The sequence below is a fragment of the Choloepus didactylus genome, chromosome 13 (genome assembly GCF_015220235.1).
Source record: "Choloepus didactylus isolate mChoDid1 chromosome 13, mChoDid1.pri, whole genome shotgun sequence".
Classification (NCBI taxonomy): Eukaryota; Metazoa; Chordata; class Mammalia; order Pilosa; family Megalonychidae; genus Choloepus; species Choloepus didactylus.
Genome location: NC_051319.1, coordinates 37,267,791 through 37,339,879, shown reverse-complemented (window position 1 = coordinate 37,339,879; position 72,089 = coordinate 37,267,791). Strand labels below are relative to the sequence as shown.

The following is a 72,089-nucleotide window of genomic DNA, read 5'->3' as shown; positions in this document are numbered from 1 at the left end:
ATAAACATACTTAATAAGTCCCTTCATGATAAAGCTGATGTTTTAACAATGAGTGAAGACCAACTTGTTTTCAAAATAAAATGGAACATTTTGAAAACAGTTGCTTTGAGAATGTTTCCACTGTAATGTGATTTTCGTGCTAAAACTGGTGAATGTGTATATCACGTAAAAACTCTCACATCTTCACACTTCAGAAACTTAGAAACAATTTTGAACATGTTTTGAAATGTTGTAAATAGGCTCAGAAGATTCCAAAGCTATTTTGTTTTAATATAGAAAGAAAATGCCTTTTAATTGGTATGCCAGAAAAATGTACTGATATCAAAGAATGTGGAAATTCATTATTTTTTAATTTAATTTAATTTAAAAATTTGCAGGGATTGATGGATGAATTTTTAAATGAGTTCCATGTTTTAATAAATGCAGCCAATGATACATTTATCTCCTCTGTTTTAATTTATCTTTGTGAAGTATCATATCAGTTAAGACAGCTATTGATAGCAAGTATTGAAATAAACGGACCTCAGAATCAGACCTTTAAATAACTGGCTTCTAAAGTGTTAAATTTAATTTTCTTGAAATAATCTAACAGCAATTATATTTCTATTAATAATTATACTAGTATTTTAAGTAAAAGTAAAATGGGTTGTACATTTAAAATTTTAAAAACCATTTTAAATATTATTTATTTCATTTGTATATATGCTTAAAATTCCTATTATGCATGGTTATTTTTATAATGCACAATCATACACCATGTAATTTAAAAATAAGTAAAAGTAAAATAATGTGGAGATGTGTGCATTAAAATTCTTTACTGTTAAGGGGTATAATTTGGACACTACTGGTTTAGATGATGACATTTTAGCTGACATAGTTATATTTTCTTGTTAAAGATAGTAGAGAAAGAGCAAAGAATTCTCTTTTCCAGGTCATTCAATATAAAACTATCTTTTTTTTTACATTTAAGTGACTTAGTGAAGTTTAAGTTGTAAGACTTCATTGCGAATCATTTAGCACAGGTAATTTCCCATGTTTTCAGGTCTGTTTTCTCACACCAGCCCCTGATATCTCTATGGCTGAGAAACATGGTCCCACAAAATACTAACTTGCCTACTTCTGTTCTGTAGAGATAACAGTTTATTGCTGCTGTGATTATCATATCTGTTTGAAATTTCTTTTCAAATCTATGGCCTCCCATAGTTTCAGGGAAGGCAAAAAAAAATCCATAAGCTGTCCAAAATCCTTTTGATTTAGATCACAGTCTTAGGAATTGTTGAGTTCAATTTAAGTTTTTGTAGCACCATATTTTCAAGCATACAGGATGCTCTTTGCTAAAGATGTTTCACTTTGTTTCTTCCAAAACACCAGTGTACACTTAGAGATATCTCCTTCACCAATACTAAACTTTAACTAATTTTTAGATTGTTCTGTTTTGTTTTGTTCTAGAGGAATGCAGCATTCAGGAATAGGTAGTCTCCCTACGTATGAGCTTATTGTCAAAATTGTAATCAGAAACATAAGTGTAAACACACATAACTTAAATGGGAAAAATTATCAAAGAGCACAATAACCTATCTACTCCTTTGCCTTGATGCTAGTGGGCATGATTACAGATTGCCTGTAGTGTTTATAGGCATGAGACTCGAGTCTTTTCTAGCAACTATAGCAGGATTTGGTAGAATAAATATAGGCTTAGGTTCCACAAAGTATCTGTTTGTTGGCTTACATTCTGCCCCTGACACATTTTAGCTGTAACTGAAGTAAAGTGATTGAACAGTCTTCTCTGGTTCTTTGTATATAAAGGAAGGTTTAAAAAAATATCTAAATTAGAAGGTTAATGAGCAGACTATAAAAAATAAGTCATGATAAGTGTGGCAGCCCCTGACCTGAACAGAACAGGCCTGCAGACCTTGGCGCACAGCAGTCTGTGTGACCTAGGCAGCTAATGTTTAACCTATCATCTTTGTAAGCCAGTAAAGAGAAAATGGTAAATTAACCTTAAAATGTAACTTTAAAACGTGAAACAGGAAGTAAGAAGGAGGTGAGAAACTTGGTCTCACAAAAGACCAAGATGTTAATGTACCCCAGATGTCCCACTATCAAATGTTAATCTAGCCTACCTGCTTCCTGGCTCCCAAATGTTAACACTCCTGTGGTTATCTATTGATCACCGGCACCCTCCCTAAAAAACTCTGTTCCCGTGTTGCACCCTCAGGAATATCTTTGTCTCAAACCCTTATAACTGGCTTGTTGTCCCCTTTTAAAGCATGCGGTCAACTTCCCTGCAAATGTGATGCCCACTTGGCCTAAGAGAGCCATCATTATCTCTTTGTGACTTCTCATTTCTCTGAATAAAAGTTTATGTATCAGAAAATGCCCGGTGTCTTCTTTGGCCTCTGAACTGGCAAAGCCCTCATAGACCATGACAATAAGTATCTTGTGCATAGAGGGGTAGACAGGACTCTGGTATGTCATTTTATTGCCCTATCCTTTGCACCAACTCTGGCCACCCTTCTGGGAGATTTGCCCAATAGTTGGTAATTCTTGTCTGCAGTTTCATTTAGTTCCAACATCCCTGGTAACATCATTGGCAAAATCTGAATACTCCCAGATTTTCTGTTTGTTTCATTTGCTGTTGGTTTGGTTTGCATAATGGAACAATAGTTTTGGAAATATTAAAGCAATATATGTTTAATTGTCCCATAAATCACATTCCCTTATACCACTCAGTCATCAGTTATTAATTTTGAGATTTATTGCACCAGGAAGCTGAAGGTCATCAAGTAATGAATAAAGATTTTATGTCATAGATAACCTCCCATTCTACAGGGCAAGAAAGAGAATTGTCAGAAGACAAGCTGGAAGGGGCAGGAGATGTCAAGAGTTGCAATCCAAGGTACTTTTTACTCCCTTAGAGTCCAAATACCAAGAATCAGTGACATCAAAGGATGAGAGAGGAGAAGGTTGAAATTAGACAAATTTTGACCCAGTCTCCATTAGGGATTCTAAGATAAAATTATCTGTCTCAATATAGGACATCTGCAGCAAAAGAGATATTATAAAGGGGAGGGGGAGGCAATTGCCTAGTAAAGGGTCTCAGAAAGCATCCCCTCCTCAAAGATTCTCACATACTCTGGATGAGGAAGGCAGATAAGAGCTGAAAGCCTGCCATAGGGCTATCATGGTAAGGGACTGAGATGCCACAAAGGCTTGATGGATGACATGGCCAAGTCTCAGAGAACAGTTCAATGTAAGGAATTGAAAATTAGAATCTTTTGCACATTGCTTGGTTACATTGCAATCCTCAGCTGAATCAAACAGCTTTGGAGACTGCAGCCCATAAGAAACCAGGAGGATGTTTGCAAAAAAATCAAGATTAAGTAATAAATACTAAGACTCTTTGATATCACTGTACAGACAAACTGTTCAGTATAAAAACAAAAATAAAAATTTAAAAATGTCCAAAAGAATGAAATTATTAGAGCAACAGAAAATTACATGTGGAAAGAGAATATAAAATAGAAATGAATGTAGTTCTATCAACTTGTTCTACCCACCAAAGTGCTGGCTGAGCCTTGGTGTATCAAAATGGCAAGGGAGACTATGGAAAAACAAAACCTTTCCTGGGAAAAAGTAACAATGAAATTCAACCTGAATGTCACTTCTTTCCTGCTTCAAACTGAGGTGTCTCAGAATAACATGTAAGACCTCACTTATTTCAAATGCCCAGTTCTAACAATAATTAGGAACCAGGGACTGTCCTCAAAGATTAGGTGAAAATGATCTGCCTCTTCACTTCCCTGGGATAATTTTGGATCCAAAATAGTGATTATAGAAAATCCAATAAACAAAAATATAGATATCCTAAAGCATATCTTTAAAAAAAGCATATCTTATCTTCAGAAAAGTTATTAATATTAATTTTTAAGTCTTCAGTGCCCATCAGAAATTGGATTTACACAAAGTAATAAAGTATACTGGAAATGTTAACTACATTAATAAACATATAAGATATTTATTCTTATTATTTAAATCCCTTTAAAATATAATTGCTTGTTTAAACAAAAATCATAGCAATTTAATGTAGGGTATACAACATATGTAGAAGTAAAGCACATAACAGCAAAAGCAGAAAGCCTAGGAGTGGAAAAATATATGTGTACTGTTGATACTATATGTTAAATGACAAAATATTACTTGAAAGTAGACTGGTATAAACATTTAGTCCTTACTTTTCCTAGTACTATGTTAAATGAAACTCATGCACATTTGAACAGTGTGCTCACTTTGCATGATTCTGTGGTAAATGAATCTCACGGTTATCAGTTAACATACCAGGGGCTACCTGTACTATAGACTCTAAAACAACCACTAAAATAAAAAAATAAAGAGTTATAGATAATAAACTAAAAAAGAAAATAAAACGGAATCTCAAAAACAATTCTAAATTAATCCAAAAGAAGGAGAAATAAAGGGGAATTGTGGGAAGACAGTGGGGTAGGAACCTCCAGGAATCAGTCCTTCCACCATAACAACTATTAAACAGGCAGGAACCATCTGAATCAACTATTTTGAAACTCTGGAGTCCAGCAGAACACTGTGCAGCATCCAGAGAAGAGTAGGAGGAGTAGGCTGGTAAATTGCAGTAAATGTGGTGGTTAACTGTTGCCCATCCCTTCACTCTCATGCCAGACAGCAGTAGGGTCTGGCCTCTGGAGTAGCTTGCTGATGCCAGAAAGGCATATAAAACTCTAGTTCTCCAAGATTCAGGAGGTGGGAGGTAGGAGGGCACAGCCAGAGCATTAAGCATTGATTTGGATTAGCTACTTTGAATTGCTGAGGGCCTGGCTCTGATGGGGGGCACTGTTCCAAACTGCCCTGGACAAAGGCTGTAGAGGAAATTTAAAGACAGTGTGCTACCTCAGAGCTACAGATGACAGTGGAAGGGCTGTGTTTGCTGGGCAGGTGCCAAGTCAAGAAAGCACAACTTTGGGGAACATTGGAGGAAGCTCCTGGCACCCTTCCTGACTCCTCCCTTATCCCCAGGGCAGTTTGGAGCTAGCCAGCCCTCTCTTTGTGGGTCTCTGACCTTGTTCCAGTGGAGAAGACTGACTTGGGAAACTTCCTGGGTGTTCTCCACTCCCTGAATTTGCCCTCTGGGCAAAAGCAGCTTGAAGCAGTGAAAGCAGTGTAAGAAACTGTGTATTTTATTATCCCTCTGTCAATGACTTTCCCTCCTCCCTCCCCAAAGTGTGAATTTGTAAGATGATTGTATAAACCTCTATGTAGAAAATGAAGATTTCTTGTTCTCTGAAATGTTAAGCTATAGCTAATTTCTGTCCCCTTTAACCTAGTGTGTCTGAACTTTGTTCTCTTCTTTATATTTAAACCCACTCTATATTAGATTTTGTGGCATCCCATGGTCAGGTAAAGAGGAAGCTGTCCCCTGTAGAACTGTACTGCCATCATTTTTCTTTTTCAAATATCATTTTCACAGGACTGATTGTACACAGGGTTTGTAATAAAATTTCTTAACACTGTGCTGTGAAACTATGATGGGGAATTCCATTGAAGGCTACCACAAAGGCACCTGAAAGTGGAGTGTTACGACTTTATTTCTTGCTTCCTAAGTACATTAAACCTAATTTTCACCCTTTCATTCTGTTTCAGTCTCCTGTATAAGAAGCACCATATTTTCTGCTCATCATACTTTGTAATAAAACTTGAACATGTAAAAAAAAAAAAGAAAGAAAAGAAAAGAAAGAAAAAGAAACATTTGAGACTGGCTACCTGGGGCAAAGACTTGCCTGCTTTGAGTCCTGCAGTGGAATACCTGGGAGAGGGAGAAGAACCTGCACTTTTCATTTGACTTGGGCTGACCTACCTGATAGGAGGGCTGAACTCTGAAGGAGAGCACCAACCAATGCAAAACCAATTTGCAAAGATGGTGAAAGGTATTTTTGGCTTAGGTTTACTTGATTTTGTTACCTCCTGACACACACAAAAAATCTCATATTACAGCTGGATATGAATTCAAGAAGCAGACAAATCAGGGAATAAATCCTAGAGTTAACATTTTAAAATATTAAAACAAACAGTTTGCAACAAAAGATTATAAGAAAAATAAAGAAACAGGAAATAATATCCCATCTGAAAGAAGAGGATAAAAATCCAGAAGCCATCAGTGAAGAAGAACAGACTGTGGACATACTGGACAAAGACTTTGAATAAAAAAAAAAGAAGGTCTTCAATAGACTTAGAGAAAAGAAGGAAAATGCAAAGAAAAGGGAAAAGGATATCAGAAAAATAATGAATGAACAATATGATACTCTCAATAAAGAATTAGAAATTTTGAAAAGGAACCAAACAGAATCAGTATAGTTGAAGACCACAATAACTGATATGAAAAAGTCCCAGGAGGTCTCAATAGCAGATTGAAGCTGGCAGAAGGAAGTCTGCCAGTAAACAATTGGAGTGAGTCAGGCTGAAGAGCAGAAAGAAGAAAAAAGAATTATAAAAAGTGAAAATACCTTACAAAACCTCGGGGACACACCCAAGGGTACCAAAATATGCATTATGGGGGTCCCACAAGGAAAGAAAAGAAAGAATCACAAGGAACATTCAAGGAAATAATGACAGAAAACTTCCCAAACTTAGCAAAAGACATGAATATACACATCCAGAAGCCCAGAGAGTACCAAATAGGATAAACTTAAAGAAATATGCACCATCATATATTGATCAAATGTCAAATGCAAAGTACAAGGAGAGAGTTCTGAAAGCTGCAAGAGAAAAACAACATATGTATAAGGGAGTCCCAATTTGATTGAGTCCTGATTTCACATCAGAGCCATGGAGGCAAGAAGGAAGAGAGTTGAAATACTTAAAGTGCTGAGAAAAAACAATCACCAACCAAGAAGTTTATATCCTGTTAGACTTTCTTTCAAAATGAGAGGGAGAATAAGACACCACAGAGAAGCAAAATTTGAGGAAATTCATTATCATTAGACCTGCACAACAAGCAATGCTAAAGGTAGTTCTTCAGACTAAATGGAAAGGATCATGGTTCAAAGACAGTGGTTCAAAGTGACATACAGAAATAAAGACCTCTGGAAAAGATAACTGTATGGGCAATTACAAATGCCAGTACTAGTGTATTTTTTTTTTTTTGGTAACTCCACTTCTTACTTCCTATAGGTGCTAAAATGCAAATGCATAAAAAGTATTGATAAATCTATGATTTTGGACATACAATGTACGCAGATATAATTTGTAAATAAAATATTAAAAAGTCTGGGGGACAAAGTGGTATATGAACAGTATACGTGTATGCTATTGAAGACAAGTTGGCATCAAATCAAATATGATTGTTACATATTTAGGATGCTAAATTGTATTTTTTGGTATGTAACTCCACTTCTTACTTCCTACAGGTGCTAAAATGCAAATGCATAAAAAGTAATGATAAATCAATGGTTTGGGACATACAATGTAGGAAGATATAATTTGTAGCAAATATAAAGAAAGGTGGAGGAGATGGAAGGATACAGAAACAGTATATGTGTATGCTTTTGAAATCAAGTTGGTATCAAATCAAATACGATTATTATATTTTTAAGATGTTAAATGTTAACACCATGATAATCACAAAGAAAATTTAAGAAAAATGTATCCATTTAGAAATGAGAAGGGATTCAATTTGTGTAATACTAAAAATACAAATAAATATGAAAGTAGGTATTAATGGAAGAATCAAGAGTCAAAAAAAAAAGGCATAAGACTTACAAAGACCAAATAGAAAAATGGCAGAAAAAGTCCTGAATCATCAGTAGTTACTTTAAATGTAAATGGATCAATAAATTCAGAATATTGAAATCATACAATGTATCTTCCCCAACAACAATGGAATGAGTCTAGAAATCAATAACAGGGAGAGAAATGGAAAATTCACAAATTCATGAAAATTAAACAACATACTTATAAACAACCAATGGGTTAAAGAGGAATTGACAAGAGAAATTAGTAAATATCTTGAGGTGAATGAAAATAAAAATACAGCATAACAAAACTTATGGGATGCCACAAAGGCAATGCTGAGAGGGAAATTTATAGCTCTAAATGTCTTTATTAAAAAAGGAAAAGCATTTCAAATCATACATCTAGCCTCAAAAATAGAAAAAGAATAGCAAACTAAACCTAAAGTAAGCAGAAGGAAAGAAATAACAGGTTAGAGGTAAGATAAGTGAAAAAGAGAATCTAAGAAAAACTATAGGGAGACTCATCAAAACGAAAACTTGGTTCTTTGAAAAGATTAATAAGATTGACAAACCTTTAGCTAGACTGATGAAGAAAAAAATAACTAAAATCAGAAGTGAAAAGAACATTACTATTGACCCCACTGAAATAAATTTTAAAAAGGACTATAAGAGGATACTACAAACAATCTGTATGCCAACAAATTAGATAACCTAGATGAAATGGACAAGTTCCCAGAAACACAAAATAATCTACACTGACTTAAGAAGAAAGAGAAGATCTCAACAAACTAACTACTAGTAACGAGATTGAATCAGTAATCAAAGACTTCCCAAAATAGGACTAGATGGTTTCACAGAGGAATGTTACCAAACACTCCAAGAATTAACATGAATCCTGCTCAAATTCTTCCAAAAAGTCAGAAGGAGGAAACACTCCCTAATTCATTCTACAAGGCCAACATCACACTCATACCAAAGCCGGATGAAGAAACCACAAGAAAAAAAATTACAGGCCAATATCTCTTATGAATACAGATGCAAAAATCCTCAACAAAGTACTAGCAAACTAAATCCTACAGCACATTAAAAGAATTATACACCACAATCAAGTGTATTCATCCCAGCTATGCAAGGGTGGCTCAACATAAGAAAATCAATTAATGTAATAAACCACATTAACAAAACAAAGTGAAAAAATAAACATGATCATCTTAATTGATGTAGAAAAGGCATTTGACAAAATCCAACACCTTTTCTTAATAAAAAACACTTAGAAGACTAGGAATAGAAAGAAACTTCCTCAACATGATAAAGTACATCTGTTAAAAAGCCACAGTTAACATCAAACTTAATGGCGAAAGACTGAGAGCATTCCCTCTAAGATAAGGAACAAGACAAAGATGCCAACAGTATCATTGTATTGGAAGTTCTAGCCAAAGCAATTAGACAAGAGAAAGAAATAAAAGGCATCCAAATTGAAAAAGAAGAAGTGAATCTTTCTCTATTTGCACATGATATGATCCTATGTACAGAAAGTCCTGAAAAATCCACAAGAAAGCTCCTACAGTTAACAAATCAATTCCAGCAAAGTAGCAGGGCAAAAAATCAACACCAATAAATCAGTAGTGCTGCTATACACCAGCAACGAACAATCAGAAGAAGAAATCAAGAAAAAAATTCATTTATAATAGCAACTAAAAGAATCAAGAGGGAGGCGGGGCAAGATGGCAGACTGGTGAGCTGTATGTTTCAGTTACTCCTCCAGGAAAGTAGGTAGAAAGCCAGGAACTGCATGGACTGGACACCACAGAGCAATCTGACTTTGGGCATACTTCATACAACACTCATGAAAACGTGGAACTGCTGAGATCAGCGAAATCTGTAAGTTTTTGCGGCCAGGGGACCCGCGCCCCTCCCTGCCAGGCTCAGTCCCAGGGGAGGAGGGGCTGTCAGCTCCGGGAAGGAGAAGGGAGAACTGCAGTGGCAGCCCTTTTCGGAAACTCATTCTACTGATTCAAACTCCAACCATAGATAGACTGAGACCAGACACCAGAGAATCTGAGAGCAGCCAGCCCAGCAGAGAGGAGACAGGCATAGAAAAAAAACAACACGAAAAACTCCAAAATAAAAGCGGAGGATTTTTGGAGTTCTGGTGAACATAGAAACGGGAAGGGCCCTGAGGCGCATATGCAAATCCTGAAGAAAAGCTGATCTCTCTGCCCTGTGGACCTTTCCTTAATGGCCCTGGTTGCTTTATCTCTTAGCATTTCAATAACCCATTAGATCTCTGAGGAGGGCCTGTCTTTTTTGTTGTTGTTGTTGTTGTTGTTGTTGTTTTTTAATTCTTTTTTCTTTTTCTAAAACAATTACTCTAAGAAGCCCAATACAGAAAGCTTCAAAGACTTGCTATTTGGGCAGGTCAAGTCAAGAGCAGAACTAGGAGAGCTCTGAGACAAAACGCAATAATCCAGTGGCTGAGAAAATTCACTAAACACCACAACTTCCCAAGAAAAGGGGGGTGTCCGCTCACAGCCATCATCCTGGTGGACAGGAAACACTCCTGCCCATCGCCAGCCCCATAGCCCAGAACTTCCCCAGACAACCCAGTGTGACGGAAGTGCTTCAAATAACGGGCACACACCACAAAACTGGGCGTGGACATTAGCCTTCCCTGCAACCTCAGCTGATTGTCCCAGAGTTGGGAAGGTAGAGCAGTGTGAATTAACAAAGCCCCATTCAGCCATCATTTCAGCAGACTGGGAGCCTCCCTACACAGCCCAGCAGCCCAGAACTGCCCTGAGGGGATGGCACCCACCTGTGACATAGCACAGTCATCCCTCAACAGAGGACCCAGGGTGCACAGCCTGGAAGAGGGGCCCACTTGCAAGTCTCAGGAGCCATACGCCAATACCAAGGACTTGTGGGTCAGTGGCAGAGACAAACTGTGGCAGGACTGAACTGAAGGATTAGACTATTGCAGCAGCTTTAAAACTCTAGGATCACCAGGGAGATTTGATTGTTAGAGCCACCCCCCCCCTCCCTGACTGCCCAGAAACACGCCCCATATACAGGGCAGGCAACACCAACTACACACGCAAGCTTGGTACACCAAGTGGACCCCACAAGACTCACTCCCCCACTCACCAAAAAGGCTAAGCAGGGGAGAACTGACTTGTGGAGAACAGGTGGCTCGTGGACGCCACCAGCTGGTTAGTTAGAGAAAGTGTACTCCACGAAGCTGTAGATCTGATAAATTAGAGATAAGGACTTCAATAGGTCTACAAACCCTAAAAGAACCCTATCAAGTTCAGCAAATGCCACGAGGCCAAAAACAACAGAAAATTATAAAGCATATGAAAAAACCAGACGATATGGATAACCCAAGCCAAGCACCCAAATCAAAAGACCAGAAGAGACACAGCACCTAGAGCAACTACTCAAAGAACTAAAGATGAACAATGAGACCATAGTACGGGAGATAAAGGAAATCAAGAAGACCCTAGAAGAGCATAAAGAAGACATTGCAAGACTAAATAAAAAAATGGATGATCTTATGGAAATTAAAGAAACTGTTGACCAAATTAAAAAGATTCTGGACACTCATAGTACAAGACTAGAGGAAGTTGAACAACGAATTAGTGACCTTGAAGACGACAGAATGGAAAATGAAAGCATAAAAGAAAGAATGGGGAAAAAAATTGAAAAAATCGAAATGGACCTCAGGGATATGATAGATAATATGAAACGTCCAAATATAAGACTCATTGGTGTCCCAGAAGGAGAAGAAAAGGGTAAAGGTCTAGGAAGAGTATTCAAAGAAATTGTTGGGGAAAACTTCCCAAATCTTCTAAACAACATAAATACACAAATCATAAATGCTCAGCAAACTCCAAATAGAATAAATCCAAATAAACCCACTCCGAGACATATACTGATCACACTGTCAAACACAGAAGAGAAGGAGCAAGTTCTGAAAGCAGCAAGAGAAAAGCAATTCACCACATACAAAGGAAACAGCATAAGACTAAGTAGTGACTACTCAGCAGCCACCATGGAGGCGAGAAGGCAGTGGCACGATATATTTAAAATTCTGAGTGAGAACAATTTCCAGCCAAGAATACTTTATCCAGCAAAGCTCTCCTTCAAATTTGAGGGAGAGCTTAAATTTTTCACAGACAAACAAATGCTGAGAGAATTTGCTAACAAGAGACCTGCCCTACTGGAGATACTAAAGGGAGCCCTACAGACAGAGAAACAAAGAAAGGACAGAGAGACTTGGAGAAAGGTTCAGTACTAAAGAGATTTGGTATGGGTACAATAAAGGATATTAATAGACAGAGGAAAAATATGACAAACATAAACCAAAGGATAAGATAGCTGATTCACGAAATGCCTTAAGGGTTATAACGTTGAATGTAAATGGATTAAACTCCCCAATTAAAAGATATAGATTCGCAGAATGAATCAAAAAAAATGAACCATCAATATGTTGTATACAAGAGACTCATCTTAGACACAGGGACACAAAGAAACTGAAAGTGAAAGGATGGAAAAAAATATTTCATGCCAGCTACAGCCAAAAGAAAGCAGGTGTAGCAATATTAATCTCAGATAAAATAGACTTCAAATGCAGGGATGTTTTGAGAGACAAAGAAGGCCACTACATACTAATAAAAGGGGCAATTCAGCAAGAAGAAATAACAATCGTAAATGTCTATGCACCCAACCAAGGTGCCACAAAATACATGAGAGAAACACTGGCAAAACTAAAGGAAGCAATTGATGTTTCCACAATAATTGTGGGAGACTTCAACACATCACTCTCTCCTATAGATAGATCAACCAGACAGAAGACCAATAAGGAAATTGAAAACCTAAACAATCTGATAAATGAATTAGATTTAACAGACATATACAGGACATTACATCCCAAATCACCAGGATACACATACTTTTCTAGTGCTCACGGAACTTTCTCCAGAATAGACCATATGCTGGGACATAAAACAAGCCTCAGTAAATTTAAAAAGATTGAAATTATTCAAAGCACATTCTCTGACCACAATGGAATACAATTAGAAGTCAATAACCATCAGAGACTTAGAAAATTCACAAATACCTGGAGGTTAAACAACACACTCCTAAACAATCAGTGGGTTAAAGAAGAAATAGCAAGAGAAATTGCTAAATATATAGAGACGAATGAAAATGAGAACACAACATACCAAAACCTATGGGATGCAGCAAAAGCAGTGCTAAGGGGGAAATTTATAGCACTAAACGCATATATTAAAAAGGAAGAAAGAGCCAAAATCAAAGAACTAATGGATCAACTGAAGAAGCTAGAAAATGAACAGCAAACCAATCCTAAACCAAGTAGAAGAAAAGAAATAACAAGGATTAAAGCAGAAATAAATGACATAGAGAACAAAAAAACAATAGAGAGGATAAATATCACCAAAAGTTGGTTCTTTGAGAAGATCAACAAGATTGACAAGCCCCTAGCTAGACTGACAAAATCAAAAAGACAGAAGACCCATATAAACAAAATAATGAATGAAAAAGGTGACATAACTGCAGATACTGAAGAAATTAAAAAAATTATAAGAGGATACTATGAACAACTCTATGGCAAAAAACTGGATAATGTAGAGGAAATGGACAATTTCCTGGAAACATATGAACAACCTAGACTGACCAGAGAAGAAATAGAAGACCTCAACCAACCCATCACAAGCAAAGAGATCCAATCAGTCATCAAAAATCTTCCCACAAATAAATGCCCAGGGCCAGATGGCTTCACAGGGGAATTCTACCAAACTTTCCAGAAAGAACTGACACCAATCTTACTCAAACTCTTTCAAAACATTGAAGAAAATGGAACACTACCTAACTCATTTTATGAAGCTAACATCAATCTAATACCAAAACCAGGCAAAGATGTTACAAAAAAGGAAAACTACCGGCCAATCTCCCTAATGAATATAGATGCAAAAATCCTCAACAAAATACTTGCAAATCGAATCTAAAGACACATTAAAAAAATCATACACCATGACCAAGTGGGGTTTATTCCAGGCATGCAAGGATGGTTCAACATAAGAAAAACAATCAATGTATTACAACACATTAACAAGTCAAAAGGGAAAATTCAATGATCATCTCAGTAGATGCTGAAAAAGCATTTGACAAAATCCAACATCCCTTTTTGATAAAAACACTTCAAAAGGTAGGAGTTGAAGGAAACTTCCTCAGCATGATAAAGAGCATATATGAAAAACCCACAGCCAGCATAGTACTCAATGGTGAGAGACTGAAAGCCTTCCCTCTAAGATCAGGAACAAGACAAGGATGCCCGCTGTCACCACTGTTATTCAACACTGTGCTGGAAGTGCTAGCCAGGGCAATCCGGCAAGACAAAGAAATAAAAGGCATCCAAATTGGAAAAGAAGAAGTAAAACTGTCATTGTTTGCAGATGATATGATCTTATATCTAGAAAACCCTGAGAAATCGACGATACAGCTACTAGAGCTAATAAACAAATTTAGCAAAGTAGCAGGATACAAGGTTAATGCACATAAGTCAGTAATGTTTCTATATGCTAGAAATGAACAAACTGAAGAGACACTCAAGAAAAAGTTACCATTTTCAATAGCAACTAAAAAAATCAAGTACCTAAGAATAAACCAAAGATGTAAAAGACTTATACAAAGAAAACTACATAACTCTACTAAAAGAAATAGAAGGGGACCTTAAAAGATGGAAAAATATTCCATGTTCATGGATAGGAAGACTAAATGTCATTAAGATGTCAATTCTACCCAAACTCATCTACAGATTCAATGCAATCCCAATCAAAATTCCAACAACCTACTTTGCAGACTTGGAAAAGCTAGTTATCAAATTTATTTGGAAAAGGAAGATGCCTTGAATTGCTAAAGACACTCTAAAAAAGAAAAACGAAGTGGGAGGACTTACACTCCCTGACTTTGAAGCTTATTATAAAGCCACAGTTACCAAAACAGCATGGTACTGGCACAAAGATAGACATATAGATCAATGGAATCGAATTGAGAATTCGGAGACAGACCCTCAGATCTATGGCCGACTGATCTTTGATAAGGCCCCCAAAGTCACTGAACTGAGTCATTATGGTCTTTTCAACAAATGGGGCTGGGAGAGTTGGATATCCATATCCAAAAGAATGAAAGAGGACCCCTACCTCACCCCCTACACAAAAATTAACTCAAAATGGACCAAAGATCTCAATAGAAAAGAAAGTACCATAAAACTCCTAGAAGATAATGTAGGAAAACATCTTCAAGACCTTGTATTAGGCGGCCACTTCCTAGACTTTACACCCAAAGCACAAGCAACAAAAGAGAAAATAGATAAATGGGAACTCCTCAAGCTTAGAAGTTTCTGCACCTCAAAGGAATTTCTCAAAAAGGTAAAGAGGCAGCCAACTCAATGGGAAAAAATTTTTGGAAACCATGTATCTGACAAAAGACTGATATCTTGCATATATAAAGAAATCCTACAACTCAATGACAATAGTACAGTCAGCCCAATTATAAAATGGGCAAAAGATATGAAAAGACAAGTCTCTGAAAAGGAAATACAAATGGCCAAGAAACACATGAAAAAATGTTCAGCTTCACTAGCTATTAGAGAGATGCAAATTAAGACCACAATGAGATACCATCTAACACCGGTTAGAATGGCTGCCATTAAACAAACAGGAAACTACAAATGCTGGAGGGGATGTGGAGAAATTGGAACTCTTATTCACTGTTGGTGGGACTGTATAATGGTTCAGCCACTCTGGAAGTCAGTCTGGCAGTTCCTTAGAAAACTAGATACAGAGTTACCATTCGATCCAGCGATTGCACTTCTCGGTATATACCCGGAAGATCGGAAAGCAGTGACACGAACAGATATCTGCACGCCAATGTTCATAGCAGCATTATTCACAATTGCCAAAAGATGGAAACAACCCAAATGTCCTTCAACAGATGAGTGGATAAATAAAATGTGGTATATACACACGATGGAATACTACGCGGCAGTAAGAAGGAACGATCTTGTGAAACATATGACAACATGGATGAACCTTGAGGACATAATGCTAAGCGAAATAAGCCAGGCACAAAAAGAGAAATATTATATGCTACCACTAATGTGAACTTTGAAAAATGTAAAACAAATGGCTTATAATGTAGAATGTAGGGGAACTAGCAATAGAGAGCAATTAAGGAAGGGGGAACAATAATCCAAGAAGAACAGATAAGCTATTTAACGTTCTGGGGATACCCAGGAATGACTATGGTCTGTTAATTTCTGATGGATATAGTAGGAACAAGTTCACAGAAATGTTGCTATATTAGGTAACTTTCTTGGGGTAAAGTAGGAACATGTTGGAAGTTAAGCAGTTATCTTAGGTTATCTTTTTCTTACTCCCTTGTTATGGTCTCTTTGAAATGTTCTTTTATTGTATGTTTGTTTTCTTTTTAACTTTTTTTTCATACAGTTGATTTAAAAAAGAAGGGAAAGTTAAAAAAAAAAAAAAAAAAAAACAAGGAAAAAAAAAAAGATGTAGTGCCCCCTTGAGGAGCCTGTGGAGAATGCAGGGGTATTCTCCTACCCCACCTCCATGGTTGCTAACATGACCACAGACATAGGGGACTGGTGGTTTGATGGGTTGGGCCCTCTACCACAGGTTTTACCCTTGGGAAGACGGTTGCTGCAAAGGAGAGGCTAGGCCTCCCTATGGTTGTGCCTAAGAGCCTCCTCCCGAATGCCTCTTTGTTGCTCAGATGTGGGCCTCTCTCTAGCTAAGCCAACTTGAAAGGTGAAATCACTGCCCTCCCCCCTACATGGGATCAGACACCCAGGGGAGTGAATCTCCCTGGCAACGTGGAATATGACTCCCGGGAGGAATGTAGACCTGGCATCGTGGGACGGAGAACATCTTCTTGACAAAAAGGGGGATGTGAAAGGAAATGAAATAAGCTTCAGTGGCAGAGAGAATCCAAAGGAGCCGAGAGGTCACTCTAGTGGGCACTCTTACGCACACTTTAAACAACCCTTTTTAGGTTCTAAAGAATTGGGGTAGCTGGTGGTGGATACCTGAAACTATCAAACTACAACCCAGAACCCATGAATCTCGAAGACAGTTGTATAAAAATGTAGCTTATGAGGGGTGACAAGGGGATTGGGAAAGCCATAAGGACCACACTCCACTTCGTCTAGTTTATGGATGGATGAGTAGAAAAATAGGGGAAGGAAACAAACAGACAAAGGTACCCAGTGTTCTTTTTTACTTCAATTGCTCTTTTTCACTCTAATTATTATTCTTGTTATTCTTGTGTGTGTGCTAATGAAGGTGTCAGGGATTGATTTGGGTGATGAATGTACAACTATGTAATGGTACTGTGAACAATCAAAAGTACGATTTGTTTTGTATGACTGCATGGTATATGAATATATCTCAATAAAATGAAGATTAAAAAAAAAGTTATTAAAAAAATGCATCATGATAAGAATAGGAATAGAGCAAAAGTATTGAAGGAATGTGAACTCTAGTTCTGGTTTTTTCAAGACTTGCAAATTTTAACCAAATCTGATGGATAGTATTATCGTGTTTGCAAATTTAATTTAAAATAAGGTGTTCCTATTAGTTTGAAATTAAATAGTCTTTAAAAGATGGCTCGATGTGTTTAAGAATAGTGTCTGATTGTCCCATCATTGATTCATTGCATGAAATTAATTAAAATGTCTAAGTGTTTGATCCTTTAAAAAAAAAAAAAGAATCAAATATCTAGGAATAAATCTAACCAAGCTTGTAAAGGAATTGTACACATAAAACTACAAAACATTGCTAAAAGAAATCAAAGACCTATATAAATGGAAGGGCATTCCATGTGTGTGGATTGGAAGAATAAATATTGTTAAGATGCTAATTCCACCAGTAAACAAAATGACTTAGAGATTCAATGCAATTCCAATCTAAATTCCAGCAAACTTCTTTGCAGAAATGGAAAAGCCAATCATCAAGTTTATATGGAAGAGGCTCTGAATAGCTGAAGTCATCTTGAAAAAAGAAGAATTAAGATGGAAGACACACACTTCCAGATCTTAAAACTTATTACAAAGTCACAGTAATCAAAACAGAATGGTATTGGCACAAGAACAAACAAACAGACAAACGGAATCAAATAGAGGTTCAGAAATCAACTACCACATTTATGGCCAACCGATTTTTGACAAGAAGGCAAAAACCACTCAATTGGTTAATAATAGTTTCTTCAACAAATGGTTCTGGGAAAACCCATTTGCAAAAGAGTGAAGGAGGACTCCTACCTCAAACCACATACAAAAATCAACTCAAAACAGAGCAAAGATGTAAATATAAGAGCCAGAACTATCAAACTCCTAGAAGAGAATGTGGGGAGGCACCTTCAAGACCTTGTGTTAGGCAATGGTTTCTTAGTCTTTACACCCAAAGCGCAAGCAACGAAAGAAAAAAATAGATAAATGGAACCTCATCAAAATTAAAACCCTTCTCATATCAAAGGACTTTATCAAGAAAGTAAAATGACAACCTACACAATGAGAGAAACTATATGGAAACCATATATATGATAAGGGTTTAATAACCAGAATCTATAAAGAAATCCTTCAACTTAACAACAAAAAGATAAACAACCCAATTTAAAAATGAGCAAAAGATTTGAATAGACATTTTTCCGAAGGGTATAAGCAAATGGTAAAAAAAAAAAAAAAGCACATGAAAAGATGCTCAACATCATTAGCCATTAGGGTAACGCAAATCAAAATTTCATTGGATACCATTGTACGCCCACTAGAATTGCTACTATCTAAAACATGGAAAATAAGTGTTAGAGAGGATGTGGAGAAATAGAAATGCTCATTCATTGCTGGTGGCAATGTAAAATGGTGCAGTCACTGAGGAAGACAGTTTGGTAGTTCCTAAGAAAATTAAGTAGAGAATTCCCATATGATCCAGCAATTTCACTTCTAGATATATACCCCAAAGAATTGAAAGCAGGAACTTAAACAGATAATTACACACCAATGTTCATAGTGGCATTATTTATAATTGCCAAAAGATGGAAGCAACCCAAGTGTCCATCAACTGATAAAAGATAATAAAAATGTGGAATATACTCATAATGGAATATTATTCGGCTGTGAAAAGAATGAAGTAGTGATACATGCAACAACATAGATGAACCTTGGAGGCATCATGATGAGTGAAATAAGCCAGACAAAAAAAGGACAAATATTGCATGATCTGACTGTTTTGAAACAACTAGAATAAGCAAATGCAGAGTCAAAATCTAGAATATCAGTTAGCAGGGGATGGGGTGATGGTAGGGAATAGGGAATTAAGGCCTTAAATATGCAGTTTCTATTTGGGACACTGCAAAAGTTTTGGTAATGGAGAGTGGTGATGGTAGCACAACATTAGGAACATAATTAACACCACTGAATTATCTATTTACATGAGAATAAAAGGGGAAATTTTAAGTGGTATATATGTTACTAGAATATAAGTTTTAAAAACATCCATGGAACTGTACAATGCAAGCAGTGAGCCATAAGGTAAGCCATGGAGTATAGTAAAATTATAAAAATGTGCTTTCATAAATTTTAACAAATATACCAGCCCAATGCAAGCTATTGATTATAAGGTGGTAGAGGAGAACCCTGTATTTTGTTTATACTTTTCTGTAAACCCACAACTTCTTTAACTGAAAAAAAAAAAAAAGGAAAACAAACAACAAAAAAGCAGCAAAGACACTTGGGAAAAATAAAAAACATATGGCAAGACAGTATATATAATCAGACCAATAATCATATTAATTTTAAATATCCTAAATACCCGCAATGAAGAGAGACAGGTTTTCAGATTGGATAAAAAGGCAAGACTCAACTAAACACTACATGAAAGAAATTTACTTTAATATAATGGCACAAATAAGTTAAAAGGATGGACTTCTAATACGAAGCAAAAGAAGGCTGGAGTATCTATGTTAATATTTGACAAAGTAGATTCCAAAGCAAAAAAATAAAAATATTATATTCTTAAAGAGCATACCAACTCAATCAGAATACTTGGGGATAAGTCATACAGCAATGCAAAGGCATGTGCACTCAAAAGTGTACAACTGCTTTGTTAATAAGCACCCACAAAAAAATTAGAAAAAGTGCAAAAACCAATTTTAATTACTTTAGTAATAAAAGAAAAATGAAGGTAAGAGAGAAAATACCAATCTGAATAACTGTTTAGTATATTGACCAGTGCAGAGAAATTACTGGTACTATAAAGTCCATCAGTGTCTTATATTAGCCCCTAGAAAATTCTGCATTAACTAAAAATCAACCCAAAAAATGGAATGCTATAATCTGAAACCACCAATTTTGCAGAAAGTATAAAGTCAGTAAAACATTTAATAATGTCTTTAAATCATAACAAGAATAACAAAATCATTATATTTTACATTTACATAGGAATTCCAATTTACAAATTGATTTCTCATATATTACCTCTTCTAAGTTTCTATATGCCTATAGGATAAATAGGATGGGGATTATGCTCAATTTTCAGGCACAGAGATATTAAGAAAATGTAAAAGTTAGAGCTAGGAACCAGTTCTTCTAATGTCTAAAATGTTGAATTACCCAAGTACCAATGATTTACAATGAATATTTTTCTTGATCTAGAAACTGAAGTTTTATATATTCAAGATTAATTTATCAACATAGTTTATCCCATAACTGAAAATGTATCCCAAAAAAATGTGTTCCAAATTACATCTGGAAAAATTGAGAGAGATCTTTGTTGTTTATCACAGTCCCAAAGTGAATGAGTTACAAAGCTCAAAACAAAAATTCACAATGTCTGGTCAGAATGCTGGCAAATGACCCACTAATTTTCTCTCATATTTACCTATCCAATTTTCTCTTCCATTGTTAGAGTCCCTGCATCCATTACACTGCAGTGTAATGAATGCAAAAATAAATAAGAAGAAGCCATCTTTGCCTCACAGCAGAGATTTCCATTACATCATGAAAATTTGCTGCTATTAAATTAGCTGCAGGAGGGCTTTTTTATTGCCTCCTAAATGCAAGAGAAATATTCAAACCAAATAAAGTTCAATTTTTAACAACCAAATATTACACTAAAAGAGGCAAGCACACCTGTTTCTAGTATTACATGCATGCAAATTTTTACACAGGACAACCTTTAATTTTCAATTAAAAAATGAGAACAATACTTGCCTTACATTTTTGCTATTCATATCTCCCCACAAAGAAGATATTAAAATTGCATTATACCAAAGTCTGTGTCATATAGAAAGTGATGAATCAAGCTTAATGGCATAGTGTTCAGTTTTTCTGCCAAGTTTATTACTTACATTAATATACCCAGTAACCAAAACACAGCCAAGATCCAAAAAGCAAGCCATGTATTACAGTGAAAAGAAATTCTTGAACTTTGGAGTGAGATAGAACTGAGTTTGAATCCCAGCATAATCATTTGCTGGCTAGGTGATGTTGAAAAGTTGCTTAGCCTCAACTGTAAAACACAGATGATAACTGAGTCTTAGGGTTGTGCAACTTAAAAAAGAACAAGTGAGGAAAGTGTGTTGGATGGCTTCTGCCCATAATAGGTGCCAGTTGTTATTGTAATTGTGGTGCTACTTCATAACCCTAACATTTTATTCACAAAAGATCCATGGATATAATAACCAAGAGTCCATTTGCTTGTTTTACATGTGGCTCTAAATAACTTACTTTTCTTAGTTCTCAGTATTACTTTTTTAATTCATTCATGCAGCAAATGTTTATTAAATCCCAACTATCTTTCAGGCACTGTTTTTAAAACTGGGAATACAATAGCAAATAAACACACACAAAAAAATCCTTGATCTCATGGAATTTGTATTCTTGTGTTAAAAGTCAAACAATATAAAAGGTATATAAGTAAAATATACAGTATGTTTAATGATGATGATGACTAAAGAAAAAAGCAGAGCAGGGAAGCAGGATAGACATTGTTTCAGTTGGCAGGGGTGGGTTGGAGATCCAATGTATCTTATCTGACTTCCTTGAGAAAGTGACATTTCAGTAAAGGCATCCATAAGCTGAGGAAAGAAACTACGTAAAGCGTTCATATTGTGGTTATAGTTTGAAGGAGAGAGATACCAATGATGACTCCAAGATTTTTGAGTTAAGCAACTAGAAGAGTGGAGTCACAGTTTACTAGGGTGGAAAATATTTGGGGAAAACATTAAGAGCTGAGTTTGGAACATATTAAATTTGATATAAATATTAGACATGTAAATAGAGATTTAGAGTAACCAACTAAATACACAAATCTGGAGTTCAGAGAAAAGACAATTTTGGAAATATAAATGAGGCACTCATCAGAGTATTGTCAATAGATAATTAAAGCCTCAAGACCCATTAAGATCATCAAGACTCATTTTAAGGCTTGAGAATATAAAAATTCAAAAAGGTCCAAAGATTAGGATAGGAACTGAGCACTCTATCATTCTATCATTTAGGAAGCAGAGAAATGAGAAAAGAAAAAAGAAAAAAAAAAAAAAACAGAAAAAGATGACTAATAAGAACAGGCCAGTGGGTTAGGAGAAAACTCAGGAGAAGATTCAGGAAGCCAAATGAAAAAAACTATATCAAAGAGAAGGAAGAGATCAGTGGTGCCAAATGCTTTGGATGGGTCAAGTAATATAAAGACCAAAAAGTATTCATTGGATTTAACTATTTGGAGACCATTAGTGACTGTGATAAGAAATGTTTCACTTTAGTGGTAGAAGCAAAAGACAGACTAGAATAATCAAGAGAAATTGAAGCAGTGAGTATAGAGAAAATACTCAAGGAGTTTTAGTACAAAGGGAGGGAGAGAAATCAGTAATAGGTAGAGAGGAAAGTAAGTAAAAAAGAATTTTGTTGTAAGTCCCCTTGAGGGACTAGAGAAAAATGTGGAAATATTAAACTTCCCCACCTGGGGAACTCTGGATATTCTCTCAAATATTAGGGACTCCCAATTTAATAAGCCAAGCCCTCAATCTTGGGGCTTGCCTTATGAAACTTATTCCTGCAAAGGAGATGCTACCCCTGCTTATAATTATGCCTAAGAGTCACCCCAAGAGAACCTCTTTTGTTGCTCAGATGTGATCTCTCTCTCTACACCAACTCATCCTCCCTGCTACATGGAGCATGACTTCCAGGTATGAGCCTGGCCCTGATATTGTAGGATTAACAATGTCTTCTTGAACAAAAGGGGGAAAGAAATGGAACAAAATAAAGTTTCAGTGGCTAAGAGATTTCAAATAGAGTTAAGAGGTCACTCTGGATGTTATTCTTATGCATTATATAGATATTCCTTTTTAGTTTTGAGTCTATTAGAATAGATAGAAGGAAATACCTGAAACTGTTGAACTGGAATCCAGTAGCCTTGATTATTGATTGTATAACTATATAGTTTTTATGGGGTGACTGTTTGGAAAAACCTAGTGACTGACATTCTCTTTATCCAGTGTATGGGCAAATGAGAAATAAAATAAAGATAGATAGATAGATAGATAGATAGATAGATAGATAGATAGACAAATTAATTAATTAATTAATCAATCGATCGGGAGGATAAGGGGTATGCGATGTTTGGGTATTCTTTTTTATTTTCATTTTTATTTATTTATTTATTGATTGAGTAATGAAAATGTTCAAAAATTGATTGTGGTGATGAATTTACAATTATATGATGATACTATGAGCCACTGATTGTATTCTTTGGCTGGATTATATGGTGTATGAATATATCTCAATAAAATTGCATTTTTTAAAAAAAGAATTCTGTTGTGTTTAAGATGAGAGACATTCCAGCATACTGTGTACTAATGGTAAAGATCTAAAAAATGGGAAGAATTGATGATGTAGGAAAAAAGGGGAATAATTGCTAGAGAAATGACTGAGTAATAAGGAGAAGGGGTGAGAGCTGTTTTAAAGTGGTTGCATAATGAGAGGTGGGAAGGGAGGATATGCTGGTGCTAAAGTTGTTGGCGGATATATATGACAGTGGAATCCTCTAGAAGAGCTCTTCTGATTGCTTCTAAAGATCATCAGCTGACAGTGAAGTGTTGTCGGTTTGGAAAGAGAGAACAAGGTATAAAAGAATAGTCAACAAGAGTGAGAGGACAAAATGAACTTGGAAATGGAGTGAGTAATCTGGTCATTGAGCATCCCACTGAGGTTAGTGACCACGAATTTAACATGAAATCAGACAGCAGGGGTCTGTTTTTCTCCACAGACACAGAGTAGAGGGAGAGTTGGATTTAAACAGCATTGTTGTTTTACCCTATAAGTTCAAGTAAGACATGAGGCATCTGAAGCTGTGAGAAAAATGTCATTATAATGATGTACCATGTAATTTAAGTAAAAAAAGGAGGGACACAAAGGAGGTGAAGGGAACTAAAATGCTAGTGGAATTCTACCTGTAAGATTGGAAGATTGTTAGCGTTAGAATATTAGAGGGCATGAGCTGAAAAAATAGGTGGTATTCAGGAAGAGGGGTACTCATAATTGATAATATGGAGGTATTTAAACTGTGTGTACTGACAAATCCTAAGACTTAGTCATGAGAGCAAGTGACGTGGGACTGGTGGAAGACAAAATCACTGGAGAAGAGGTCAAGGAAGTGAGGAGCCAGGGTACTAGAAGTATCATATATGCATATATTGAAGTCACTAAGAATTAGAGCAGCAGTACTGCTAACACTTCAAGGAATAATAAACACTCCAAGTAAGGAAAGATAGTGAGAAGTGGAAGAAAACGGTGGCAATAGATGATTGCAGAAAAGAAGAGTAGGGGACAATAATATAGCCTGATAAAATAAGATTTAAAGCTGCGTGTTTTCAGGAAGATGAAGAAAGAATTATCTGGAAATAGCAAAGAGATGCAAAGGGAACATATACTCCACTTGGAGGCCTGCACAGTGATATAAGATGCATGAAAGAAAATACAGCTACAGCTTGAGAGGGATGCAAGGGGAGAAGTGTTCAGATTCAGTTAGAGCTTGACATTCACAGAAATTTTTAGATAAGAGGTGAGTGATAAAGGGGAATTTGCCAGTCACTGGTATATAATCAGCCAAAGACCAGGGGGAACAAGCTTGTAGCCTGACAAAATCAGATTTATTGACTTGATGCAGCAAGGGACGGCACTCCAGGGAAACCGTGGAACAGAGCTTTCAACAAGAGGGAAGATGAAAGTGTGTCTTGTCAGGGTTGGGGTCCTACTGAAGGATTTAAGAGGTGGGGGTGGTCTGTGGGAAGCCAGAATTAACCAGGGATTAGGTGTTGTCATGAGGCAATTAAGTATCCCCAGTAACAGATGGGGAAAAAAAAAAAAAAAAGCCAGTCTAGGATGTCATTGTTAAGAAAGCAACAATCATTCAAAGAGGGGTCCTTATGGCCTTTTACAGTTGCTGCAAGACTGCTGCAGAAACCCTGTTCCCTGTTAACTTTGTAGCTAGCTTTATCCTTGCCTGACCTTCCAACCTGATTAATGTCAGGGCTGCCTTTTTCTCTTTTCAGTCTAAGTTGATACTCTCTCTTTCAGTCCCAGCCAGGTTTGGACTCATTCCGCATACCGGAGGAGATTCAGAAGATGGGGCAGGAGTGAGAGATAAAGCCAGGAAAGGGTATATCCTGGACAAAAAGGATTAAGTTTAGGAAATAAGCAGGGAACTTTGGCTTCTTGCCTAATATTTGTCCCAATTGTCCTGAGAAAGAATGTGGTGGCAAGACCCTGAGTGTCAGATGGTGGAGTGTGGGAGGGTCTCTCTGGGTGCATCAAAAACCCTGGGGTGCCCACCTAATCTCTGCTGATATAGGCCAGCAGAGGTGGGCTTACCTGGGGCACATAGGCTCTCTCTGTGAAGAGAAGTGAAGCAGAAGAGGAAGTAAAAATTGCAGAAACAAATATCAAAATGCCAGCAATGTGGAATTACTTGTTTAAGGGCAAATAACGCAAGAAGCAGCATTGTCCCTGAAGTCATCATACTGCTATAGCAGAGTGTAACTAATATTCATAATGATGTCCTGAATTACCAATGAAATGGAAAGTTATGGTGAGCATCCTCTTTAAAAGGCAGTAAGGTATAGCCAGAATATATTTTATTTTTCCTTCCAGTTACAATAAATATCTCTTCTTCACTTGCTCATTTCCCATTAAATATATTTAGAAAAGATACCCATTTAGAAAAATTTTTGACGTGTTGCTATTTAAAAATCTAAAACTCTCAGCAACATAGAAAGCTTGCCTCTACAAACAGATTCATATCCCGAAGGTTGTCAAGTGAATGGACTGGAACACTTAAAAGGCCTTAAAAACCCTTTGGGCCATGAAAATGAGCTTGGACTTTATTTTCTGAGCAATATCCGTGTTACTCAGGGTAAGATTACTAGTATAACAATCCCATTTGTTCGACATTTTGAAAAGCAATTTTATATCAATATTGTAACTCATGCAAATGTGATACATGAATGGGTGGTAGGGTAATGTTTGCAATAGCCTAGCAACCAAAACCAATTGTCAGATCTTGTTCATTGCCCTTGATTATGTTCTTGCTCTGTGGTTAGCATTTTTCCTGTGGGCCAATGATCCAGTGTAAATACACACTTGCATTTTTTGTTAAGTCTCCAAGTCCAGTAGTTATATATGGGAACTGAAAGAGTTAGTCCCCATTTCTTGTGAATACTCCATAATAATTACTGAACACTTAACATCTACCAGGCTCTATGCTAAATGCTTTGCATGTAATAAATAATTTCATCCACAAAATACCTGTATTTGGTGATGTTAGTATTCCCATTTTGCATTTAAAGAAAAACTGAGACACAGAAAAGATAAATAACTCATCAGGCCATGCATCTCATGAATGGTAAAATTTGAACTTGAACCCAGATCTCACAGATAGCAAAGCCCATATTTGTGACCATTAAACTAACACTAGGAATGCAAATATAAATAAACACAGTTCCTTTCTACAAAGAAAATATATTTTAGTGGCGAACAATCAACTGCAAAATAGATTGTAGGAGCACAATACAAGGGCATTTTGGATGAACCCCTATTGCAAACTGAAGCCTTAGGGAAACACATTCCATAAATTGCCTGACAAATGAGGGGGGAGGGAGAAAAGGGAACGTATATTTCAGGATAAAGGAATTAAGGAATACAAAGTAGAAACCAGAGTGGCTCCATGGGACCACAGGGTCAGATGTATGTTATCAGGACATTGGCTTTAAAGGACACATACCATTCATCCACTGTTGGGGCCGCTTGATTTGGACCTTTATCAAAGCTCTACTGGCATCAATTTAGTCCTAAAGAATTTATTAAAGTTAGAAGCCAACAATTTGTACAAATCCCTAAAATATGGCTTGTCCCTTGTAAAACAGGATCAGGAAACCATATGGTTTCTAAGAGATGCAAACTTCTGTTGGTGTGAGCAGTGACTGTATTGGTGTCTGACGAGGGCTATAAGTACAATTTATCTTTTAATACTTCCAGGCTTTCACCCTTAGTGATCAGACATTTCAAGTTTATATTTGTTAAAAGGTAGCTGTTAAGGGAGCTAGACCAATTCCACCTGTATGTCAGAGAAATAAAAGTTTGAAGGACAATCAGAAATTGTTAGATGGACTTTCAAAATCACAATTTTCAGGGTTTTACAATACTGTTAGGTTTTATAATCCCCCAACAAAAGGTGTACAAGCAGAAAAATGAGTGCACATTTTAGGAGAAGTAAAAATTCAACAAAACTGTCTGGATTGTGGAATAGTGGATTAGAAAGTGCAATCCAGCACTGGCTACAGAAAATTATTTCTTTAATCTATAAACCAATGAAACTTCAAGCCTAACTTATTTTATTTCATGACTTTTTGCTACCAACATAATTCACACACACACACATACACACACCCAATATGAGAAAAATCTTGATTCCCATACAGAGGCTGCCATTTGGGACCAAAATATTCATAGCTCCCTCCAGGATGATTCCTGCTTAACAAATGAAATAGGGGTTTATCACAAAGGACTATACAGCAACTGAGCTCAGGGAAGTTATACAGGCCAAGAAACACACAAAAATTTCTCCTAGTCATACCTCTCCCTACCAATATCTCGTCCCACACACTTGCAGATCCTCAAGAAGTTAGTTGAACTATGTACTCATAATGTGAATTGTTATGCTTCGTCATTAAATTCTATACAATGAGTACAAATAAGAACAAAACTCTATCAGTAGACAAACAATAGAGGTAAATAAAATAATCTAAGTACTTTCATTCCAGAATAATTTTCCATTTTCTAGCTAAATAGATAAGAAGAAAAATGAATAAGGCATTTATTCCTCACATATTTTTATAACTATTTACCATTTATCCATTTGCTCCATAGTTCTCCTCTTTTGAGTAGCTTCACTTATAATCAGTTTTAAAATTATCTTCCTTAACTATAGATAAACATAATACCTGTGTTTTCAGTAAATATAATTTATTTCAGTCTCTCAAGAATATGCAGATAATTTTGACCCTTATCATGAAGGCATGAATTCAATGTATATAAACAGTAAATTTTTAAAAAAAAAAGCACTTTAAAAAGCATTTACAAGCTCAAGGGAAGACAATTTTGAAATATACTTAATATCTCTGCTTTAAGAAACACACATATGTTACAGTGGTTGCTCAGATCTCTTTTATAAGTTGTGTCCTAAAAATGACAGATAATTTATATCTCAAAAGAAAAATTGTACTGATTTTTAAAAAGTGCTTAAGTAACCCAAATTAGCACCCTGACTTTATAAACATTCATTGGAATCCTGCTATGTGCTAAATATTGTTCTAGAAGGTTAAAGTCTAGTTAGAGAAACTAGTTTGTAAACAAATAATTACAAAGCCATGTGAATTGAGAAGCAATCTATGGGATCACCTCACTGTTGCTTTTAGACAGTAAACTTTCTCACAACTGTTTGACTTGATTACCATTGTCTGCCTTGCTCTCTTTCCCCAGCTTCCTCCTAGCTATTTTTCCTTCCTTTCTCTCCAAATCATATGTGACCTTCAAAGTTCAACTCAAGCCCTGTGTGACAGAGACTGACAACTGTCTGCCAAATTAATTCTTCTCTTTCTATTGGGACTATCGTTTGTCAACATTTCTGTCTCCTTTGCTGTTAGTTGGGACCCGAAGAATAAGTTCTAGCCAATGGAATGAGCCCAAGTGGCATGAACAATTCCCAGATTTAACCCCTAAAGTGCTACACCCACTGCTTTGTGCTCTTTCCCACTACCAGGTGACTGGGATGGTGATAGCCAGGTGAACTTTGGAAGCCATGTGTTAAAGCTGGAATTTCTACCACTAGCCTGGATTCTTGATAACTGTCTGGAGCAGAATCCCCTGCAAACTAGAAGCCTTTGGCTGTTACAAGAGTGATCAATAAGTTTCTAAAATGTTGAGCCATTATATTTTGGGATCTATTTGCTACAATAGTCCAGCTTACTGTAGTACACTCTGCCTCTTCCACTAAACCATGGTTATTCACTCTGATTAAGCACTTGTAGATTATCCCATATGTTTGACACACATTTGTGGCCTCACTTTTGGTTTATATTTTATAGGTGGCCTTCTTATATTTCCTAGCTTTGTAATTTCTCAAAGCAGGGATAAATTTATCCCTGAGTCTGAGCCAAGAGTTTTAGCAAAAGAGAAAAGGGACATGTTTATAAAGGAAAGATGTTAAGTAAAAACCTTCTAAATTCTAAATGTGAATTGAAAATACTAGTATGAACTCATGATTTTTTACTCTTAAAAATTAACCTTTATACATTTACTAATTCTGTCCACTGAAAAAAGCCTGAAAGCAATGACAACCAGGTAGCAATAAATACCCTAGCACTCAGGCTGTGGTCTCTACATACCATTTCTGAATAAAAACAGTTACATTCCCCATTTGATTCCGTATCTTGAGCAAGTAGCATTGACCATAGACTGGATCCTTTTGCTGTTCCAGAAGGCAAAAAAGCTATAAAAGACTAATGGGTTCAATGTCAAAATGACACAAAAGTCAACATAAAAGGTCTCAGGCTACCTTTTAAAAATGAGACAATTTAAGCAGAAAAAATAATGATGTTAGCAATGAATTGAAACACGGTAAACTCATCATGAATTCATAATGATATTTAAAATAAACTCATTGATTACCACTTGACATTGCTTAAGACAACAATTCTTCATTCTTAAAAGTGTTAAATAAAGGGAAAGAACTCAGTACCTTTCCTTGTTTTCCTGTCCAAACTGTACTCTGAATAACTAGTTGAGGTAATACTTAAAAGAAAATTTTCAGCTAAAAGTACAGAAGGAATAAACAATTATAAAATCTTTTTGGCTCTTCTTCTAACCTTTCCTTCCTTTTCTCTTTTCCCTCAGCTCCCCTCCCTTTCATTTCCCTTCCATTTCATTGTCTCTCCTTTCCTTCCTGAACAATTCATCCCTAAAGTTATTAGATGGAGCAGAGCACAGGCTTGAGGATGCAGGGAGACTCTTCATGTCCCAGAGTGAGGTATCCCAGGCAGGATAAGGTTTTAGTTCTTTATTGCTGCATAATAAAATTATCACAAACTTAGTAGCTTAAAGCCACATATATTTTTTATCTCATCGTTTCTATGGGTCAAGAACCCAGGAACAGCTTAGCTGTTACTCTGCTTAGGGTCTCACAAGGCTGAAATCAAGCCGTCAGCTGGAGCTTGGTCTCATCTGAAGTACAACTTGGGAAGGCTCCACTTCCAAGCTCACTCAAGTTGTTTGCTCAATTCAGTACCTGGCTTCTACAGGACTGCAGATTGTAGTTTTTTACTGACAATTGGCCAGAGGTCATCCCCAGCTCCAGAAGATTGCCTGAAATTTTTGCCACAAGGAGTTCCCCAACATGGCCACACACTTCTTTACAGATAACAAGGGATAGAGACTTCAGCAGGATGGCCCTACAATCTTTTATAACATGATCATGTAATCATATACACACAATCACATATATCCATCACCTTTGCCATTTCTATTGGTTAGAAGCAAGTCTCAGGTCCTGCACACACTCAGAGGGAGGGGATCACACAAGGACACGGACACCAGGAGGCATGGATCATAGGGATCTCTGCCCACCAGAATAAGGAAGATAATCATGTAACAAGGCTACCAAACATGGGGTGTCAGAATCCAAACAATGTGATGAAGGGGCCTGGCATGTACAGTCAAAATGTAAGCAGGTTAAGGATAGTGTTCATGAAAATGACTCACCTGTTGCGTGGAGCAGGGGTGAGGAGGATGTCCACCTGGTGGGGTGGTCCAAGCCTTTGAAGGCAGAGACTGAACAGGTTAACCACAGCTTTGCCACAAAGGGATGGCAAAGCGTGGGGTACCAGAACCCAAGTAGGGTGAAGAGGGTGTCCCTGTGGAGGAACAGCCTGGCAAGGGGTATTGGAGCCAAAGACAGTGTGAGAAAGGCAATAAGACCAGCTAGGGTGTTAGAGCCCACATATGAGATGGAGAGCATCTCCACAGGAGGGGAAGCACAGTGGTAATGAGTGATTAGGCGCATACAGGGGATTGATCAAAAAAGTAAAAGTGCCCTCTCAGAGAAGAGAGTTAGGGAGGAAAACAGAATGAATCCTGGAATGTTAGATTACACTAGACATATTGGAATGATTTTCAAAATATTTAGATAAAGAAGTAAATACAGATGTGAATATATATGTATACATGTGTATATATGCATATGGATGGGTGGATGGATGGATGTAGCCCTGCCCCCTGGGAAGATGTAGCCCTGCCCACTGGGAGGGTCTGGGAAAAGTGTCACCCAAAAAGCAATGAGCACACCTACTGCCCAGGTGTTGGTTTTTAGGACCTCTTGGATAAATGGCTTACTCCAAGATTGGGTGAAGGAAAGATGCAGATATGCCTTGATTACCTTGTTGCATCAGAAAGTATGAGTGTACTCAAAGAATAGTGGGGGCATGTTAAAAGGACAAAGGAGCAAGATTTGAAAGGGCTCCAATTGGACAAATAAATTTCAGCATCAAATTAAAAATTATGATAATGGATTATAGCCTGTGCTGGTTTGAATGCATTGTGTCCCCCAAATGCCATTATCTTTGTAGTCTTGTGGGGCAGACGTTTTTGGTGCTGGTTAGATTTGCTTGGAATGTGCCCCACCCAGCTGTGGGTGATGATTTTGATGAGATGTTCCCATGGAGGCATGGCCCCGCCCATTCAGGGTGGGCCTTGATCAGTGGAGCCATATAAATGAGCTGACTCAAAGAGAGGGAACTGAGTGCAGCTGTGAGTGATGTTTTGAAAAAGAGCAAGCTTGCTAGAGAGGAACGTCCTGGGAGAAAGCCATTTTGAGGCCAGAGCTTTGGAGCAGATGCCAGCTGCCTTCCTAGCTAGCAGAGGTTTTCCGGACGCCATTGGCCATCCTCCGGTGAAGGTACCCGATTGCTGATATGTTACCTTGGACGCTTTGTGTCCTTAAGACTGTAACTGTGTAGCGAAATAAACCCCCGTTTTTATAAAAGCCTATCCATCTCTGGTGTTTTGCATTCTGCAGCATTAGCAAACTAGAACATAGCCCATTACATAATATAGAAGAATATGAGTCCATACAGCAGTAAATAATTAAATAAGTAAATTGAAATTTTCATCAAAAGTGGGGTATGTGCATAGTTTCAAAGTATCTCTCCACAATATATTAAGTATTATAAGGTGGGAGAGAGTAACTTCACAGTGGACAAGTCTGACAGACACCACATTGATCAAGTGATGAAGGTGAACATCATCTGTAAAAGGACAAATCAAAATCATATACCACCCGATAGCATGCAGTAATAAGAATACAACATTGCTTCTGTGGTACTTTTGCCAAAGATGCATAAACCTGAGTCTAACACCAGGAAACATCAGACAAACTCAAACTGAAGGAAATATGATAAAATAAGTGTTCTGTGATCTTCAAAAGTGCCAAAGTTGAAGAACTGAGGAACTATTCTTGGTTGAAGGAGACCAAAGAAGCATGACAACTAAAGACAGCACATGATTTTAAACTGGATCCTTTTGCTATGAAAGGAAAAATCAATTCCAAATTTTCTATAAGCTGAAGTGTTTAAAAATCTTTTAATAAAGAAAAAAGAATATCAATTTGAAACCTTAATTAAATGATGAATCTAAATAGCAATCAACAATGGATGCTAAAACTATAAGGTATCTTGTAAACAAGGTATCTTATCGTTTTAACATCCATACATTCTTTTTTAATAATGGAGAGTTCTTTCTGACACCACCTGAACCAACAGATCAGTCTTGGTATCATTAAAGTGAGAAAACAAAGGAGTATATATCTTATGATACAACACAATGTGAAGGTCACAATAGCACCTATGAAGTACTCTTCCCTCAAAATTTGGGTCTGAATCTCATAATACTGCTGATTACTGGTCAACCTAAAATATGGGGAATAGAAACAGAATATTCTCCTGGACAAATGGCCCAGTTTCTCCAACAAATCAATTGCCACACACACACAAAAAGCAAAAAATCCTAAGATGATATTTAAAGAGAACTTGTTAGAGTAAAAGAGACTTGAGACTTGATAACTAAATGCAATTGTTTGAACCTGATTTGAATATACCAACAGCAAAATGACATTTTTAAAATAATCAGAAAAACTTAAATAAGGACTAGATATAAATGATATTGATGAATAATTGTTAAATCTGTGACAGATGATTGCTGCTTGATAGTTACATGTTAAGTTTATCTTTATAGATTAGAAATGCATATCAATGTATTTATGTAGGGAATAGTATGATGGCTCAGATTTCTTTAAAATAGGCCAGCAAAATAGCAAGTGATAAAACATTGAACAAAATGTTGATAATTTCATTTTTGAATTTCAATTTTTCAATTTCATGTTGTTAAGTTTCTTTATGCTATTGTCTCTCTTTTTTTGCCTATTTGAGAATTCCCATTTTTAAAGTAAATATATATGTAGAAAATTAGCCTTTCCTGTTTCTTAAAATGGCTTTGAGTTTTTATATTCCTCTTTAATGATATGGTTAGGAAATCAAATTTTAATGGAGAAACTTGGCAAAGAGATGAAAAAGCAAAAGGAAGTGCTGGCTTCTTTTAAATGTTAAAATTTTGAGTACAATGAGCTTTCAGGGGCTTTATGGAAAAGAGCAATGAAGAGGATCACAAGTGATTAATCTGAAGAGAGAAAGTATAAATTCACATATACATATACATACCCTCACTCACAAAAGGACCCCTTAATTAACGCTAGGAACAACCACTGTCAGTGGTACCTCGCTAAGGGTCAGTGACCAAGATTATGGTAGTACTTTAGTCCCAATTGTGCTTGCTCTTAGGAATCAACAAGATGAATCATCACATCCATGAACCACAATCCTAGCCAGTCTTTCAGGTGGATTCTTGACTCTGTAGCCCCAAACTTCATCAGTAATACCAAGAAATCTGTTTGTTTCCAACCCTAATCTACAGAGTCCCAACAGACTTCTCAGAAGGCTTAAGGTAAAGGGGTCATTACTTCCTCCAGGATGGAGTAAGTCAAATTACTGTAACATCACATGGTTATGAGGCTCTCTATAGCTCTTCTTCAGCTCCAGATTTTGGAACAGATGACCTCACAGGTCAAGGCCGGACCATCTGCTAGGGAATCAGTTATAAATACTTCTGGTGCCTTAGGATTAAAATCTTTATATTCTAAAGAAATATGAATGCTCTAGCATGGTGAGGGGTGGATTTCCATGTAGGAAATCAATCAGAAATGTGTTTCATTGATAAATGAAATTACTGCATAATAACCATTCTAATATAAATGAAAGAAAATTACAAATAGGAGAGCATAGAAGCTTATCTGGAGGCTGTCCTTAAACAATGTGTATTTTCAATTTAAAAACAATCACCCAGAAGTCCCAAATGAATTCTTTCACCAAAAATTCACAGGGATCATTATGTCCAATCTAGAGCTGCTAAATCTGAATACCAATGAGTTAATGGAGCTTGCCCCCAAGTACTCAACTGTTACTACTTAATAGTAAAACAAAAAGCTGCAAATTAAAAACTCAAGTTGTCAACAGCCTTTGTGTTCTTTGCTTTTTCACCCTTTCCCTTAAATGGTTGGGTAGGAGAATAAAGGTAATCTTTGGAGGTGATTTAAATGAACAGAGCAATTCAAACAAATATAGAGTGGATCAAGTTTCCGGCAAAGGAAAGAGAGATAACAGAGCCATCCCTGCATGTAGAAAGAATCTTCTGGGGTTAATATTTCATATCAACTTCTTTCCTGCTGGAATTTATTTTAGAAAATTCAAGCTAAAACATCCCCTTTGGACCCAGGTGTGCTCTTCACCTTTCACCTCAATAGGAGTTCTGCCCAAATGAAAGTAGAAATTGGCTTTTTTACAGTAGATCAATAAAAGCATTCCGTAAGTGAGCAGAATGCCTCCCAGAAATGTTTCCGTCTTTACCTCTCCTAAAATGACCTTGATATCATGAAGAAAAAAATATTCTATTTTCCCATCTCACAGGGAGTGCACATTGCTTATACCGTGCAGCCATGACAGCTGAGAGAGAGGTTTATGAGATGCTGATACATCCAGTTTAGAGAGGGCTTGCTGCAGTTTCATTTCCCTTCCACACATCTAGAGAATATATAAATTGATACTCAAATATTCAATATAACTAACTATTCCATCAAACAAGTCAGAAAATATATCCTCTGCCTTATTTTTCCTATTCCTCCATTCTCATTCAACCACCTCCTTCTCACATATATGTACAAAACTGAACATACTATATTTCAGAATTGTGTTGACTAAATATTAGCTACCAGCACTTGTCATCATAGATTAAAAAAATATCTCTTTGGGCAAGTTGACATAGATGATGTTCAATTTTCAAATAAATTATACTAGGACTAGGACAAACATATTAGATTCTATTTTCATGTAATAATTTCCTGGAAAACATTTAGACTAAAGAATACTGCAGGCTAGCGTGTCGTGGATTTCTAAGGAACAAATAATACTAGGAAAATTCCTGGAATTCAATTTTGAGAATTCAAAATTATATTTTATAAAAAAACAAATAACACACCTTGTAAAGGGAACAAAAACAAACTTCCCTTTAAAAAAATCTTGACCACTCCCATTAGTTTTCTCAGTACCTTTCAATAACTAGCTCTCAATTCAAGGTCAAATATACGTATATGCACACGTATGACTGCGTGTGTGTCTACAGCTACAGCAGCATCACGACAGATTCAATGCAAACTTAGCAGTTTCCATCGAAGCAGTTTCCAATGAAGACACATTCCTTCCTGCAACCTGATTTTAAATTTTATACCTCAGTACTCTCAAACATGAATTCCCACTTCAGTCACTTTAATTAGCTCACTGACCCCAAAACTTACCTGGCTCTTTCTTAATATCTAAATCTTTGCTCATTCACCTTTTCTACTTGAATTATCTATAACTGTTTCTCTAACAGTCATGTGTGGCTATTTAAATTTAAATTTTAATTAACTAAAATTATATAAAATTAAATTTTTAGTTGCTTAGTTACATTTGCTTCATTTCAAGTACTCACTGGCCACATGTGGCTAGTTGTTACCATATCTATACACAGATACAGAACACTTGCGTCATCACAGAAAGTTCTCTTAGACAGAGTTGATCTATACTGGTCCTACTGTATAGTTGATCTATACTGGGCACATGATACCTTTCCCTGTCCCCAGGAACCAACATAAACTCTCTCCAGCTAAATCTCATACATCCTTCAGAGCTTCTACCGTATGGTTGACTCTCTTTATGCTAAATTTCATAGATCTTATTGTCAAGGTTATGTCCCTTACTCCAATACTGCCTTCTGTTATTAAGCTTTTCTGTGTATATCTTTTCTCATCAGTCAAATTCATACAGTCTTCAAATATTCATTGAGTTCCCCACATAGTACACACTTCTGAGCTCTGGGAGGGATTGTCCATCAAGACAGACAAAGCACATGGGCTCCTTGAAATCACAGCTATTGCTTCTTTGTTTTCTCATAGTACCTAGATCAGAGTAAGGACACAATAACTTCATTTGAATGAGCAAATAAGTAAATGAAAAGGATACTTATTAAGCAGCTATGGAGGTCTAAGGCTTAAAGAAATGAGAACTACAAAAATATGGAATATCTTAAAGGAAGAAATTTGCTGTCCTCCCACTGGGCTTACATCCTGAACTAGATATGCTCATTGGGTCACTTACATAATGTTTCATGACTGCATTTATGAAAGTATTCAAGTCACTGTATCATTTTCAGAAAGTTTTTAACATGATTCATTTTCTGAGACAGGGTTTTTTCATTTTGTTACACCAGCACTTCCTGTTGCTCCTCCACAAACCACTTGCATAATTGAAGCCATGTCTCAGGCACATCCATGTGCCCACTCACGAGAAGGGGGAAAAGAGAGGAAATCCAGAATACTTTTACTTGTAAGCAATGAGGCAGAAATTGCGCGGGTCACTTCTATTCCCGTTGTACTGGTGATAAACTTGGTCACGTGGCTATCCCTGACCAAGAATGCTAGCAAATGCAGACTCTGACTAAGTGACCATATGCTTCCAAAGAAAGAGAGAATGGAAGCAGGGTGGGGGGCAAGAAATAGGCTGCCACTCAAGTTACTTTGGCTGTACCACCTAGAGAAACGTTCTCTTAAAGATTATTATTCCATTCATATATAACACATTAAAGAACTATCAAAAGAATTCTAAATCTAAGCATGTGCCTGTTAAAGAAGGCACTATCATGGTCTGTTCATAAATCACATTCTTTTTTTTTCCATAAACTTATATATGGCCTGAAGTAGGAATGATAAAAGTAATGCTGATCAGTTAACAGGTTTTAATAAATACAATTCACATGCCAGATTACTATTTTATAAAATATGTATAATTTATGGACCTGCCTCAAAGAGCATATGACCTCAAAGGAAACCAGCAGAATGCAGCCTGTACAGAATTGTAAGCATACATTACATTTAGTATCAGCGCAGATAAAATTATGAAGTATGAAATATATGTCATCTCCCTTTTTTTCTATTTCCATACTTAGCATCTCCCCAATACCAATAGCAATTTTCTTTAAAGACTCTTTTTCCCCTAGAAGAAAGATTATATCTGAAAATCCCTAACACCTTAGTATAACTTTGTTCCAAGTAACATTCTTGAAAGAAACATTCACCTTGTAATGAAGGTTTGGGAAACAAGAACACAAAGGAATGAAACTGTAATCATAGAATTTTGGGATCAAGCCCCTATATAAGGGAAGTATTTAAGTATTTAAGGTGATCTGATCCTTACTGGCTCTTCTGAATAATGCTGTATGATATCAGCCTATTATAATCTGTACACAGCCTGAACTGTCTGCCTTGACCAATAATGTTTGCATCTCCTATTTATTACAGAGTGTGTTCTTCCCTGAGGATAAAGTCTTTCCCACAAACTATCCTTTGGTAATACCACCAGAGACAAACTACTACGCAGCTTGATGCCCCTTTGTCTAAATAATTAACCTTTTGCACCCCCCACTCCCTTGACTAAAGGGGAAACTGAGACATGACTGGGCTTGCTCATCTCCAGCAGCTCATGTGACTACTGCAGCGGTGGCAGAACAACTTAAATATCAACATGAAGCAATGATATCTGAGAACAAAAGAACGTTTGCCAACTAACTGTCATCACAATTTCAAGTGATTGTATAAGCAGAAACCAGCTGCAACAGACCTATGTGTCAGCCAGCTATAAGAATGCTTTCTTCTGATACTGTTTACTTACAGGCAGTTTTAGTGTAGATTATTTAAATTATATCTGCACATCAATGAATATTCAAGTGAAATAAAAATGAGTGAAGCCCCCAGATTCTTTGTTGGGCCTGAAGATACAGAAATAAATCCTGGAAATTATCGACATTTCTTCCACCATGCAGACGAAGAAGATGATGACGAGGATGACTCTCCACCAGAAAGGCAGATTGTGGTTGGAATATGTTCCATGGCAAAGAAATCCAAATCCAAACCAATGAAAGAAATTCTTGAACGGATCTCCTTATTTAAATATATCACAGTAGTGGTATTTGAAGAGGATGTTATTTTGAATGAACCAGTGGAAAACTGGCCTTTGTGTGATTGTCTTATTTCATTCCATTCTAAAGGATTTCCACTGTACAAAGCAGTTGCCTATGCAAAACTCAGGAATCCATTTGTAATCAATGACTTGAATATGCAGTATCTCATTCAAGATAGGAGAGAAGTGTATAGTATTCTTCAAGCTGAAGGTATTTTACTTCCCCGTTATGCAATTTTGAATCGTGACCCAAATAATCCCAAAGAATGTAATCTGATTGAAGGGGAAGATCATGTGGAAGTAAATGGGGAAGTTTTTCAAAAGCCCTTTGTAGAAAAGCCAGTAAGTGCAGAAGATCACAATGTTTACATTTATTATCCAACATCTGCAGGTGGTGGAAGTCAAAGACTCTTTCGAAAGATTGGCAGTAGAAGTAGTGTGTATTCCCCAGAAAGCAATGTACGAAAAACAGGCTCATATATATATGAAGAGTTTATGCCTACAGATGGTACTGATGTTAAGGTTTATACGGTGGGTCCAGATTATGCCCATGCAGAAGCTCGAAAATCTCCAGCACTTGATGGCAAGGTGGAACGAGATAGTGAAGGAAAAGAAGTAAGATATCCTGTTATTCTCAATGCACGAGAGAAATTAATTGCTTGGAAAGTCTGCCTTGCTTTTAAGCAAACAGTTTGTGGCTTTGATTTGTTACGGGCCAATGGACAGCCTTATGTCTGTGATGTCAATGGTTTCAGTTTTGTGAAAAATTCCATGAAGTATTATGATGATTGTGCAAAAATACTTGGCAACATTGTAATGCAAGAGCTTGCTCCACAATTTCATATTCCCTGGTCGATACCCTTAGAAGCTGAAGATATTCCGATTGTACCAACTACATCTGGAACTATGATGGAACTTAGATGTGTCATAGCAGTCATACGTCATGGGGATCGAACACCAAAACAAAAAATGAAAATGGAAGTGAGGCATCAAAAATTTTTTGATCTTTTTGAAAAGTGTGATGGATATAAATCTGGGAAATTAAAACTCAAAAAACCAAAACAATTACAGGAAGTGTTGGATATTGCACGACAACTTCTTATTGAGCTTGGGCAAAATAATGATTCTGAAATTGAAGAAAATAAGTCAAAACTTGAACAACTTAAGACTGTATTAGAGATGTATGGCCATTTTTCTGGAATAAATCGTAAGGTCCAATTGACTTATCTCCCTCATGGTTGTCCTAAAACATCTAGTGAAGAGGAAGATAGCCGAAGAGAAGAACCCTCTTTACTTTTGGTTCTAAAATGGGGAGGAGAACTAACCCCTGCAGGCAGGGTCCAGGCTGAAGAACTTGGAAGAGCTTTCAGGTGTATGTATCCTGGAGGTCAAGGAGATTATGCAGGATTTCCTGGTTGTGGTTTACTTAGATTACATAGTACCTACCGACATGACCTCAAAATATATGCCTCTGATGAGGGACGAGTCCAGATGACTGCTGCTGCTTTTGCAAAGGGACTCTTAGCTCTAGAAGGAGAGCTTACCCCCATCTGGTTCAGATGGTAAAAAGTGCAAATATGAATGGTCTTTTGGATAGTGATAGTGACTCTTTGAGCAGTTGTCAGCAACGAGTGAAAGCAAGACTTCATGAAATACTTCAAAAAGACAGAGATTTTACTTCTGAAGATTATGAAAAGCTTACTCCATCTGGAAGTATTTCTCTTATCAAATCAATGCATTTAATTAAAAATCCTGTGAAGACTTGTGACAAAGTTTACTCCTTGATTCAAAGTTTGACTTCTCAAATCAGACATCGAATGGAAGATCCCAAATCATCAGACATTCAGCTTTACCATAGAGAGACATTAGAGCTTATGCTACGTAGATGGTCCAAGTTGGAAAAGGACTTTAAAACAAAGAATGGAAGATACGACATTAGTAAAATCCCTGACATATATGACTGTATAAAATATGATGTCCAGCATAATGGTTCCTTGAAATTAGAAAACACAATGGAATTATATAGACTTTCAAAGGCATTAGCAGATATTGTTATTCCTCAGGAATATGGTATAACTAAAGCTGAAAAGCTGGAAATTGCCAAAGGATACTGTACACCTCTAGTTAGAAAAATTCGCTCAGACCCTCAGAGGACACAAGATGATGACACTGTAAATAAACTCCATCCTGTGTATTCCAGAGGAGTCCTTTCCCCTGAACGTCATGTCCGTACGAGGTTGTATTTCACCAGTGAAAGTCATGTACATTCTTTACTATCAATTCTTCGCTATGGTGCCTTATGTGATGAATCAAAGGATGAACAGTGGAAACGAGCTATGGATTATTTAAATGTTGTCAATGAACTCAACTATATGACTCAGATTGTTATCATGCTTTATGAGGATCCTAACAAGGATCTTTCCTCAGAGGAACGCTTTCATGTTGAATTACACTTTAGTCCAGGAGCCAAAGGATGTGAAGAAGATAAAAATTTACCATCTGGCTATGGATATAGACCAGCTTCCAGAGAGAATGAAGGCAGGCGATCTCTTAAAATTGATAATGATGATGAACCACATACTTCTAAAAAAGATGAGGTTGATCGAGCTGTGATTTTGTTCAAACCTATGGTATCAGAGCCAATTCATATACACAGGAAATCTCCACTTCCAAGATCTAGGAAGATAGCTACAAATGAAGTTGTATCTGAAAATGCTAATTACCTGAGGACACCAAGAAATCTTGTGGAACAGAAACAGAATCCTGTAGGGTCTCACTGTGCGGGACTGTTTAGCACCTCTGTGCTCGGGGGTTCTTCAAGTGCACCTAACCTACAGGATTATGCTCGTACTCATCGTAAAAAGCTGACCTCTTCTGGCTGCATAGATGGCTTCGAATTGTATTCCATGGTGCCATCTATTTGTCCTCTAGAAACTCTTCACAATGCCCTGTCTTTAAAGCAGGTGGATGAATTTCTTGCTTCCATTGCTTGTCCGTCAAGTGAAGTTCCACGGAAGACCCCTGAAATTTCCTCTACAGCGTCACATTCCAGTCCAGCAGTGAGAAGAAAAATATCTTTAAATACATATACACCTGCAAAGATCCTCCCAACACCATCAGCTACCTTAAAGAGTACTAAAGCAAGCAGCAAAGCAGCCACCAGTGGACATTCTAGTGCAGTTGTTCCTAACACCTCATCTCGGAAAAAGAGTGTAACTAGCAAAACAGAAGTATATGAACACAAAAAATCCTCTGGGAAGAAGAAATGAAATCTTAGCAGAAGCTAGAGCTTCTTATACTTATAAAAATCACGTGTTCAATAGAAAAAGACCCATAATAAACCTTGATTGAAAATTATCAAAGCAAGTAAAAAAAAAATAAAAAATAATTAAGCTCTTAGAATTCTAGTTTACAATAGTGACCCAGACAACAATAAGAATATTGCCTGCTGCCAATCTTGAGAAATACATCTATCTAATTGAACCCAGTCCTTGACAATGCCACTCAGACTCAAATCTTAATCCACCCACTGGCAGCTGGTAGCTAGGTTGCAAGTAACATAAGTAAGTAAGCAAGCAAATAAATAAATAGTGACTTGTTCATTCCTCTCAAATCAATCAAAGTCTTATCAAAGGCACAACAAATGGTGCTCCAATTTTTGTCACATAAAATAACAATTTACTATCTCTCACATTTCTATGAGTTAGCTGGAACAATCAGAAAGATTTTGCTTAGAATTTCTCATCTGTGGCATTCAGAAAGGACCTGGGGTTAAAGTAATCTAAAGGCTCTGTTGAACTGAATGTCCAAGACGGCTCAGTCACATGGCCAGTTATTGCTACTGGAGGTAGGCTGAGAGATCAGCTGAAGCTGTTAGCTAGAGCCTCCACACATGGCCTGTACCCATGGCTTAGGCTTTTAACAATATGATGGATTCATTCCAAGAGTAACTGTTGCAAGAAATCAGAAGTAGCAGCTGCCAGTCTTGAGGTGTAGGCCCCAAAATTGGCACAGCATCATCCCTGCCATGTTCTGTTGTCAAAGCAGTCACAGAGCTCACCCTGATTCAAAGAAAGGGACTATAGTCTCCACTTCTCCATGAAGAAGTGTCTAAGAATTTGTGGACAACTTTGATCTGTCACATATGTCTACTCACTCTCTGGAGATGTAAGGAACAGCAAAGAGATCATTAAAACTCCTTCTTTTTAGTATTACTACATAATTAAACCAAAAGTGACATATTTCAGAACAAAGAAATTGTTTCTAGATGACTTCAAATGAAGTTCATCTGGCCTCCAAGAAATTAAAAAAGTCTTGTTATGATTATTACTTCGTAAGTTATGGACCTCTCTCTAAAAGAAGCAAGAGCTTGATAATTAAACTGAGATCCTAAGGTAGCAATGTATATAAAAAATAAAAACTTAATGGTTAAATTCACAATATTCCAAATTGTAAGGAAAGAAAAAGTGAACAAGTCTTTCATAAAAAGGCAGCAAGGATAAATTTTAATTAATATATCAGCTACCACCTATTCATCATTCAAAATGAATTTTATAGAAAGAGAATCTAAATTTCCCCAAAGATATTCCAATTAAACACAAAATATTTGTCAACAAAAAGGCACTGTGGTAGAGACAGGCTGCTTGCCAATCCCATTTTCTCTTTTTGGGTGTTTTAGTTTCCTAGCTGCTAAAACAAATACCACACAATGGGTTGGTTTACAAAATGGGGATTTATTGGCTCATGGTTATGAGCCTAGAAAAGTCCAAAATCAAGGCATCAGCAAGGTGATGCTTTCTCCCTGAAGGCTGTGGCATTCTGGGCTGGCTGCTGGTGGTCCTTGGTCCTTGGCTTTTCCGTCACAGGGCAATGCACGTGGCGGCATCTTCTCCTTTCTCTTCTGAGTTCTGTTGACTCTAGTTTCTGGCTGTTCCCCATGACTTCTCCTTCTGTGCCCAATTTCTTTTGCTTATGAGGACTTCAGGTATAATGAATTAAGGCCCACCCTCTTTCAGTTTGAGCATACAGTAACTAACAACATCTTCAAAGGTCCTATTTGCAGATGGGCTCACACCCACAGGGCCATGGTAGAGACCTGAACATGCCTTTTGTAGGGGACATGATCCAATCTCCAACACTGGGCTTTGGAAAGACTACACATATCCTACCTCTCTTGCAGTTAGTTTGGGGCTACATGATTGGTTTCCGGCCAATAGAATGTGTGCAAAACTAATGTACACCACTTCCAGAATGGTCTCTTAAACAACCTGTGTGATCCTACATGCTTTCTCTCTTTGCTGGTTAACTAGGCAGATGGAAGAGATTCAGTGGAGGACTCCTAAAAGCCTCAAAGTGTCAACAGAGATATGCCATCTTCTGGTAGCGATTTTCCCTGACCACATTTGACATGAGCAAGGAAAGGAGTCCTTTGTTGTGCCAAGCAAATGAGATTTGCTTGTTACAGTCACTAGCATTAAATAAACCAATTAATAGGAAGTAAAATTCGTTTATCTCATCCTCATCCTAAAAGAGACACTGTAGTCACTTTCTTTGGAAGACTTTATATACTTTAGAAATTCAAAGTTGACAGGCACCATGACGTCATCTCCTGACCTATTGCTGTTATGCCAGTAACCACACACTACCATCAATGAATGGAACACTTAAAAACGCCCTGATCACAGCAACTTAGAGAAATATACATTGTAGAAAGCAGGAGAGCTGAATCCTGTGTTGCTATGACAACAAGAACCTAATTCCATTTCAAAAGGATCACCAACTCCTGTATGAAAAATAAACTTCTCTTCCAAGCAAGGTTTTAAAAATGTTGTATGGAGGAGAGGAAGTATTGAACAACTCACTCAAATAACTGATTATATCCTTTAATATCAACTGTCACCAATAATAAAAAGTCACTTTGGTTTCTTCACATGTCCCTAAAATGTGAAAACCAATAATAGAATGAAACTCCCAGATAGCCTATCATTTTCTCTGCCAGGGAATAAAGTAGCTTTTGCTTGAGTGGTAACAATCATGAAATCTCAGTAGTTTCCTCAGAATGAAATGCTTTGATCTAATAAACTAACCTTAATAATAAACCTCCAATACCAGACGTCTTCATGTTTTAAATAAATACTTGAACATCTTTGAGATTATGTGATGCTAAAGTTCTTTGAGGATGTGTGATGGTAGTGTTATAGATATAGATCATTTTTGAATTGTAAATAACCCTGAAGATCATTTAGTCCAACTTCTTTGTATTATAATTTAGAAAACTGAAACTCAAAAATACTGAGTCAACCAAAGCCACAAGTATAGTTACTGCTATTTTGTACTATTATAATATTTTTATGCTATTACATTGTTTATACTATTTTTATACTGAACAATATTTTCTCTTAAAAATAATTGAAGTATCAATACTTTCAGCAATTACTTTACAAAGCTTATATGGTCTATACTGTAATCTCCAGGGATTTTTTTAAATCTTTTGCCAAGATTATATTTCAGCATGTGGAAGTAGTTTCTAAAGTATTTTTTTAACTATAAGGAGTTTAATTAAGGGATAAATTGGTCTTATTGAACTATTTTAAATCCTCCTTTTCCCATAGTGCTTTTTGAAAAACTGATACTGAAAAACTTCTTCAAATTTTTATTTATTGTAAAAAGCTATCTTATGTAATGAAAAATGTCCATTATTATACAGCTAATTATAAATATGGGAAGATTTTACATGTACAGCTTTATTATCCCAGTTGTATATGTTAGCTGAGTTACCCAACATTAAAATCAATCTCTAATGAATAGGTAAGGATGAGACTTAATTAAATGATGAAGTACTGGAATATAATTTATGTATCTATTCCACAAACAGCAATTACATTAATATTATGTTAATAGAGCTTCTAAAATGGCTGAAAACATTTAGTTTACCTAATTGGGTAGACATATCATTGAAAGTTTACTTACTATTGATTTTGTTAGCAAGCAATTTTTTTCCTTGAAAATACAAAAGTAAATTTCAGTTAAGCCCCTACTCAAATTAATGCACATTCATAATTAATAAAATTCAAAATAAGATATTTTTGTATATTAATAGTGACCTTTCATTTAAATGACAAGGAAAAAATTAAGTGTGGGGGAGACTATTTCTCCTTGATTTTCTAAAATGAAAAAAATAGGGACATTTAAAGAAAAGTGTTCTAAAAAAATAAGTTATTTTCCATGAGACCCTTGTAAATACTAATTAACTTTTTAGCCTCAGTATTGCAAAATAATCAATTTAGAAAATACAGTAGATCTATTAATATTCTGCCTCAAATAGTTCCCCATATATTATAAATAATTGTAAAAGGGCAAAACTACAGAGAAAGGTAAATATATGGATTGATAATGTATAAGCTTCCCATCTTTTGTTACCAAAAGACCTTCATTTTCTGGAGTTTTCATTTCCTCTGTAATTGTCTATCTATTTTATATCATAGCCCCAAACAGGCAAGTCATAAAGCAAATCCACCACCACCACCACCCAAAAAAGGCTAAAAAGGAGATTCAGTGTCACTATTTTCCATATTTTAGGGACAAGAACTGAGTAAGAACAGAAGCAATGAGTTAAAGATACCTACTTCTCAGCTCAACCTCTCCCAGCTTATCTAATTTGATGCTTGCTTCATAAATGTTGTCTTCAATTTAACCCTTTTTCTATCCCAGCAAAGTTTTTTTTCCATTCTGGCATTGGAAAGAGTTTGTCATTCCCATTTTTTTTTCCACAAAATAGAAATAAGAAGTACCTAAAAAGGGAAAATAATTTGGAGAGGGGGGCAGGAGAAGATTTACAAATTGTCCATTTATCAACAACACAGTACAGTCTCTTCATTCATACATATATCTGTGTTGAATTACTGATGATCTGACAATGAGATAATAAAATAGTAATAATCTGAACTAGAGTCTGGCCCAAGACATTTGTGTCTCTCAATTAAAAGTTCTTAACAAAACCATTTAATGGTGTAAGCTTTTAATGAGTTTTGCTTTGTTTTGTTTCAAAATAATGTTCCTTACTTATTTAATGTAATGGGAATCAGCAATAAAATGTTAAAATAAAAATGAAAAACTCATACTTCATTTTAAAATTTAATTCCCTTTTCAATACAACCAGGAGATCAAGTTTTCTCAACACCACCAGCATTACCCTAGATCCAGTCCTCTCTTTACCAGTTTAATGGCCTTGGGGGAGAAATTGTCTGTTAGCTTTCCCTCTGACCTCCTTCCCCCTTCAACTCTTCTGTTCTATAACTTAATGCTAGCACATCAGCATTTTTCTATAGAAAAGAAGCACTCATCATTGAAGATATTTGATGTGCAAGATTGAAAACTAGTGAGATGAGAAAGGACTGAAGGATTGTGAGTCACTCATCACCTAGGAAGTACACAGAAGTAAATAAACGCAAACCGTTTCTAAATACATGAAAACAAATGGTTGGACTCCTTGAGTTTGATAGGTTATATTTTCAAACCAGAGAAAAAGAAATAGTGCTTCCAAACTCATCTCTTATGACTAATTTCAGTATTTCCATTATATTCAGTTCTGGGTGTGTCTTGCAACATTTAGATATATAAGGAAGGAGATATACATGGCTCTGGCCATACTCTGGTCAATGTTTACTGTGTTTCCAATGGCAGTTTTTTAGGGACAGTGGTCAGCTCTCCTGGAGTCCCTTGTCCCTTAAAGAAAAACGGCAGATGGCAGACTGCAGGAAACATCCCCTCCATTACAAAAAACAGAAGAGCCTCCGTGACTCTTCAGCAGTGAGTGCCTCAGGTTTGATCTATAACTGGATAGTCTAATTTACATTACTTGAGGTTAGTTGGTAAGTAGTAGCTGAATTTCTTTTTAATTCATATTTTAAGATATGTGTTTTTGCTTAGAGAGAGAAAAATGAAAACAGTAAAATCCGATGCCCTTAACTTTACGAAGCCGTAGTAAAACACCAAACCGGATTAGGACAGCAGCCAAAGAATTGAAGAAAAGTCCCCCCAATGTGAATCATGAAAATTATAGATTCATTTCCTGTGTGGAGAGAATTTAAGAACTCATGTGAGTCTAATCACAAAGTAATACATCGGAGATTCTGTATATAATGAAATATTATTTTAAGGGTTTTATGATATGGTTGGATATACTACAGAAACTAATTTACATATACAGCAGACATGTTTATGAATTTCTGTAAAACTCTTTGCAATATACTATATAATAATTTCACTTTATTTTATTTTTCACCTAGTCAACAAACATTTTTAGAGAAAATTATCCTTGAGGTCTAAATGTTGCTCAGTTTCAATGGGATGATTCAACTAAACAGAAAAGCCTGAAGAACTTTATGAGAACAAAACAAGATGCATAGATTAATTTTTTTTTAAACATGAAAAACATTTTTAATGCACTGGAAAGATGCTGTGCTATGTACAGGCAACATTTGAATTAATAAAATATTGCACATACCCCAAACATCTTTACGTGAAACCAAAGCCTGTGTAACTAGCCCTAAATAACTCCATGCATATTTATGTATGTTATATCATTGTGTATGTGAAAATTAGTTATTCAAATCATTTCTTTTGGCACAGAGAATATCTGAGAGCCTGTATTTTAGAAAGAAAATGGACAGTCATGCTCAAGCAGATTATAAGTGACAATAACAGTCCAATCTTTTCTTTTTTTTTTGTCCTAAGTTTGTACATTACTGTTTTTCACCCTTGTATATAATCTGGCACCAAGACAAGACTGATTTATTGGTCTATATAAGACATTCTTTAGGAGACTCTTCAGATATAAATCAAGGGTCCCTTGAAGAGGGCTTATTTTTGGAAATCATTTGGACTGGGGGATTATGCCATGAGAATTTTAATGCAACAACAAAATGTGATTTTATTTTGCATATTTTGAGATATTAATTGATAAGTCAGTCCATTCTTGCTGGCTAAATTATGGAAGGAAATAAGATAAAAGAGTCCCTCTCCAAAGACATTTACTTGCTGTAGAAGCTACCATAAATTTAATTAAGTGCCAGCTACTCTTTCCCTGCAGAAACTTAAAAAAAAAAGAAAATCTTAAAAAGCTGCTTGGTTTTCATAGGTACTTAGAATCGCCAAAGTTAACCCTTAACAAAGGCCAAGAATCTTCCCCATATTCCCATACTTGGCTTGACTCTCTTTGACTTCTAAAGATGGAGTAATCAACCACTAATTCTCAAGACATCCAGGAGCAACCAAAAACAGAGAGCAGAGAATATCAGAAAAAAAGGAAAAGAACTCAAGCAAACAGCCTTAACAAGAATTAAAAAGAATGAGAAGTGCTTATATGAAATAATTGGCATGCAAATTTATAGAGTCATCAATTAGAATACAGGTTATCGGGGGCAGGAGTGTGGGTTGAGGATGGGTATTTGATGCTTAATTGATATGGAGGTTCTGTTTGGAGTGGTGGAAAATGTTAGCTAATGGATGGAGGTGATGGTAGCACAACATTGTAAATGAAAATTTACACCACTGAATTGAATATTTGAAAGTAGTAATATGGGGAATTTTATCTATATATTCTACCACAATAAAAATTTTTTAAATCCATAGAACTGTACAACACAAGAGTGAACCCTAATGTAAAACTATGTACTATAGTTAATAATATAATTGTAATATTTGGCTCATCAGTTGTAACAAAGGTACCACACTAAGGCAACATGTTAACAATAGGAAAAAGCAGGAGGTATATGGGAATTCTGTACTTTCTGCATGATTTTTCTGTAAACCTATAATTGCTCTTATCAAATAAACAGATAAATAAAATATATGTAAAACAAAGAAAGAAAGAATAAGAAGACGATTACCTAGAAATGTCTTTCTCTTTTCTTTTTAAGATGATATATTATAATTTCACTCCTCGGAATCTTTCCTTCTTCATTGCCAAACTTCCTTTATAATGCTTATAAGATTATAACTAGTCAATCTGCCTGACATATTTGTCTGTATCAGGTCATTTAGTTATATCCCTTCATATGCCCTCCCTGACATACCTCCTACACAAATACAGCCACACCTAAAAAAGCATTACATTAAGAAATTAGGACCCCAAGAGACTGACCCTTTCCCACTGTCTCGAAATTTGATTTTCTTTTTCTGACAAATGATGGCTTTCCATATCTCAGGCATATTGCACATATTCATACCTTGCATGTATTAACCCTAACACAACACCAGGAAACTAGTAAGCTCTGTCAAGAAGATGCCCAAGTTTCCCTAGCAGTAACCCTATCAACTTTTTCTTTTTAACAGAATTTATAATGATATCTCAGTGTAAAGAGAAAAAGAAATAGGGTTGAGGAGGCCTGGAAACTCAAAAAAGCATAGCCTAATAATTTCAGATAGTAATAGCCTTCCATTAGTTATTTCTACTTCTGATAGTATAATTCCTCTCCAAAATTCATTTTTAATAAAAAAACAGAATTTTCAGAATTTTAACCTAGAGAAGATTCCTATATGAATCCTTTTGTTTTGTTTTTCTCCTGGAAGTAAAACAACACTTCAAATTATGTAAAGAATAAAGTTGAAAAGATCAGAAAAGAGATCCACATTTAGTCTTCTCCTCAACATTCTTCAACTTGAACTGCTGAATATGTCTGAAATCCATTGACTCTAAAAACATGCAACTTGCAGTTTTGTTCTCTTGTGTTTTTTTAATCTGTATAAGGCTTTCCAACACACTATTCATTGTTGTACACATTGAGTTTTTCACTTAAAGATACTATTTTCCATTAATAGTTTAAACCTATAAGCCATTCATTGTGATTAGTTTTCTGAAGTAAGCGAAAGAGCCCCTGAAGCCAGTTTATTACACGTCAGGGAGAGAGGTTTTTCAGTAATAAGAATTTATAAACTGTGGCACTGAGGACCTCTGCTGGCAGACTTGAGGCATTTTTTTTTCACCATTAATAAGACTGACAAGAGAGAAGGTGGTTATCTACTTTTACTTGCAATCCTTTGACTTCTTAAAACTTTATTTACTGATCCTGCCACATTTTTATCAATTTTAGTCTTTCATTTCCACAACACTTGTGTTACTTTTTGGAAAAAAATACATGAAAGATAAGACTATTGGATGAAAGCATTATTTTTAATATTGTTAATGTTTTAAAGCAAATTAAATCTGTTCATGAATAATGGTTTAGTTTTTATTTAATGTGGTAGCTACATATAGATAAAGATGGAGGTGTATATGTAGATATAAATATAGCTATATAAAGATACAGATATAGATGATGGAGATAAAGAAATATCTTCATGATATAGAACATGAAATTCGGTTTTAAAATCATATAAAATTTTATAACATAATAACTAACATATTTCTCTTTTCCAGGACTAGAGTTGTTTCATATGTAAAATATACCTAAATAACCTTGGAGGTCAAGTTTTTGTCAAAATGTTCAGAACATCTTTTTTTTAGTAGAGAAGTTGTAGGTTTTTTGCAGGGCAACCATGCATAAAATACAGGATTCCTACACACCACACTTAGCAACAACACCGTGCATTGGTGTGGATCATTTGTTAAAATTGATAATAGCACATTTTTATAATTGTACTATTCTTAAAGTCCATGGTTTAACTTAGGGCTCACTTGTGTGCTGTAGGTCTATGGATTTTTTTTCTAATTTATATTCTATTACCTTATATACAATCTAACACTTTCCCTTTTAATCATATTCAGAAATATATTCCAGTGCTGTTAATTGCTTTCACAATGTTGTTCTACCATGACTACCATTCATTACCTAAACACATCCATCATTCCAAACAGGAACACTATACAATTTAAGCCTTAACTTCCCATTCCCTATCTCCACCTGTCCCCTGGTAAACTATATTCTACATTCTGACTCTATGAGTTTGCTTATTCTAATTGTTTCAGAACAGTGAGATCATACAATATTTGTTCTTTTGTGTCTGGCTTATTTCACTCAAATTGATGTCTTCAAGATTCATCCATGTTGTCACATGCATCATGAATTCATTCCTTTTTATGGCTGAATAATAGTCCATTCTAGGTATATACCACATCTTATTTATCCATTCATTGGTTGATAGATACTTAAGTTGCTTCCATCTTTTGGCAATTGTGAATAAAGCCACTATGAACACTGGTGTGGCAAATAGCTGTTCGAGTCCCTGCTTTCAGTTCTTTTGGATGTATACCTAGTAATGGAGTTGCTGGATCATATGGTAGTTCTAGTTCTATACTTAACTCTCTGAGAAACTGTCAAACTGTATTCCATAACAGCTGCACCACTTTACATTCCCACCAGCAATGAATGAGTGTTCCTATTTCTCCACATCCTCTCTAACACTTATTTTCTATTTTTTTTTAATAGTAGACATTCTAATGGATGTGAAAGGGAACCTCGTTGTAGTTTTGTTTTGCATTTCCTTGATGGCTATTGATGTTGAGCATCTTTTCATTTGTATTTCTTTGGAAAGATGTCTATTCAGGTATTTCGCCCATTTTTATATTGGATTGTTTATATCATTTTGTTGTTAAGTTGAAGGATTTCTTTATACATTCTGAATACTAATCCTTTATCAGACAAGTGGTTTCCAAATATTTTCTCCCATTATGTAGGTTGTCATTTTACTTTTATGATAAAATCCTTAGAAGCACAAAAGATTTTAATTTTGATGAGGTCCCATTTATCTATTTTTAGTTTTGTTCCTTATGCTTTGGGTGTAAAGTCTAAGAAAACATTGCCTAACACTCTGAGAACTAGGATTTTGATAGTTCTAGTTCTTATATTTAGATCTTTAATACATTTTGCATTGATTTTTGTATGTGGTGTGAGATAGAGGTCCTTCTCTTTTCTTGCATCTGTAGATCCAGTTTTCCCAGCACCATCTGTTAAAGAGGTTGTTCTTTCCCATTTGAGTGGTCTTTGCCACCTTGTCAAAAATCAGTTGGCCATAAATTTCTGACCTGTCGATTTTATTCCACTGGTGTAAATATCTGTCCCTGTGCCAGTACCATGTTGTTTTGATTACTGTGACTTTATAAGTTTTCAAATCTGGAAGTGTGAGAGCTCCAACTTCATTCTTCTTTTTCAAGGTGTCTTCAGCTATTCAGGGCCCCTTGCCCTTCTGTATAAATTTGATGAATGCCTTTTCCATTTCTTCAAAGAAGATTGTTGGAATTTTGATTGAGATTGCATTGAACCTATAGATTGCTTTGGGTAGTATTGACATCTTAATGATATTTAGTCTTCCAAACCATGAACATGGAATGTGCTTCCATTTATTTAGGTCTTCTTTGATTTCTTTTAGCTATGGTTTATAGTTCTCTGTGTATAAGTTCTTTACATCTTTGGTTATATTTCTTCCTAGATATTTGATTCTTTTAATTGCTATTTTGAATGGGATTTTTTTCTTGATTTCTTTTTCCAATTGTTCATTGCTTGTGTATAGAAACACTACTGATTTTTGGGTATTGATCTTGTATCCCACTACATTGCTGAATACATTTATTAGCTCTAGGTGCTTTGTTGTGGATTTTTCAGTATCTTCTGTATATAGGATCATATCACATGCAAATAGGGAAAGTTTAATTCTTCCTTCCCAATTTCCCAACCCTTTTCCTGGGCTTTTCTTTTGAAGGAGGTTTTTTATTACTGAATCAATTTCTTTTTCTTGTCTAATTGCTCTGACAGGAAATTCCAATACAATGGTCAATAACAGGGGTCACTGTGGGCATACTTGTCTTGTTCCTGATCTTAGAGTAAAAGCTTCCAGTCTTTCACCATTAAGTAGGATGTTAGCTGTGGACTTTTCATATATGCCCTTTTATCATTTTGAGTAAGCTTCCTTCTATTTTTAGTGTTCTAAGAGTTTTTATCAAGAAGGGGCGCTGGATTTTGTCAAATACCTTTTCTGCATCAATTGAGATGGTCACATGGTTTTTGTCTATTCTGTTAATGTGATGTATTACATTAATTTATTTTCTTACATTATACCAACCTTGCATACCAGGGATAAATCCCACTTGATCATGGTGTACAATTCTTTTAATATGCTGTTGGACTGTTTGCTGGTATTTTGTGGAGGGTTTTTGCATCTGTAACAATGAGTATTGGTCTTAGTTTTCTTTTCTTGTGGTATCTGTATCTGGCTTTGGTGTGAGAGTGATGTTGGCCTCATATTATGAGTCAGGGGGTATTCCTTGCTCTTCAGTTTTTTGGAAGAGTTTGAACAGAACTGGAGTTAAGTCTTCTTGGGATGTTTGATAGAATATCCTTGTAAAGCCATCTTGTCCTGGGCTTTTCTTTTGGGGGAGGTTTTTTATTACTGAATCAATCTTTTTACTACTAATTGGTTTGTTGAGATTTCTATTTCTTCTTGAGTCAATATAGGTAATTTGTGGATTTCTAAGAATTTGTCCATTTCATCTAGGTTATTTAATTTATTTACACACAGTTGTTGATAGTATCTTCTTATAGTACTTTTTTCTTTCAGCAGCGTCGGTAGTAATGTCCTCCTTTTCATGTCTAGTTTTAGTTATTTGTATCTGCTCCTTTTTTCTTTCTCAGACTAACTAAAAGTTTGTCAATTTTATGATCTTCTCAAAGAAACAACTTTTGATTTTGTTAATTCTCTCTTTTTGTTTGTTTTCTATTTCATTTATCTCAACTCTAATCTTTGTTATTGCCTTCCTTCTGCTTACTTTGGGTTAAGTTTGATCTTCTTTTCCTGGTTCTTCAAGTTTTGAAGTTAGATAAATCTCTGATTTGAAGTGTTTCTTCCTTTTTAGGTAACCATCTAGAGCTATAAATTTCCCTATCAACACTGTCTTTGATGCATCCCATAAGTTTTAGTTTTGTGAAATTTCATTTTCATTACTTCAAGATATTGCCTAATTTCACTTCTGATTTCCACTATTTCCCACTGGTTGTTTAAGAATATGTTGTTTAATTTCCACATATTTGGGGATTTTCCATTTCTCCCTATGTTATTGATTTCTAGGTTTATTCCATTGTAGTCAGAGAATATGCATCCTATGATTTCAATATTTTTGAATTGGTTGATTCTTGTTTTATGACACAACATATGGTCTATCCTACAGAATACTCCAAATGCACTCAAGAAGAATATGTATTCTGTTTTCATTGGTGCAATGCTCTGTACATATGTTAGGTCTAGTTGATTTAGGGTATCATTCAAGTCTTGACTTCCTTGTTGCTCTTCTGGCTAGATGTTCCATCCAGTATTGAGAGTGGTATATTAAAATCTCCTACAATTAATGTATAACCCTCAATTTCTCTTTACAAATATGACTGTGTGGATTTTTCCATAAAATATTTCATATGCATATCCTATAATTTTTTTATTCTTCTAATATGAAACATGTGTTAGGCCTCAAATTTTGACTCTCATAGATAATACCATAAAGATTCTCCTTAAACCTAAATATTAGTATCCATATTTTTTTTTTCCTTTAGTAGAATGGATTGATTGGGTCAAAGGGATTAAAGATTTTTAAAGCTTTTAATATCTATTGTAAAATTTCCAACAAAAAAAAGGACTAGCAGTGTATGAGATTGTTTATTTTGGCATGCCCTTATCATGCAAAATGTTTTGTTTTTTAATCTGTGTTTGAAAGGCAAAAATGACACTTTTAAATTTTAATTTGCATAAAACTGATCACTAACAAGTTTATATTTTTCCATTAAAAAATCTGTCCATATTTGATTCATATATTTAGGGCTCTGATGTTAGGTGCATAAGTATATATAATTATTACGTCTTCCTGTTGAATTGTTCCTTTAATGTCTATTTTATCCACTATTACTGTAGCCACCACAGCTTTCTTTTGGTTGCTACTTGCATGGTATATTTTTTCATCTTTTAACTTCAATCTACTTGTATCTTTGAATTTAAGGTGAGTCTCTTGTAAACAGCATATAGATGAATCATGCTTTTTTAAATCCATTCTGAAAATCTCTGCCTTCTAACTGGAGAGTAACACATTTACATTTAAAGCCACTATTGATAATGCAGGACTTTCTTTTGCCATTTTGCTATTTAGCCTTTGTAAGTCTTATAGCTTTTTGTCCCTCATTCCTGGTAATGCCTAATTTTCTATTTATTTGCTTTATTGTGTTATACCATATTGAGTGCCTTCTCATTTCTATCTGGGTAGGTTTTCCATCTATTTTCTTTGTGGTTACAATGGGGTTAAAATTTAACATCCTAAATAAGTAACAACCATATTTGATTTGATACCAAATTAACTTCAGTAGCATGCACATATACTTTTCTTAAACCTCTCTGTTCCTTCATCATTTGTTGTGTACTTGTTACCACTTATATCTTTATACATTGCATGTCCAACAACATAAATTTATCATTACTTTTTTATGCATTTGCATTTTAGCAACTGTAGGAAGAAAGAAGTGGAGTTACATATCAAACAGTAAACTATAATAATACTGGTTTTTATAATTACTGAAATGGTTACCTTTACCTGGTTTTTATGCCACTTTGAACCACTGTCTAGTGTCCTTTCCTTTCATTCTAAAGAATTCCCCTTAGCACTGCTTGTAGAGCTGATCTAGTGATGATGAACTCCGTCAGCTTTTGTTTTTCTGAGAATATCTTTATCTCACCCTCATTTTTTTAAAGATAGTTTTGCTGGATATACAATTATTGATTGGCAGTTGTTTTCTTTCAATGCTTTAAGTATTTCAATGCACTGCCTTCTTGCTTCCATGATTTCTGATGAGAAATTGGCACTCAGTCTAATTGAGACTGCCTTGTATATAGCATATTGCTTTTTTCTTGCAGCTTTCAGAACTCTCTCCTTGTCCTTTGCATTCAATAGTGTGATCAAATATGATGGTTTGTATTTTTCTTCATTTTTATCATGTTTGGTAGTCTTTGGGCTTCTTGGATGTTCATATTCATGTCTTTTGCTAAGTTTGGGAAGTTCTGTAATTATTTGACTATTATTTCTGCACTTTCTCTCTTTCTTCTCCTTCTGGGTCTCCCATAAAGTGTATATTGGCATGCTTGCTGATTTCCCAGAGGTTTCTTAGTCTATTTTTACTTTTAATATTTTTTTTCCACTCCTCAGCCTGACTCATTTCATGTGCCTTGTCTTCAAGTTCACTGGTTCTTTCTTCTGCCAGCTCCAATCAACTATTGAAACCCTCCTGGGCATTTTTCCTTTAAGTTATTTTGGTCATCGACTTCAGTAGTTCTGTTTGGTTCCTTTTTAAAATTTCTATCTCTTTACTAAGTTTTTCATGTTGTTCATTCATTGTTTTCCTGATATCCTTTAGTTCTTTCTCCGTACTTCACTTCATCTCCTTGAGCATTTTTAAGATCACTTTTTAAAGGCTTAATTTGATATGAACATAGTTTCAACTTTGTTGATGCTTTCTGTATTTTTATCCTATTACTTTGGATGAGCCATCTTTTCCTGATACTTTGTCTTGTACTTTTTTGCTCTCACTGTACATTTTAGTATTTTTAAATGTCAACTCTGGTATTTACTTCCTGGGATGTCTGTTTCTTGGTTTTGTAACCACATGGTGGTGGGACAGAGATTTTCTTGAGTTTCAACCCTTCTATCAGAAAGGTTTGCCCAAGGCAAATGCAGTGTGTAGGGTTTCTCTGTCTTTCTGGACTTTTTCTTGTCTTGGGCTTTTGTTTATTAGTTGTCTTAGAGTTCTCACATTTATAGAAATGTATCCCCTTTTCTTCCCAGGAGACAGACCTCCCTCTCCCAGATGTTAGAAGCTGGCAGACCTATGTCCCAGACTGCATGCTTCTATAGTTGTTTAACATTAATTTTGTTGTCTGAAGTTGCTTTTATTTGGAGGGCAAATTCTAGGAGTAGGGCACAACAAACAGGACTTTCCCAAGTCAGTTTTTCCCAGCAAAACAGGACCACAGACCCACAAAGTGACACAGATTGGTTCCAAAGTACCTGGAGGAAGGGATCAGAAAGGGCCCCAAGAGCTTCTCTGATGGCTCTCCAAAGCTGAACTTACCTGTTCTGCCCAGCAAATGCAGCCCTTCAGCTAACTGTCCCCTGCAGGACTAAGGAAGCTCAGCATCTTCAAGTCTCTACTGCCACTGCCCCTGTTCAGAAAGAATGGGAATGATGGCTGCCACCCACATTTGTCAGGTTTGGATTAAAACAGCAGCTGCCCTCAAGTCTTGGCCCCCCGTAATCCAAATTCCCTAACCAAAAGGCATGATCAGTGATGAGCCATGCCCATCCCTGTTCTTGGGGATGAGGATTTTTATAACCCTTTCTGTCACCAGCAGCTAGCCAGGGCCTGGACTCCATGATGGCCTGCCATGAAAGTTGGGAGATGGACAACAGTAGCCATGTGGAGAGAGTAATTTACTGTTCATTACCATAATTTATCAACCTCTTTATCCTGCTCTTTCCTGGATTCTGTAAAGTGTTCTTCTGGCCTTCAGAGTTTCAAAATAGTTGTTTCAGATAGTTCCTGCCTGTTTGATAGTTGTTATGGTAGAAGGACAGAATCCTGGAACTCCCTACTCCACCATATTCCTACAATCCTCTCCCTTTAAAATATTTTTACCACCAGCCTAAAATTTCCTCTAATTAGCACACTGTATTCTCTCCAAGAGATCTTTTTACAAGACAAACATGTTATTTAATTAGGGACACTGTACATTGTTTTAGTTTCTTCCCTGTTCAAGCAAATACCATGAAATGGGTCAATTTAAACAATGGGAATTTACTTGCTCATGGTTTGAGGCTTGGAAAAAGTCAAAATAAAGACATCATCAAGGCAATGCTTTATTCCTGAAGACTGTGGCATTCTGGAGCTAGTTGCTGGTGATCCTTGGTCCTTAGCTTGTCATAATCCAAGGCAAATCCCTTCATTTCTATTTTAGAACCCATCCCTTCCCACTCCCCAAGAATTCTACAATGTCTACTTAATTGATGACTTTCTCTTGTTTGTCTTCAATAGAATCTCCACTTCTATTGGAATTTTTCCTCCAGTATATATGTGAGCTTCATCAAGTCTCTGAAATCTCAGACAAAAAAAATCAAAGTTTTCCTGACTCTATGTCCCCCTTACATAAACACTAAGCTATCCTGCTTTTCTCAGTTAGACATCTTAAAAGACAATCTATAATAATTTTCTCCAATTTCTGTCCTCTTTATTTACCCCTCAACCCACTTCATTCTGCATTCTTCTTTGCCATTGAAATCACTGTCTCCAATTTAACCAGTGACAATCTAATAAATAATACACATGGAAATTTATCATTTCTGAATTACTAGACTTCTGAGAGCTATTGACAAAATAGATTGTTTGTCCTCTTCTTGTCACTTTTTCCTGCCTTGGTTTTTGTGTTGGAGAAAGAGAGGATGGAGAAGGAACAGAAATTTTTCAAGAAAAAAATAATGTATGCAAAGTCTCCAAGGCCCAAGGAAAGTGGTTCAAGGAACTAAATGTTTATCACTGTGTTGGAGTACAAATGGTGAGGAGAAGGGTTGCAGAAGATGGGGCCAGAAAGATGGTAGAAGCCACGTCCCACATGATAGTTTTAAAACCTGTAGAATTTATACTAAGACAAAAGGGTGAAAATGGAGCAGTGGCATGATCTAATATATTTTCAAAAGATCACCCTTGGTATAATCAGGAGGAAACAGTGGTGGGGAGCAAAGTAGATATGTGAGGAGAGACCACTTAGGAGGTTATTGTGAGAGTTCAAGTAAAAGATGAATTTGCTTTGAAATGTTCTTTTATTGTATGTTTGTTTTCTTTTTAACTTTTTTTTCATACAGTTGATTTAAAAAAGAAGGGAAAGTTAAAAAAAAAAAAAGAAAGAAAGAAAAACAAGGAAAAAAAAAGAGGTAGTGCCCCCTTGAGGAGCCTGTGGAGAATGCAGGGGTATTCGCCTACCCCACCTCCATGGTTGCTAACATGACCACAGACATAGGGGACTGGTGGTTTGATGGGTTGAGCCCTCTACCACAGGTTTTACCCTTGGGAAGACGGTTGCTGCAAAGGAGAGGCTAGGCCTCCCTATGGTTGTGCCTAAGAGCCTCCTCCCGAATGCCTCTTTGTTGCTCAGATGTGGCCCTCTCTCTCTGGCTAAGCCAACTTGAAAGGTGAAATCACTGCCCTCCCCCCTGTGTGGGATCAGACACCCAGGGGGAGTGAATCCCCCTGGCAACGTGGAATACGACTCCCGGGGAGGAATGTAGACCTGGCATCGTGGGACGGAGAACATCTTCTTGACCAAAAGGGGGATGTGAAAGGAAATGAAATAAGCTTCAGTGGCAGAGAGATTCCAAAAGGAGCCGAGAGGTCACTCTGGTGGGCACTCTTATGCACACTTTAGACAACCCTTTTTAGGTTCTAAAGAATTGGGGTAGCTGGTGGTGGATACCTGAAACTATCAAACTACAACCCAGAACCCATGAATCTCGAAGACAGTTGTATAAAAATGTAGCTTATGAGGGGTGACAAGGGGATTGGGAAAGCCATAAGGACCACACTCCACTTTGTCTAGTTTATGGATGGATGAGTAGAAAAATAGGGGAAGGAAACAAACAGACAAAGGTACCCAGTGTTCTTTTTTACTTCAATTGCTCTTTTTCACTCTAATTATTATTCTTGTTATTTTTGTGTGTGTGCTAATGAAGGTGCCAGGGATTGATTTGGGTGATTAATGTACCACTATGTAATGGTACTGTAAACAATCGAAAGTACGATTTGTTTTGTATGACTGCGTGGTATGTGAATATATCTCAATAAAATGAAGATTAAAAAAAAAAAAAGATGAATTTGGCTTAGAGTGTGGAAGTGGTGATAACAATGAAAAGAAATAGCTGGATGCATTTTATTCTGGTTTTACTCTGACTTTATTTACTTCTTGTTCTCCTTGTGACTCCTTCTAATTTACCCACTCCTAAATTATTGATGTCAACCAGTTTCACTTTTTCCACATTTGAACTGTTGTTTTTCTCATTCATCACCACAGTTTCTACATTAAACATGTACATCAGCATTACCTGTCCAGCTTTCTAAATAAAAATATGTGAACTTGCTTCTTCACATTTAGCATTTGCCATGTGTGGTGGCATGAAAATGTGCCTTTCAGATCTCAGATCACCCAAAACAGAGTATATGTTCTTATGAAGAAAACACAGAATAGTTACCAAGATAGAACAAATTCTGAGTCATAAAATAAGTATCAGACAATTTTAAAGGATTCGAGTCATTCAAAGTATATTCTCTCAACACAATGGAATTCAATTAGAAGTCAATGATAGAAATATATCTGGAAAATCCCCAAATATTTGTAGACTAAATAAGATACTTCTAAATAACCCATGGATCAAAGAATCAATCAAAGGGAAATTACAAAGTAAAGTGAACTGAATGAAAACAAAAATACAACATATAAAAATGTGTGAGATGTTGCTGTTGCCTATATAAAACACATTCTATCTCAGTTTGTATTTAATTTATGTTTATTCATTTAGTATCTAGAATATAAGCACTATGAAGGATGCAATCACCTTTTTCTCTATTGTAGCCCCAATTCCTATCATAGTTCCCAGTCCCAAATAAGGGCTCATATATTTGGTGAAGGAATGAATCCCACCACTAAGAGGCAAGCACTACTAACATTTTATTATATATTCTTCCAGAATTCTCCAGACATATTATCTTAATTCAGCCAAATTTCCAGCTACTTTGTAACAGGGGTCCCTTTTCCTCCAGTTTCCAATAACACATTCATCATTTCCTCCTAAAGCCACAATGGAAGTAACTTTAATGTCCGTATTTCTACTGACAGTCTCTTCAAAGCAATCTAGATTTTTTTCCTACAAATGTGTCATGATTCTTTCAGCCTCTATCCATTATCAAATTCCAAAGCAATTTCCACACATTTTTTGGTAGTTGCCATACCAGCACCCTACTTTCTGGTACCAAAAACTGTCTTAGTTACCTTGCTGCTATGACAAATACCACACAATGGGTGACTTAACAGCAGGAATTTACTGACTCACAGTTTCAGAGACTGGAAGGCTCACTTTCTCCCAGGGTCAGTAGTGCTCTAGCTGGCCAGTAATACTTGGCTTGCTTGGTTTTGCCATCACATGACCATGGCCTCTCCTTTCTCTTCCAAGTTTGTTGACTTCTAGCTTCCAGCTTTTCCCCATGGTTTTCTCTATCTCTGAATTTCTTCTGCTTATAAAGAATTCCAGTAATCCAATTAAGACCCTGTCTCATTCAGTTGGGCCACACCTTAACTAAAAATTACATCTTCAAGAGGTTCTATTTATAATGGGTTGATATCCACAGGAATGCAGATTAATAGCACGTATTCTGAGGAGTACATTGTTCAACCAACCACACATATATACAAGTATTTATATTTTTTACAAAAATTAAATAATACTATGTATATGAGTGTGTAGGCTGCACTTTCCTGGTTAGCAATATATTGTGAAGCTATTTAATTGTGAATAAATATATTAATACATCAAATATTAGCAGCTATTTAGTACAGTATTTTATAGATTTATCCTGATCAAGTTAACCAATCTCTACTAAAGGACATTTAGGTATTTCTTACTTTTTATACTTAAAAAAAAAAGGCACCCTAATACACAAACATTGCACTTATCTGACTATTAAGAATAAATTTCTACCAGTAGAATAGTTGGCTTAAAAAGTAAGGTCAATGACTCCCAGGGTGTAAATCTCCCTGGCAATGCAGGATATGATTCCTGGGGATGAATCTGGACCCAGCATCATGGGATTGAGAACATCTTCTTGACAAAAGTGAAATGTGAAATGAAACAAAATAAAGCTTCAGTGGCTGTGAGATTTTCAAGTGGAGACGAGAGGTCACTCTGGTGGACATTCTTATGCACTATATAGATATCACTTGTTAGGTTTTAATGTATTGGAATAGCTAGAAGTAAATACCTGAAACTACCAAACTCCAACCCAGTAGCCTTGATTCTTGAAGACGATTGTATAACAATGTAGATTACAAGGGATGACAGTGTGATTGTGAAAACCTTGTGGGTTGCACTCCCTTTATCCAGTGTATGGATGGATGAGTAGAAAAATAGGGACAAAAACTAAATGAAAAATAGGTTGGGATGGGCGGGTGATTTGGGTGTTCTTTTTTTATTTTTATTTTTTTATTCTGATTTTGATTCTTTCTGGGGTAAGGTGTTATGGTGCCTGCGAGTTAAAGTACGAGACAGCCAAACAGAATTTAAAGAGCCTTTTATTAGCCAGCTAGCAGGCAGCTGCTGTCTCTCACTCCACACAGGGAGTTCAGCAAGCAGCCCCCACGTGTGTGCGCTGGTGCCTTATATAGACAGAAACAGTATCCTAGAAACACAAGCAAGCTATTCTAACAGAAGCAGAGTTGGCAGTTTAGCTCTTGATCACAAAAAACAATTACACAAAGAGTTTCACTTGGGACTGGAGCAGCTATTGATTATTAAAGGGTTACAAAAAGTTTCACTTGGACCTGGAGCAGTTATTGTTAAAAGGGTTACGCTTGGCTGATGCGTGCAACCGCAGTTTTGCCTCCCCTAAACGGAAAAGTTTTGATTTCTTTACCTGTTACAGGCCCAGTCTCACTCCCCCCTCCTCATGGCCTAATGCTGTTTACACAACACTGTTGCTTTGCAGATGTTTGGGGATTAAGGGAAAGGGACCTCACTTCAAAGGAAAATGCTCAAAAATAGATTGGGGTGATGAATGCACAACTATATGATGGTATTGTGAACAGCTGATTGTACACCATGGATGATTGTATGATATATGAATATATCTCAATAAAATTGAATTAAAAAAAAAAAGTAAGGTCGAGTTTACAAAAGGGCAAATTCCAGAAATGGTGTACAAATCCCACAACATATGAAACTAGGTATTATATTTTTAAAATAAAACTTTGATCTTGAACTTAGAATCAAATGTACATTAATACTTACATGCCTATAATATTTATAACCTGCCGTTTCTACTCAAGTAGAAATATGACCATATTTCTTTGTAGCTCCTTGGTAGCCCATTAACAAAATATTGGTAACAAGTGTGCATTTTATATTATTTGCATAATGTTTATAAACCAGCTGTTTATTTACTAATAATTAGTGAATAAAACTATAGTAAAGAGAACCTAAGGTGGCAGCTAGGTGAGACAGGGTGTGCCAGTTTGAATATACTGTGTTCTCCAAACACCATTATCTTTGATGTAATCTTGTGTGGGCAGACATTATCAGTGTTGATTAGATTGTAATTCTTTGAGTGTTTCTTTGGAGATGTGTCCCACCCACCTGTGGGTGATGACTCTGATTGGATAACTTCCAAAGAGGTGTAGCTCTGCCCATTCAGGGTGGGTCTAAGTTGAGTCACTGGAGCCATATAAATGAGCTGATGGATAGAGGGAACTCAGTGCAGCTGAGAGTGAACTTCTGAAGAGGAGCTACAGCCAAGAGGGACACTTTGAAGAAAGCACAGGAGCTGCAGATGAGAGACAGTTTGAAGACAGCTGTTGAAAGCAGACTCTTGCTCCAGAGGAGCTAAGAGAGGACAAACACTCCAAGAGCAACTAAGAGTGACATTTTTGAGGAACTGCAGCCTAGAGAGGAAGGTCCTGGGAGAAAGCCATTTTGAAACCAGAACTTTGGAGCAGATGCCAGCCATGTGCCTTCCCAGCTAACTGAGGTTTTTTCGGAAGCCACTGGCCATCTTCCAGTGACGGTACCTGATTGCTGATGTGTTACTTTGGACACTTTATGGCCTTAAGACTGTAACTTTGTAACTAAATAAACCCCCTTTTATAAAAGCAAATCCATCTCTGGTGTTTTGCATTCCAGCAGCATTAGCAAACTAGAACACAGGGCAAAACAACACCTCCATGAAAAATACTAGAAAAAAGCCAGAAAGTGACCCAGAACACCATTTCCAGTGATGCACCAGCCGGACAAGTTCTGCTAAGTCCACAGGGACTGTGCATTTGGTGAAACCAGGAGTCTGCATTCTGAAATGAGTGAGTGAGCTGGCTGAAAGTCTGGTGGCTGTGCTGCAGTGTGGGGAAACTGTGGGTTGGCATTTGGAGATGGACTAGTTCTTTAAAGAAAAAAAAAAAAAAAAACCAGGAGCGGCTGCAGATACAACTGCAAGAATCAAGCAGTGAAGTGTGGCAGGAAGGGGCTATGCAAACACCTGAATATTTGGCATGGAAGGTAGCCCATCCCATACCCACTGCTAAATGTCTCAGAGCCAAGAGGGCAGAGGGGAGCCAAAAGGAGAAAGAAACTGTGCCCCTTGCAGCCATCTTCCCAGCAGGCTGGGGATGGTCCTGCCTGAGGCCAGGGCCACAGCCCAGAGCCTCATCAAGGGTCCCATTGTGATGGGGAGTGTTTACCACAGCACCATGCACATGCCACAATATCGGCCATGGACAGTGGTCTTTAGTGCACCCAAGCTAATTGTCCCGGAGCTGGGAAGGCAGAGCTATGTGAAAAGGAGGAAATTAACACACCCCATTCAGCCATCTTTACAGCAGACTGGGAACGCCCTTACACAGGCCAGTGTCCAGGGTTTCCCTGGAGGGCCAGCACGCACTTGTGATGTGGCAAAGCCTTCCCTCAGCAGAGGTCCTGGAAGAGCATGGCTGAGAAGGGGGACCCGCTTGGAAATCCCAGGGACCCTATGCCAATACCAAGGACTTGTGGGTCAGCAGCAGAGACAATCTGTGGCAAGACCGAAATGAAGGCTTAAATCTCTGGGAACACCTGGGAGGTTTGATTATTAAAGCTGCCTTGCCTCCCTAACCACCCAGACACATGCCCCACATTCAGGGCAGACAGCACCAACAACACACCCAAACTTAGTGCATCAATTGAACCCCACAAAAATCAGACCCCCACACACCACAAAGACAAAGTTGGGAAGAACTGACTTGAGGGGAATAGGTGACTCACAGACATCATCTGCTGGTTAGTTAGAGAAAGTGTAAGCCACCAAGCTGTAGATCTGACAAATTAGAGATTGGTATTTTTCATATCCTGAAAGAACCCTATCAAGTAAAGCAAATGCCAAGAGGCCAAAAACAACAGAAAATTTTAAAGCATATGATAAAACCAGACAATATGGAGAACCCAAAACCAAACAGCCAAATCAAAGGATCAGAAGAGACACAGTACATGGAGCAATTAATCAGAAAACTAAAGAGAAACAATGAGAGCATGGCACAGGATATAGAGTACATGAAGAAGAGCATGGCACAGGATATAAAGCACATAAAGAAGACCCTAGAAGAGCATAAAGAAGAAATTTCAAGAGTAAATAAAAAAAATAGATGACCTTATGGAAATAAAAGAAACTGTTGACCAAATTAAAGAGATTCTGGATACTCATAGTACAAGACTAGAGGAAGCTGAACAATGACTCAGTGTCCTTGAGGACCACAGAACAGAAAATGAAAGAATGGGGAAAAAAATGAAAAAATCAAAATGGATCTCAGGGATATGATAGATAAAATAAAATGTCCAAGTTTAAGACTCATTGGTGTCCCAGAAGGAGAAGAAAAGGGTAAAGGTCTAGAAAGAGTATTGAAAGAAATTGTTGGGGAAAACCTCCTAAACCTTCTACACAATATAAATACACAAAGCATAAATGCCCAGTGAACTCCAAATAGAATAAATCCAAATAAACCCACTCCAAGACATATTCTGATCTGACTCTCAAATACTGCAGAGAAGGAGCAAGTTCTGAAAGCAGCAAGAGAAAAGCAATTCACCACATACAAAGGAAACAACATAAGACTAAGTAGTGACTACTCAGCGGTCACCATGGAGGTGAGAAGGCAGTGGCATGACATATTTAAAATTCTGAGAGAGAAAAATTTCCAACCAAGCATACTTTATCCAGCAAAACTCTCCTTCAAATGTGAGGGAGAGCTTAAATTTTTCACAAACAAACGCTCAGAGATTTTGCCAATAAAAGACCTGCCCTACTTCAGATACTAAAGAGAGCCCTACTGACAGAGAAACAAAGAAAAGACAGAGAGATAGAGAGAAATTTAAGAGATATATATATAACATTACATCCCAAATCACCAGGACACACATTCTTCTCTAGTGATCACAGATATTTCTACAGAATAGACCATATGCTGGGACATAAAACAAGCCTCAAATTTTAAAAAAGTTTAATTTATTCCAAGCACATTCTCTGACCACAATCGAATGCAATAGTAGTCAATAACCGTCAGAGTCTTGGAGAATTCACAAAGATCTGGAGGATAAAAATGAGGGGGAGATGAAAACATTCCCGAATAATCAAAAACTGAGGGACTTCATCACCAGTAGATCAGTCCTATAAGAAATGCTAAAGGGAATTGTGCAGGCTGAAAGGAAGAGACACTAAACAATCAACTGAAACCACATGAAAAAATAAAGATTTCCAGTAAAGACCACATGGTAAATATAAATACCAATACTACTGTATTTTTTATTTGTAACTCCACTATTTACTTCCTACAGGATCTAAAATACATAAACTGTAATGATATATCAGTGGTTTTAAAAAGGCTCAATGTAAAATATGTAATTTTTGACAAGAACTACATAAAGGTGAGGGAATGGAGGAGTATAGGAACATAGTTTATGTGTCCTATTGAAGTTAAGTTGGTATCAAAGAAAAACAAGATTGCTATACATTTAAGAGGTTAAATTTAAGCTCCATGGTAAACACGAAGAAAGTATCAGAGAATATGACCATAGAGATGAAAAGTAGAGTATGGATTATGAGAAGTGGGGGAAAGGGTAATAGGGAGTTAAGAAATGAGTGTAGGGTTTCTGTTTGGGGTGAAGGGAAATTTCTAGTAATGGATGGTGGGAAGGTGATGGCATTGCAACATTGTGAATGTGATTAATCCCACTAAAAGGAATGCTTGGGAGGGGTTGGAATGGGAAGACTTAGGCTGTATATATGTTTCCACAATTGAAAAAAAAAAAAAGACAGTCTAAATAGATAATGACAATTAAATGCCAAGGATGATCCTGGATGGGATCTGAGCATGGAGGAGAGGAGATTCAAAGGGACACAGTTGGGACATAAGAAAAGAAAAGGAAATATAGAATGTAAGCTTTGTATCAATGTTGAATTTCTTGAACTTCTTAGCTGCGCTTAATGGGATTGCATAAAAGAATGTTCTTGTTCATGGGAAATGTATATGTGAATTATATTGTTTGTTCAAGGATGTGTGCAGCTTGCTCTCATATGTTCAGAAGACAGAGCAATAGATGACAGATGATAGGCAGGGAGGGAAAGAAAGAAATGGTGGTGTGACAGGATGTTAAAGTTGGGGGATCAGGGTATCGGGGGAGGGGGGTCAGGGATATGCTGGAGTTCCGTGTATGGGGTTTGTGTTGTTTTTGCAACTGTTCCTATAAGGTGGAACTTATTTCTAAATAAAATTTAAAACAAACAAACAAAAAAAAACTATAGTACCAACTGTTGCTAATTCCTGAGGAGAATGAATTTGATCAAGCACTTATTTTGTAAATGCCTTGAAACTTGAACAGACTACTTGTTATGGGAGATATTTACCCAAAGAGCATGAAGTCATTCTTTCCCCTTTCCTATAGTTCTTTTGTAACTACTTCAACATCCAATCAGTTAAAGGTCTTGAGAACAATAACTGAAGTTTTCAGAGAGGAGGAAATTATGCTTGAAGATTGTGGCATAAATTCCTGTCTGAGGTTTCCAGTCTAACCTACAAATTTTGAACTTAGCAGTCACCTCAATCACATAATCCAATTCCCTAAAATAAATCACTGGTAGATGATAGGTAGGTAGATAGATTAGATATAGGTAGATGACAGAGAGAAAGAGAGAAGGAATGAAGGAAAGAAGGAAGAAAGGAAGGAAGGAAGGAAGGAAGGGAGGGAGGGAGGGAGGGAGGGAGGAGAAAGAGAAAGAAAGAAAGAGAGAGAGAGAGAGAGAGAAAGAAAGAAAGAAAGAAAGAAAGAAAGAAAGAAAGAAAGGAAAAGAAAAAAGAAAAGACCTATTGGTTCTGTGTTAATGAATAACCCTGACTAATACAATTGCCAAGGTACAAACAAGAACACTTGTGTAATAGCTCCCTGACAGAAAAAAATGATGGGATGTAAGTTACATATTTACTAAATTCCAGACTAATTTCAGGCACTTGACACTACTATATAATCTTCACAATCTCACCAGGATACAAGTAAGAATATTATAGAGAAAGGAACTAGGACAACAAAGATTTAATAGTCAGTGATAAAATTAGCAGAAAAATTCTATTATATCTTAGAATTTTCCACTTCATATTTTAGCCATCATATAACTGGCCCTTGAATAAGAAAATACTATGAGTTCATGTTCTTGACTAGTTAGAGATGCTTTGTTTTTGACAAGATTTAAAATGGGACATTGTATCTCAGATTTGGTTTAGACCCATATAGGATAGAGATGGCAACCAGTCTCACATTCCAAAGGAAGATTCGAGACCATCAAATCGGGACTAGAAAATGAGGTGCCTGAGAAACCGTTTTATGTACCCACCCCAAACTCACATGGGGCCATACACCCCCTTTAGCTAGTCTGCCACCTCCAGCCATTAAAATGGATTTAAGAGGCAAGACAAGGGAAGGTGAAGTTAGAAGAGGGGTGGGTTGCTGTGAACCACACTGCACATACTATCACCACCCCAAAACCTGTGGAAGGGGGCATCAACAGGCTAGTCAGAAAGCTTGATATATTCTCTCTGGAGTTTGAGAAGCACAACTGCCTAAAATCAGACTTACACGTGACAAATATGCCTGGCAGCTGACCACAACTGGCTAATTTTTCTGAAGACGGTGACGAGAGATTGTTACACTTACTATAGCTTGTCAAGGAAAAAGATGCCTGGACTAGATGTGGTCCTGGCACAAGGGACAACTGCCTTGGGTTTTGTACTGCCCAAGAAGATTGCCTACACACATGAGTTAACCCAAGCATGGAATGATTTCTAGATCCCTAACAGCTGGAGGAGGAGCTGTAAGAAGTCAGTCCAAAAGTGTATTCATCTCTATCCAGGGAATGGAGGTGCAATGGAGGAAGGGGTATTATTCTCCAAAGAACACACAAAAATAGTTTTGCAAGCAAGAGTCGGTCTTACACATCTGCAATGGCCAGAGGGAAACCAACACAACAGCGTGCAGACAAGTACTATCGATAAATGTATCTGCCCTCCCCACACCTGTTTCAACTATGCAGGAGCAAGTGTCAGCCTCAAGAGTGGGGATGGAGGAAAAGAACTCTGTGGGAAAACAAAAACAAAGTCCCTCTTTCCATAGCTGGTAGTCCAACCTAGGGAAGAGAAGGCTCTTTCACTGTAATGAAGTTGAAGATTCTATTTCATGAAACTAGACATTTTAATTACTGACCTGAAAACAGTCTGAAGGATGAGAAAGACCTAAAGGTAACCTGAAAGGTCATGAGACTGGCCTTAATTTCATACACAGGGAAAAAGGAGAATTGTCCCAGAGGAAAGATTTCAAAAAATAATGGGAAATGAAAATAAAGTTGCTTTATGATTACACACTCTGTATTCTGCTTTTTCAATATAATGATCATGCACGAAACCAAAAGAAAGTAATATTTTTCTTGTACAAAATAGAACACCACCTATAGAATACAATGCATCAAGTCATAGCCTGTCAAGTTGCATTGCAATCAGATATTCACAACTTGAAAATGAGATTCTTATTATGGTTCTTCAGTTAAAGAGTTATTGATAAATAACATACTTTATAATGTGAAAATCAGTTAGTCTAAAGGAATTGATTAAGCCCCTTCCATGTGTCCATTCTCTTTCTCTGTCCCACAAAGGGATTTAAATTCTGATTAAAGAGGCATTAAAACAGTTACAAGTCCATGTTCCAACTGAAAGTGAGTTTTAATTTTTTTAAAATGTATTAGAGGAGATTTATAAAGGTTTATTTACAAAAAAAAATTGAATTTTGAAGTGTGTTTTATTATTCAAGTTAGCTTGATTTTGTTTGAATTGGGCAGGTGTTTATCCCTGAAAATAAAATTTGATAATAGAAAATTCTGAAAAAGACTTAGCAGTAAAAACACCAAAATTTACCTGAAAATCAATAGGTGACTCAAATCTATTTAAAATTAATAAATATTTTAGTTATAGAAGCAAAAGAAAGCAGCACCATAAACACCAAGGAACTAATGCCACAGAGACTGCTCATAGTATATGAAGATTTTAACCTCTTAAACATAAAAGTATTTTTCATTTATTTTATATGCCCAGAAGTGTCTAACGCATAATAAGAAATGGACTTTTTAAATAATTTATTTAAATTCTTATTATAAAAATATTTTAATAAAAATAAAATTGGCCTTGCTCAACCACAATGAATCTCAGATCATATTTTCTTGCTAAATTATTTTTATCTCCAAAATCAATTTTTAAAATGTTAAAAGAGAAACTTAGAATTAAAAATCATATAGACCTAATATTTCTAATCTTTTTTGAAATGAGGAGAGTATTCAAAAAGGAAGGAAGGAAAAAAAGAAAAGGGGATAGAGGGAAAGGGGAATTTGAGGAAAACCTTAAATAAATAATATATCAAGCAATAATATATCAAGTAGTTTCAATTTCAATAAAAGCAGAAAACATTTTGACTTAAATGTTTAAATCATTAAAGTTGGCTCAATGAAACTCACTCACTAGATTTTATTGACACTATTGGTGGGAGGGATCTTTCTATGCCATGGTGTTACTAAAATGGAAGGATATAATCCTGGAACTTCTGGCAGGCATCTTGCCAAAGGAGAGGAGAGCCAGAATGAGCATAAACACAAAGGAAAGCACTGCTGAAGGCTCTGGAGAGAAAGGTTCCTGTCAACATCTTTGACT

General features: G+C 36.4%; 1 protein-coding gene across 1 annotated transcript; it reads left to right on the top strand.

Moving 5' to 3' along the window:
• The first annotated feature begins 38,571 nt into the window (after positions 1-38,571).
• On the top strand, positions 38,572-42,416 carry LOC119507964 (inositol hexakisphosphate and diphosphoinositol-pentakisphosphate kinase 2-like). The gene is given in 3 exon segments (XM_037801323.1): positions 38,572-40,605; positions 40,608-41,829; positions 41,950-42,416. Coding segments are annotated over 3 exon segments (3,369 nt in total). The 5' UTR covers positions 38,572-38,837; the 3' UTR covers positions 42,329-42,416.
• Positions 42,417-72,089: the final 29,673 nt, after the last annotated feature.